This window comes from Grampus griseus (genome assembly GCF_964374135.1).
Source record: "Grampus griseus genome assembly, chromosome: 2".
Taxonomy (NCBI): domain Eukaryota; kingdom Metazoa; phylum Chordata; class Mammalia; order Artiodactyla; family Delphinidae; genus Grampus; species Grampus griseus.
Genome location: NC_139018.1, coordinates 39,618,114 through 39,683,598, shown reverse-complemented (window position 1 = coordinate 39,683,598; position 65,485 = coordinate 39,618,114). Strand labels below are relative to the sequence as shown.

The window sequence follows — 65,485 nt, the reverse complement described above, 5'->3', positions numbered from 1 at the left end:
ATCTTTGATTTTTCCTAAAACCTTGCACTCTGCTTGCACAAGGACAACTCACATGATTGAAGGTAGGAGAGGATCTTGTGTGACAGAGACCAGAGAAGAAATGATCAGAGGAATGGAATGGGGAAAACAGGACCATTTTCTAGCTTTTCCAATGAAATCCATTTTATTCAAAGAACAATTACCGAGGGTTGACTGAGTCTAAGATGTTTGTGATGTTTTGAATGTTTGTGGTCCCTCAGAATTCATATGTAGAAACCTTACCTCCAAGATGGTAACAGTATTCAGAGGTGGGGACTTTGGGAGGTGATTAGGTCATGAGGGTGGAGCCTTCATGAATGGGATTTGTGCCCTTGTTGATGAGGCTCCAGAGAGCTCCATCACCCCTTTGGCCAAGTGAGTATACAATGAGAAGTTAGGAATCTGCAACCAGGAATAGGGCTCTCACCAGCTAGCACTAACCGTGATAGTATTCTGGTCTTGGACTTCCAGACTCTAGAACCATGAAGAGTAAACTACCCAGTTTATGGTGTTTTGTTTTAGCAGCTTGAACAGACTAAGACAGGGTTATTCTGAGACCTGTAGGTGATAGAAATATTCTAGAATGTGGTGCCTGCTATCAATGGGTTAATTCCCATTCTACGAGGTTCTAACACGTTCAGCTATAATTGGGTAAACACAAGTGAAGTTTGTATTGGTCATTAAAGATGTTCTAAGTCATCATTACCTTACCTAGAGTTATTACCAAGGTAATATAACTCATTATCATCATCATTACCTAGAGTTACCTCTAGCTTGATAGTCCATGTCCAGGCCAGACTGCTCCCCACAGGCACGTCAAGTTTGGCCTCTCAAAAACTAACTCCCCATATTACTCAGCCATAAAAAGAAATGAAATTGAGTTATTTGTAGTGAGGTGGATGGACCTAGAGTCTGTCATACAGAGTGCAGTAAGTCAGAAAGAGAAAAACAAATACCATATGCTAACACATATATATGGAATCTTAAAAAAAAATGGTTATGAAGAACCTAGGGACAGGACAAGAATAAAGACGCAGATGTAGAGAATGGACTTGAGGACACAGGGTGGGGAAAAGGGTAAGCTGGGACGAAGTGAGAGAGTAGCATGGACATATATACACTACCAATTGTAAAATAGATAGCTAGTGGGAAGCAGCCGCATAGCACAGGGAGATCAGCTCGGTGCTTTGTGACCACCTAGAGGGGTGGGATAGGGGAGGTGGGAGGGAGATGCAAGAGGGAGGAGATGTGCAGATATATGTATATGTATAGCTGATTCACTTTGTTATACAGCAGAAACTAACACACCACTGTAAAGCAATTATACTCCAATAAAGATGTTAAAAAATAAATTAAAATGATGAAAAAAAGTAAAATCCTAAAAAAAGCAAGAACTAACTCCTCATATGCCCTCCAAATGGCTCTTCCTCCTGCATCACCTGCTCAGTGAATGGCGCCACCCAGTCTCCAAAATCGGAGCCCTAGACAAAACTTTTCACTTTTACTCTTATCCACCACAACCAGTCTGATGCTGTCCTTTTCTTAAATGTTCGTTATGGAAACTTTTGACCATGCACAAAAGTAAAGAGAATAGTATAATGATGTCAAAGTGTCTCTGCAGTTTGGGTTCTTGGGGAAGTAGACTCCAAGATGGAGATTGCAGGACATTTATCAGGGAGTGTTTTAAGGAAAAAGACGGACAGGAAAAAGCAGAAGTGGGCAGAGGGAGAAACTGAGCTGAGATGCAGTCCCAGCAGAGGCTTTCAGCAGCCACATGGGAGGTGTGGACCTGGGATAGCCCTTGAGAAGGGTACCAAGTTACAGAGAGGGCTGAGGCCCCTACAGTGATCAGTCATTGAATGTGGGCTGCCCTGAGAAGAAATGACCTTTAATGAGGGCGCTTTTCTTCCGCTGAGACAACCCCCAAGCAGGACTGACAGCTGAGGACCACCTGCTGCTGCACTCCCAGCAGCCAGAAGAGTAAGTCATTCCTGAGACATCTGGGTGCCTTATCCAGCATCAGCCGCAGTACCAGCTTCAAAAATCTCAACTCGTGGCTTTTTTCATCAGTACCTTTACGCATCCCTCCCTTCCCCACCCATTATTTTGAAGCAAATTCTAGACATCATATAATTTCATTTGTAAATAATTCAGTATGTATCTCTAAAAATTATATTCTTTTTTTTGACATACCGCAATACTATTATTACACCTAAAACTTTAACAGTAATGCTTTAGTGTTATCAAATCGTCAAAGTAAGTGACAGAGTCTTTTTTTTTTTCTAGGTATTTAATTTACACCATTCTCTACATGTCCACTAATACAGCCTCATCCTTTCTTGCCTGGGTTTCCTCTACCTCCTCTGTTATCTGCCCCATCCCTGCTGCACTGCACTGTTGCTAAACCAATCTTCCTAAAACAAAACTATGGTTATGTTATTTCCATACTTAAAAATTCTGAATGTAAAATAGTAATTGTCCTTGAGGGGTGGAGTATCAGAAGACTGTTACTACTAATAAATTCTGTATCATTATAATATTGTGTAGGAAATATGATTACTTCTGTTAACAGAAAACAGATATTTAAAAATATTCATAGCTATTGATTGTCTTTAGCTGATAGTTCAAATGCTTTTATATTTGGTATTAAGTCCAAAAGTGAGGGTCTGATACACACACACAGGAACACCAGACCTCTAGACCAGAGAACAGACCATTTATTATTCATAGAGCTTGTTAATTCTGGTTCCCTGGTGCCCCAATTCCCCACAGGCTACACAGTGAGGGCCAGATATTCACCTGTATGTGCAGCAGGCTTTGTACTACAAGAGAGGAACCCTCAAATTATGAGACTTGGCGCTTACATGCAGCAGCTGGCACATCTGCCCATCTAAGGAATGTAAACAAATTTCTCTGTAGGGAGGGGAGAAAGGAGGGTCTCTGTCTTTCCTTTACAGCCTTGAAATGCAAGCAAATGGCTCCAGGGGAGATAAGTCTCTAAACCTCTTCAGAGTTTTCTGTCTTTAGGACTTATATTCAAGCATCTTCACTCAGAAGGCTCAGAATGTACAAGAACACTAAGAATTTCGGGGCGGGGGGGCGGGAATCTCCCAGCACAAAGCATTCCAGACCTTGGGATCTCCTGCCTATTTTTCCAAATACTACAACTTCTTTCTTTTGCATCCAGTGCCGCAGTGATAAAACTTCCTAACATTCTCTCTTCCTCTTTGCGCATTTGCACTTGCTTTTTTTCTGCATCAGCAGCACTCTTCCTATTTTCATCTTCATCTTCTTAATTCTTTCCCTGATTTTTCACAATTCAGTTCTACTTTAGAAAGCTTATCCTCTCAGGGACTGGTTAGGAGTTTCTCCTAGGTGTTCCCATGTTGTGCTGTGCTCACCTCATTCATGCTTATCACACTAAAATGTTAATTATCTTCTTCAGGTGAGTTGTTCTACATTAGATGGTTGAAAACCTGAGTAGCCTTTAAATGCATCCCCAGGAAAATGGCAGTATGAGGAGCCCTATGGACTTACTACCCCGTGAAACAACGATAACTTGTGAAAATTTTAGACAACAACAATTTAAAGTTTCTTGAAATCGTTTGAAGGGAATACAGCAGATGAAGAAACATTTATTCAAGAAAACCTACTAAATCTTGGTAGGAACAGCAAGAGTCAGTGGCACCTGAGCCATGACCTGCTGCCTCCCCCACCCTGCTCAGTATGACAAAAGCTCCACCCTGGGCGGGCATGGCCAAGAAGGTGGAGCTCACTCTTCCCCCAGATCTTAGTAAAAATGCTATGGATCTCCCTGGGAGAGCCAAGCTGCCAGCATTTCTCATCCTCCTTAGCTTCACGTTGCAAACGTTAAATTAGAGATAAGTACGTCCTGCAGGTTGGAGAGATTAGGAACTCCTTTCTTCCTTTCAGACACTGTTCACAGGACAGAGGCCGTATCCCAGATCCAGGAGGCTATGAGTGCTGAGACCCCAGCCACCCTCGCCCCAGCTCACACAGCTCACATGGGGGTTCCATGCCAGGAGAGGCAGTTTGAGAGGCAGAAGCTAATGCCCCCTTCCAGAACCCTGCTTATAAAGCAGGGGTATCACTCTGAAAGACATGGCACACAGTCCCCGTTCCCAGCTTGAGCATTGGCTCAGAGATTTTGCCCAGGGGGAGAGAAAAGTCCACTAAAACAGAGAACTCTGAAGTTCTCCCCAGAGGAACTGATTTTATTTGGAAGAGTGTGAGAAAATTCAAACTTCAAGGTGCTCTTGAAAACAATGCATATTTTGGTGGCAAGTAATTAAGAGGAGGCTGGTAGCTCCATGCAGCAAGAAGCTAAACCGCAGACCAGCTAGTTTACCAGAGAGAGCCCGAGAAAGAGACAACTAAGAAGAGCCCTCTGGGATCAGAACAAACCTCAAGACTGCATTCAATGGCCATCTCTGCAAAGGAACCTAAACATAATTGAACTCTGAAGCAGTTCATGCCCCAGGACATTGTCAAAAGCAGTAGAACATTGTCAAAAGCAGTAGAACAATCAGCTGGCATTTAGTGGAGTCTACTAGCTGGGTGTGATACCAAAAGAGGCAGACAGCTTAACAGAAAGACCAGGGCAAGAGACAGTCAAAGAGAGCCCTGCTAAAACCACTATCATCACACTGTGGCTGTGTGCATAGGCTCAGGGAATTGATCCACATGCAGGAAACATTATAAAACTTTATTGATGATGCTAAAGATTACTTAAATACTTATAGGATAGGGAGACTCAGTATGATAAAAATGTTATCCTTCTCAAAGTGACATGGATTTAATGCAATTCAATCAAAATCCCAATGGTACTATTAGAGAAATTCGACAAGTTCAATTTAAAATTTATATGAAAAAGCAAAGGTCCAAGAACAGTCAACATACTCTGGAAGAAATATAGCAGAGGGAGGAACACTCCCAAACTCATTCTACAAGGCTACCATCACCCTGATACCAAAACCAGACAAAGATGTCACAAAGAAAGGAAACTACATGCCAATACCACTGCTGAACATATATGCAAAAATCCTCAACAAAATACTAGCAAACAGAATCCAACAGCACATTAAAAGGATCATACACTATGATCAGGTGGGGTTTATCCCAGGAATGCAAGGATTCTTCAATATACACAAATCAATCAGTGTGATAAACCATATTAACAAATTGAAGGAGAAAAACCATATGATCATCTCAATAGATGCAGAGAAAGCTTTTGACAAAATTCAACACCCATTTATGATAAAAACCCTCCAGAAAGTAGGCATAGAGGGAACTTACCTCAACATAATAAAGGCCATATATGACAAACCCACAGCCAACATCATTCTCAATGGTGAAAAACTGAAACCATTTCCTCTAAGATCAGGAACAAGACAAGGCTTTCCATTCTCACCACTCTTATTCAACATAGTTTTGGAAGTTTTAGCCACAGCAATCAGAGAAGAAAAAGAAATAAAAGGAATCCAAATTGGAAAAGAAGAAGTAAAGCTGTCACTGTTTGCAGATGACATGATACTATACATAGAGAATCCTAAAGGTGCTACCAGAAAAATTCTAGAGCTAATCAATGAATTTGGTAAAGTAGCAGGTTACAAAATAATGCACAGAAATCTCTTGCATTCCTATACACTAATGATGAAAAATCTGAAAGAAAAATTAAGGAAACACTCCCATTTACCACTGCAACAAAAAGAATAAAATACATAGGAATAAACCTACCTATGGAGACAAAAGACCTGTATGCAGAAAACTATAAGACACTGAGGAAAGAAATTAAAGATGATACCAACAGATGGAGAGATATACCATGTTCTTGGATTGGAAGAATCAACATCGTGAAAATGAATATACTACCCAAAGCAATCTACAGATTCAATGCAATCCCTATCAAACTACCAATGGCATTTTTCACAGAACTAGAACAAAAAATTTCACCAATTGTATGGAGACACAAAAGACCCCAAATAAGCAAAGCAACCTTGAGAAAGAAAAACGGAGCTGGAGGAATCAGGCTCCGGGACTTCAGACTATACTACAAAGCTGCAGTAATCAAGATGGTATGGTACTGGCACAAAAACAGAAACATAGATCAATGGAACAGGATAGAAAGCCCATCAATAAACCCACACACATATGGTCACCTTATTTTTGATAAAGGAGGCAAGAATATACAATGGAGAAAAAACAACCTCTTGAATAAGTGGTGCTGGGAAAACTGGACAGCTACATGTAAAAGAATGAAATTAGAACACTCCCTAACACCATACACAAAAATAAACTCAAAATGGATTAAAGACCTAAATGTAAGGCCAGACACAATAAAACTCTTAGACGAAAACATAGGCAGAACACTCTAGGACATAGATCACAGCAAGATCCTTTTTGACCCACCTCCTGGAGAAATGGAAATAAAAATAAACAAATGGGACCTAATGAAACTTCAAAGCTTTTGCACAGCAAAGGAAACCATAAACAAGACGAAAAGACAACCCTCAGAATGGGAGAAAATATTTGCAAATGAAGCAACGGACAAAGGATTAATCTCCAAAATTTACAAGCAGTTCATGCAGCTCAATATCAAAAAAACAAACAACCCAATCCAAAAATGGGCCGGAGACCTAAACAGGCATTTCTCCAAAGAAGATATACAGATTGCCAACAAACACATGAAAGGATGCTCGACATCACTAATCATTAGAGAAATGCAAATCAAAACTACAATGAGGGGGCTTCCCTGGTGGCGCAGTGGTTGGGAGTCCGCCTGCCAATGCAGGGGACACGGGTTTGTGCCCCAGTCCAGGAAGATCCCACATGCCGCGGAGCGGCTAGGCCCGTGAGCCATGGGCGTTCGGAGCCTGTGCTCCGCAACGGGAGAGGCCACAACAGTGAGAGGCCCTCGTACTGCAAAAAAAAAAAAAAAAAAAAAAAAGAGGAAAAGAAATTTCAATACCATTTTAATAAAGTTCAAAATCAACCACAACTAAACAATATATTGTTTAGAGATCCGTACACGTGTGATAAAATACTTACAAGAGAATGAGAAACAAAATAAGGTGGTCATTACCAAACTAATGGCAGAGGCAGGAGAATAGGTTAGAGGAGGAATTTAGAGATTGATGTGATCGGTGTTGGTCATGTTCTGGTTCCTATACAGGTAGAAGGTACATTCGTGTTTGTATTCCTGCTATGCTTTTTACTCAGACATGTTACGTAAGTTTTCCTGTAATGCATATTACATAAAATTTTTTTTTTACAAAAGATCAATATCAGGAAAGTTGAGTGAGTTGAACCGCATCTACAGACAGAAAGCCCTTGTGTTTTTTGGATATCTCTCCTTAAAGAATAAGAATAGCATGACATGCAATCAGAGAAATAGTGAAAGGTACAAAATACTACTTGATAGCTAGCTCCTGAGAGAAGCTAGGAGATGGTGTGTACACACAAGACCAATTCAACCAAATAATCAAGTATATATAAAGCCGATACAGTACTTTCTGCTAAGTACTGTGCTAGATTGTGGTGGTGCTGGGGAGATGTTTAGAAGAGCTTCTCAAGAGTGGCTGCAGAAGACTGTCAGCGATACAACGAGAGCCACACATTAAGCACCGTATTATGTGGGTACAGACTGTAAGAGAATTAGTCCAGTCTGCTTCTCAGTAAACCCTCTTTAGATCCTCTTTCCCCGTGAGGGTGGTTTGAGGTTAGGAATTTTTCCTCCTTAGCTGTAAAACTTGACTTCTGTCACTCTAGGATTTCTTTAAAGGAGAGGGACAGTAAGGGTAATATCGATTTGTATAAGCTAGCCTCACGTTGACCTAAAATCCTTCTTGGGCTCACAGGCCACTTGAGATGTAAACTTCTCTACTGAAATTAAACACGTCCACCTTACTCCTCTAAGACAGCTGAGCTGCTAAAAGCAAATGCGGCAACGCAGGGGCAGTTAACATCGCGCGGTATTGGGCGGACCCGGCTGGAGGTGGAGCTGCCGGGGCCGGATATAACGTCACGGGGCCGGATATCACGGAGGGTGTGTGCGTCCTGTCGTAGGGGGCGGGGCTCAGAGCCAGGTTTCCTCGGCTACCATCGGCTGGTGGACCGCGCGTGGCGTCCTAGCTTTGCAGCTATGGGGGCTACTGCAGGTTTGAAGGCAGACTGCGAGGCGCTGCTCAGCCGCTTTCAGCAGATGGACAGCGTGCGCTTCGAGGACTTCACAGACCTCTGGAGGAGTATGAAGTTCGGGACCATCTTCTGGTGGGTGTTTCTTGTCCACTACCCGCCTGCCTCCCCGCTCAGAGGCGGCGTGACAGGTTTCTTCCTTCCCCTTCGCTTCGCCGCACCTGGGAAGGGCTGAGAAAAGCGGCAGTCTCTGAACACTGCCTCCATCTCCCCTGAGCTCTCACTTGTACTTGGCCGCGCGCTTCCCCTGGGCGATTTCGTTGGCTTCGGTTCCTTCCATTTGCGGCCTCCTCCCGAATACGTATACCTCTACTTGGCCGCCCTTCTAAACTCTTCCACTGCTTCTAAGCACCTCCACTGCTTCACCCGGACCTAGGTCACCATCTTTTGCCCTCCTCTAGTCTCGTTTTCTTAGAACTCCATGTTTAAAAACAAAAACAAACACACAAGCAAAGACAAAACCCTGCATGATAGATTTCATTTTTCACACAACCGCCGAAGTTCTAAAGTGCAAATTTGCTCACGTCACATCCTTGCTTTCCACTCTTCAGTGGTTTCCATTGCCCTTGGGGTGCAGCTCAAATTCCCTAACATGGCTGGCAAGACCTTTCGTGACTGGCCTCTGCCCATCGCTGCAGCTTCATCTACAGTCCACTCCATGCACTCGCTTTCTTGCTGCAGCGTCTGCACGCGGCCCTCTACAGGCGTTTCCTCAGCCTAGAGCTTTACCTCCAGCTCCCTTTGCCTGGGTACCTTATTCTTCACTCAGGTTTAAGCCCACATGACAGTTCCTCAGGGAAGGCTTCCTTTGCCCTTCTAGACTAAATAAGATGTTCATGCTCTCTTTCTCTTTTAGCACTTTGTGCTTATTTTATCGCTTGACATTTTTTTTTTTTTTTGCGGTACGCGGGCCTCTTACTGTTGTGGCCTCTCCCGTTGTGGAGCACAGGCTCCGGACGCGCCGGCTCAGCGGCCATGGCTCACGGGCCTAGCTGCTCCGCGGCATGTGGGATCTTTCCAGACCGGGGCATGAACCCGTGTCCCCTGCATCGGCAAGCGGACTCTCAACCCCTGCGCCACCAGGGAAGACCTGTCTCTTGACTTAACCACATTTTATTATAAGTGTGTAGTTCAGAAGGCAGTATAGTGTAGTGGTTAAGGGCATAGATAATGGAGTCCAACTGCCTGAATTTGATCAGAGTCCACTAACTGTGATTATATGGTAAGTGCACTCTAAGTGCTCAATAAATATTCACTGTTATTATTATTTTTAAATTTACTTTCCACTAGATTGAGCTCTGTGAGGACAGTGACTGGATGAATCTGGTATTTCATTAGCATAATACTTACAATATTGAAAAGACTAAATAATTGACTGAATGAATGAGTCCTTGTGATTAAAACTCTGTGTTTTGCTGAATAAAATGTAAACGTTCTCTCTTTTCTCTTAGTTGATGTAAAATAACTACCTGTGTAGTTTGTACATTGTAGGGGATGGAGAATGGAGAACTGTTTGTTGTACAGTTAATGAAAGGGGAGGAACTAATTTTTTTTAATGGTAGTAAATGTAATGCATTTATAGCTGTATTTAATCCATAGAACAACTCTGAGATCAGTAATTATCCTTGTTTTATAGATGAGGAAATTGAGGTTTAAGAAGGTTAAGTAATTTCTCCATGATCACGCAACTAGGTGGTAGAGTAGATATTGAAACCAGTGTGTCTTACTGTTTCTGAAACCCATGATCTTTCACTGTATCCCTCTTGGGAAAAGTGGTAGTTTAGAATCAATTTTCAGGGGTTACCCCAATTCTTTCTTCTTTTTAAAAAATGTATTTATTTATTTATTTTTGGCTGCTTTGGGTCTTCATTACTATGTGCAGGCTTTAGTTGCGGTGAGCGGGGGCTAATCTTCATTGCGGTGCGCGGGCTTCTCATTGTGTTGGCATCTCTTGTTGTGGAGCATGGGCTCTAGGCACGCGGGCTTCAGTAGTTGTGGCACGTGGGCTCAGTAGTTGTGGCACGTGGGCTCTAGAGCGCAGGCTCAGTAGTTGTGGTGCATGGGCTTAGTTGCTCCACGGCATGTGGGATCTTCCCGGACCAGGGATCGAACCCGTGTCCCCTGCATTGGCAGACGCATTCTTAACCAGTACGCCACCAGAGAAGCCCCCTACCATGGTTATTTTATATATTAAATATTTTAAATTATTAACCAGTGATAATTTATAACCCCACTCCTTTTGCTCCCAGTTCAGCAATAAATTTGATGCTTTAGGAAGATGCATCATGTTTACCTAGTGTCTCAGTGTAAGAAGCACAGCAGAAAATTAGGTCTTCGTGCTTAAATCATGAAAGGATCAGCTGTGGAATGCCCATCCACTTTCTAGCAGCTGCTATTTAAACAAGTATATACCTCTTCTGTTATTTTTTTTCACAGCCATAATATATTTTCTCTTTGTTTTCTAGTGGTAGAATGAGAAATTTAGAAAAGAACGCGTTTACAAAGGAAGCTTTGGCTTTGGCTTGGAGATATTTTTTACCTCCATACACCTTCCAAATCAGAGTTTGTGCTTTGTATCTGCTGTATGGATTATATAACACCCAACTGTGTCAACCAAAACAAAAGGTAATATTCGGTGAGTTGTTTTCTTCCAGCAGAAATATGAAACAGGTACAATATTTTCACAACCAACTGATTTAAATAGAAATGCCAGTGCTTCAAAATTATAATACATTTGTGAAAAAAGATTTACTAACAACTTTTTTATTCCTCTTGTTTGCAGATTAGAGTTGCCGTGAAGGATTGGGATGAAATTTTAAAATTTCAGCAAGATTTGATAAATGCACAACATTTTGATGCAGCTTATATTTTTAGGAAGCTACGACTAGACAGAGCATTTCACTTTACAGCAATGCCTACATTGGTATGTTATCTAAAATAGATTGTTTCTCAAAATGAGAAATTATGCTTTATTGTCCATAAAGTACCTAAGTCTCCAGAAAGTGGAAAGACTATTATATAGTTTCCAATACTCGAAGAAAGCCTTCTTAAAATAGGAAACAGTGTTGGGGATTCCTGGCAGTCCATTGGTTAGGACCCCGCACTCTCACTGCCGAGGGCTTGGGTTCAATCCCTGGTCGGTGAACTAAAATCCCACAAGTTGCGTTATTTCAAAAGTCTAACAGTCTTTGAAACATGGATTATTTAATAAATATATACTTAGAGCTGCTTTTTTTTCCATCCATGTTTACTGATAGACAGTTTTTGCTGCTGGCTTACTTATTTCAGTACTTAAAATATATCTTATAAAAGACATCTATTTTAAAGACATTCATTATTATTTAGCTGTCATACAGAATGAAGAAAAAAATTCAACGACCTGAAGTTACTGAAGACTTTAAGGACCCAAGTGATCATGTAATGAAACTTATCACTTCAGATGTACTAGAGGTAAATTTGTTCTTATGTTCCTGAATTTTTTTAAAAAATTGTTTTATTAACTACATATTGAGGTTATACCTTCATCTACTGGATACTGAAAACTTTTCTAATGCTTTTAACCAATCATAGAATGCTATTACTTTCTCTAAAGTGTCAGGAATGTTACATCCTAAATATATCAAAATTTCTGGAATAAATCTTGAAACAGTGAGAAACAGAAAGATGTAGACTTGTCTTGGACTAAGGATATTTAGATTCAAATACTGAAACCACCATTTGTATTTGACTTTAGATAGGTCATAAAACAAGAATTTAGTGACATTATTTTTTTTAATAATATGTGTTCATTTCCTAAGTTCCTTTTTACAATGCTTGTGTAAAAACCCACCACTGAAAACAGTGAAGCTATTTTGGTGAAACGAAAATTTGAAGTCAAGAATAATGGATAACATGCCGCGGAGCAACTAAGCCTGTGTGCCACAACTAGTGAGCCTGCGCTCTAGAGCCCACAAGCCACAACTACGGAGCCCAAATGCCACAAATACTGAAGCCTGCGCGCCTATAGCCTGTGCTCCGCAACAAGAGAAGCAACGACAATGAGAAGCTTGCGCACAGCGATGAAAAGTAGCCCCCGCTCATCACAACTAGAGAAAGCCTGCACACAGCAACGAAGACCTAACAGAGCCATAAATAAATAAATACATTTAAAAAAAAAAAGAATAATGGATAAGGGGTACGGTCTTAAAACAGCTTTTCCATCTAATATATTTTGGTATTTTATTTGAGTTGTGCGGTGTTGAGAAAAATCTTCTTTTGCATTGATAAGTAGTGATACAGAGTTTTACCTGAGAGGGAATGTTGCCCTGAGGTTAAAACAAAACCTCACTAAAGGGCTGCAGCCTTCTGATCAGTGATCCATTCTCTTTTCAAAAGAATGGATTCATACGTACACAGAGAGTGCGCAGAGCGAGCACGAGCAGGTGGGGGCCTTAGTCATGTGTTTTTCATTTCTTTGAGCTTTAGTTTCCCCCTCTTTAATATTAGGATTGCAACCCTTATTTCATCCAGTTGTAAGAATCGAGACCAACTTGTACCTGAAGAGTGCTGAGTGTGGCCTATAGCACATAGTAGATTCTTCTTAGTAAATGTTACTGCTTTTCCCCTGAGCCCTGTTCAGTCTTTTCCTATATCAGGAATGAAAGAGGGATCAGATCTTTGATTTGCTCAAATGTTTCTCTGTGTTCTGGGTGCTGCCGTGTTTTAATAACTTCAGCCGTTAGGTTGCATCTATGATTTTCTAATTCAGATAGCAAATTGATTTTTGAAAGTGCTCTGGGTCTGCTCTGTATACTGACTTTATTTTTGAGCAAGAATTGCTAATCTGGGGTCCATGGATGGCCTTGAAAGGTTCATGGATCCCTTTCCCCCCTAAATTGTATTGAAAATTATTATACGTATGGACGCTTGGTTAGGGTGAGGTACTCTATCCTCAGATTCACAAAGGTATTCATGTCCCCCAAAATGGTAAGAATTACTCAGTTAGAGGGAAATTGTTTGCTAAATATCTAAAGACATGGTATAGTGCAGGAGCTCTACAAGATGTTTTGTGTATATTATTTTACTCCTTAACATCTCTGCAAATTAGGTGTTTTAAACAATTTAAAATTTTTTGTTAATTTTTTTTTAAAGTAGGTGTTTTTATCCCTGATTTAAAGTTGAGGAAACTGAGGCACAGAGACATTAAGTTAGGAAGTGATGGAGCTAAGGTTCTGTATGGCTGCAGTGCCTATTTGTTGGATAGCAAAGGCCTTGTCTGAGCTGGGACTGGGGTTGGAAATATATCATTTGCAGACATCTCGTGAAGTATAACAAGAATTAGGATCTTTGCCCTCTAGCAGCTGAGCAAGAAAGAGGTGGGAGAAGATTATGTAGAAAAATAAATGTGAGAAAAGAACTTTGTGTAATAGAGGGAATTTGTATTTTGTCTTTTTGGCAGAGGGGAATCATTTAGAAGTTTTAGAGATTGGAGAGACTTAGAGTGTATATTTAGGTTTGGGGTAAGGAGCCAGTTAGAAGGAGGGTTTGTGTAGAAGAGAAGCAGCACAGTCCCTGCTGTGAGGTGGTGGGTCTGTGACCAAGAGCCTAGTGGAGAGATTAGCCTTGAGCAGGAGAAGGCACTTCTTCCTTTGAAACCTTAGGGAAGGAGGTGAAAATGGATTCCTATAATTGGTTGTGAAGAAGAGAAGTAGAAGGCAAACAGACCCGATAGCCTGAACTTTAAGAGGCCTCCTGCCAGAACCAAGAACTGAGAAAGTTTGGAATAGCCGTCGTGGAGAGTGAAAGATGCTGGGATACCAGAAAGGATTTGCCAAGAAGTACTGATATAAATTATAAAGAGAGAGGCAGAGAGTGTTCTATAACAGTAAGATGTTGTTCTTATCAGTATTCTTCCAATGAAAAGAAGATGATTTGAACCCAGTTGGTTGTAATTTTTGATTGTTGACTAATTTAGTGGTAGAATGTTAATTTTTTTCAACATACATTGCTAAACTTTTTTTTTTCTTCATTTTAAGCTCTTTTACTACAATGTGTTGAGGTAAAGATTTCTCTGTTAAATAAATTGTATATGTCGGCAAGCAGGTATGGGAGATTTTAGAGAACAGAGCTGGGGTGATGTGCAAAGCCATATCTTTTAGGGTGATTTGAGAGGAGAGTCAGAAGGGCAAGGCTATGAAATGCCTATTCCTAGAAGCTTCTGAGAATGGAGTAGTCTGTGTGAAGTCATCCTGACTTTATCTGGCATCTTTATCTTTGGTAGCCTTTTCCTTCAATACCTGTGTTGGCTTTATTTGTCCTGTCCTAGCATAGCCCATGACCCATTTTCACTGATAATCCCTAAATTTAATACTTTTCTATTTTCCTTCTACTGCCTACAAATGCTATTAAGTCTTCATGTCAGCATACTTGAATTCTGGTCATGATTCTGCCGCTCATTAGTTCTCTTTTGTGGTTAAGGAGGTATAATAAAACAAGAGAATAGGATATTGAATCAAATTATCTGATTTTTTAAAAAATTGAGGTATAATAGATATAACATTATATTAGTTTCAGGTGTATAACATAAGGATTTGATATTTGTATATATTGCCAAATGATGACCACAGTAAATCTAGTCAACATCCATCACCATACATAATTACAATTTTTTTAAGGCATCTGCCTTCTAATTCCAACTCTGCTACTTAAATATGACGTTTAGCAAATCATTTCACTTTTGAATCTGTTTCTTCATTTATATTTACAATTATATTAATGGCATTACATGTTCAGTATTCACCATGTGCCAGGAACTATGCTGAATGTTTTTTGTATGTTATCTCACCAATCATCATAATAACCCTGCAGAAGAGATAGTATTTTCCCAGTTTTAAAAACAAGGAAACTGAGGGACTTCGTTGTCAGTCCAGTGGTTAAGACTCCGCACTTCCACTGCAGGGGGCGCGAGTTCGATCCCTGGTCGGGGAACTAGGATCCCACATGCTGTGTGGCATGGCCATAAGAATAAATAAATAAATAAAAATTAAAACAAGGAAACTGAGTATCAAGAAGTTGAGTAATTTGCATAAAGTAAGACACAGACACTGGATTTGAATGTCCAGGTGTGTAAAGCTCCAAAGCCCATACACTGTCTTTTATTTCTTAATCCTTTGATTTTGTATAGTGGTTTACATCATACAGAATACTTCCACTTGTATAAGCTCACTTAATACTTCTATAGTGCATTAGGCGTCGTTACTTCATTTTGTACAAATGTGGAACGTGATTCTTAGACTGAGGGATTTGCTCAAGGCCACAATCTAGCAGGTGCCGGAATTCAGGCTCAAAACCAGGTCCAGCTAGTGGTCTTTGCCCTGTATTGTAGTGCATGTAAAATAATGGGAATATAGCACATTGTACTGTGTAAAAAGTTAGGGGCTTCCCATGTCTGGACACTCTTCCCCCTTGAAGATCTTGCATATGTGAGCACTCGCCACTCCTGAACAGTTTTGAATTGCTTGAACAGATATCGATGGAGTCCGTCAAAATCTCCTAGAAAGGCATTGAGTAGCCTATCTTGGGGATGACTCAGAGGTTGTTGACCATCTGTGATGGATAGTTCTCTGCTGGTCTGTGAGCCAAGTCCCAGTGTTGGTTTTATGTGATTCTTAAGTCCGCCTGCCGTATTTATGCTACCTTTCTCTTTACCCTGTATACCTGCCCATTTGTCTGGAGTTTCCTGGGGGAGGAAGGTCTAATAAATGATGCCTCAAATGGTGTCATAAATCACTATTTCATTTAATCTTGAATCTTATCACTGAGGTAATGAGGAAGCTTATGGGGACAGGCACAGAGCTTTGAGATTCGTGAACATCAGCCCATCTCTGTGGAGGATTGGGAGAGAGTCATTAGGTAGGAATTTCCAGCTGAGCATAAAGAACTGTGTAAATGTCCTTCATGTGACAATATGAAATAAAAATGTGATCTTAGTTATCAGGAGTAATACTTGAAGGTATGCTATACTATAAATCATTTTTGTTACATCTAGGAATGCAATCTTATATTTACTAGTCTCTCCCCATCGTTTCTGCATACAGTGTGTATTGCCTAATGTTTGTTGAGTTGAACTCAATGATTCCATACTTCTGGAAAGCAGACTCTTCATTAATAATGTTGTACTAGTTTGCATAATTATATCATTTTCAATATACTGTAGTATGTTATTCCTTCTCAACTCTGTCACTTTGGAAGGTGATTTTATTTTGTTATGGTTTTGCCTTTAAGATTCTCCTTGAAAATTGAATTAAAGGACTCATCGTTTCACTTTTAGGAAATGCTGAATGTTCATGACCATTATCAGAGAATGAAACATATAATTTCAGCTGATAGATCCAATCCAGACAAAGCCCTCAGCTTGATAAAGGATGATTTTTTTGACAATATCAAGAACATAGTTTTGGAGCATCAGCAATGGCACAAAGACAGAAAGGTTTGTAACTGTTTGATATGTCACCTTTGCATTTGCATCATACGTGACTGGCTATACGTGACTGAGAGGCAGCCTTGCTTAGTGGCTACCTCCTGTGAAGCTAAGATCTCGAGTGCTTTACTTTTTTAGTATCAGCTTTGCCAGTTATTAGCCATGTGATCTTATTTAATCTTACAAATGGATTTTATATGTAATTATGTAGCATATTATTAAATAATTATAATTAATAATTGTAATTATATAATATATAGCTAAATAATATCCATTATACACTCACACGTACACTATGTAGTATACATAATTATAGAGGAATAAATAGTCTTGGTGTACCATGGATTTATTACAGTCTTTATAATTTAGCATTCTCCAGAGGTTACACATTGGCAGTCTTTGGGCCAAAGCCTGCACATACTTTTTTTTTTCTTTGCATAACATTGTTCCTAATATTTAAAAAATTTGAATTAATTACCAACATTTAAATATTTGTGGACTTAACGTAAAATTCCAGACATCCAACTTCTGTTAAAAGTGAGAGGTTTGGTAACACTGGTCCTACTTTGCTGCATGGCAGTGGACAGCTAGACTTGAGTGATGGCTTCTCCCATTGTGACAGAGCATGTGCTTTCTGTTTCTCACGTGCTCTACCTGCCTTCCTTTATCCATTTACAAATCGCATCAACACAAGTCTTCCATTTAGTTTTCTGATCCAAATACTCATGCTAGAACTGCCCATATTCCATATTAGCCTTTTCAGCTAGAGAAACTTTTTTACTCCAGAAACCTGAAGACCGGCCTTGCTAAATTTACTTTTGAAACCACTACTCCATCTAATTTTACTAAATACTTCTAGGAAAAAATAAGTAATTTCTGATTACTTACTATGTGTTTGATAATGTGTTAGTGTTTTCACAAATGCTAGATAGGCATTATTATCTTATATAGCATTATTGAGAGAGATTCGTTGCTACTTTTTGGATTATATAAAGGGAGATGGCTCAAAACTCAATTTTAGAAAAGATAAATAAGGAAAGTGGTGAGATAACGGCCTTGGGAAGAAGGAAATAATTTGCTTCCTCTCCGGACATTTATTTTAATGAGAGCACATTTTAGGATGTTTGAATATTTTAAGTGCTACAAATGGGTTGCACAAATGACCTAGGCACTTAACGTAAACATCTATTGTAGTGCTGTCTTTTAACAACTCTCTTTAATGAGCATTACTAAGACCTTTGAAAACCTGAAGGAAAGGAGAATAAACCAGCTTTCTCACTACCAAATAAAGTGCATGTCATCTTTCATTAGTTAGGAGGATTTAGGTATTTTCTTGATGAATTTTGTAACTCTTCTTTAACCTAACCACGATCTTAATGTCAGGTGGTGAACCATGTTTTGATACTGTGAAATATTCTTTTAGTTTTTTAGTAATTAAAGTAAATGATTTTCATTGGTCTGAAATTGATTTTCAGTTAATTTTTAGCTGGTTTGAATTGTAAATGTGTAAATATAACTTTTTTGATCTTTCAGAATCTATCCTCAAAATTGAAAGCTAAAGATGGAGAAGAAAAGAGTGAAGGAAATTCACAACAGTCAGAGGTCAGAAAAATTCACTATATGATTGCTTATGGGGCAATAGTTTGGTTAGCTTCTTTTCATTTTATGTGTGGCTGTGATTCTGTATATTAACCATAATGTCCCATGGTCAGTATTCTAATACATATCTCAGAAAATTCTGTAACATGGGTTCTATGAAGGGCTAGCCTGTTCTCTGCTGGAAACCTTGTGAAAGACCACATCAGTTATAGATTGGGAGTGGGATGTTCACAGTTTTCAGCAGGGAGAGGGAAGGATGGTGGTGGAAGGTGTCCTCAGTCCTGACAGGGGCAGAGTAAGGCTTTTGTAATACTATGTCTTTTCGGCCTTTCAGCCAGTGTGGAGCACAAGCTACTATTTACTGCCTTCTGTCTCCAGAGTTTTCATCCATCTTAGTGCATGAGGCAGGGAGCCATCTTTGGGCATAGGAAGATGAGGAGGGAATGGCCTGGTCACCAGGAATTTCATTCATATCCTCCTTAAATCCTGAATGAAAGCAATCCACAGCCATGGGGATGTTATCATGGCACCTGTTAGAAAGTAGTGCATGTTTATATGCCTTTACTTAATATATGTCCAATAAATGTTAGTTCCTTTTACCCTACCTTCTGTCTCAAATCTTATTTCTGATAAAAAAAATACTTGGGAATTCATAATTTCACTCAGTGTTTGTGTGTTTTAACTTTTTCCCTTTCCTGTTTATTTTTACTTCCAGAGAAGTGAAAGGGCAGAATCATTAGCGAAAATAAAATCAAGGGCCTTTTCAGTTTTTGTTGAGGTAAGTTATTTCTTTAATAAGGTAATTTAGAAATTTATGTGATGCTTTTTTAGTCACGTTTTAATTTTTTCATCAAAGTAACACTTGTGCATAGTTTTAACTAATAATACTGTAAAGTTTATATAATCCAGCAGTCTCCTGCTCTACCACTTCCTGCCCCTGTACTTCTGATCTCAAGAGGCAACCATCTTCACCTTTTTCTCTTTTTTTTTTTTTTTTTTTTTGGTGGTACGCGGGCCTCTCACTGTTGTGGCCTCTCCCGTTGCGGAGCACAGGCTCCGGACACACGGGCTCAGCGGCCATGGCTCACGGGCCCAGCCGCTCCACGGCATGTGGGATCTTCCCGGGCCGGGGCACGAACCCGTGTCCCCTGCATCGGCAGGCGGACTCTCAACCACTGCGCCACCAGGGAAGCCTCAGAGAGATTTCTTAAACTTTATCTTCTGAGTCATTATATTGAATTTTTATTATTTCTGCTGATATTTTTTGATTACTAAGATTTTTTTTCTTGTTCTCTGAATCTTTTCTTACTTAAAAAATGTGTTCTTTATCTTTTTGTTTTTCTGGATTAAATATGCTTATCTGCTTGAGGATGTTATTTAGTTTTTTGAAGTTTGCTCCCTAGAGTTTTTATTTTTGTTTATTCCATTCTCTGTCATTCATTTTGTTGGCTTTTTTCAAACGTTTGAAGATCCTCAGATCATTAAGAGTGGTCATGTGGAGATATAGCTTTTTAGCCTCCATGCTTTTCTTGGATCTAGTCATTTTTACCAGAGAGCAGGCTTCCATTCCCTTGCCTGGGGGAGGAAAGTGGTAAATAAGCCCAGCTGCCAATGTTTTGGGTGCCTACAGCGAATCTGCCAGCAGGCTCACAGTTCCTTCTGGAGGCTTCACTCAACCCACCTATTTCTAGTAAGAGGCTTTACCCCCTTCTTAGCTATACTGGTCTCCTCGAGCCTCAGCTTCTCTGGTTTAGCCTCTCCAGAGAGCAAGCCTCCTGTTTTCTACAGGAAGAGGTCAGTTGTTCAGCTTTGAGGCTGCTAAATGGGCTACTATTCCCTATGTAGATTTTTCATATATCTACCCATTTTTTTAGTCCCACTTCTGATGACCCCAATTCCTGATCCACTTGGACCAGCTTTCCTTGTAGACTTCCTCAATACAGGCAATTAGATTTCAGCTTTCTGCATTCTAAGTCAGCCATCACTTTTACACTTCCAAAATTTTGTTGATTTGTTTACAGCTGCATTGTTTCCTATTATCTCCGTTTTGTGAGTTTATTCATTTTTATTCCTTTCCTCTCATTTTAGTGGGGTTTCAGGAAGGAGCACCAATAAGCTCGTATTTTTTTCTGTTTTTTTTTTTATGAATCTAAAAATGACTTTATTCTGTGGGAAACTACTATCATTCTCTGGTTGTAGAAATAAAAAGGAATAAATGAAAAAATTAAAAGTGACTATAGATTAGTTAAGTGTTACATATTTGCTGTACTACAGTAAATTGAGTACAAAATATTGTTGAATGAAAGCATCAAGGACAATAAATTAATTATTCCAAATTCATTTAAACCAGAACTATTTCCATATTATATAAGCTAATTGTTGTTTAATGTATTTCTTAAGACATTATGAAATACTTTAAAAAATTATTAAACAATTAAATTATAATCCCCATAAATTGTTATGAGTGTGTTATTGCATAGTTGTAGTTTTTTAAATTATTGAGGTATAATTAACATACAGTGCATGGTAGCTTTTAAACTGTTGTTAATACCTGCACCACATATATGACATTCATTGAAAACTCCTGTAGTCAGGGCTCTGCTTAAGCAAATAAGGGAATTTATTGACTGATGTAACTAAAAAGTCCTTGTTGGACTGTCCCTCCGTTTCTCACCTCTTATGTTGCTTTCATTGCCTTCAAGTGTGATTCGTGACAACTCCAGCCTTGCATGTTCCCAGCTTTCGGTTCAGTGGAAAGGGAGAATTTTCCTTTCTAATAGTTAAACAAAATTCTAAAATTGAGTTATATCAGCTATGACACACATCACACACCCCCCCCTGAACAAATTATGGTGGCCCTGGGAATGTGAAACTCATTTTGGCTAGATCGGGGCCACATGGCCATACGTAGAGCCAGGCATAAAGTAGTTCCATTTGAAGTACATGGTGCTAAGTAAGGAAAATAAAATGTTGTTAGAAGAAAAGAATAGGTTATCAGGTGGTAAAAATGGCGGTACTTGTCCTTTACACCTCCATTTCCCAGCCATGCAACTGCAGCAGTTTAACCCAGCAAGGATATTTTAACTCCGTTTGGGCAGATGAGGATGACAGCTGCAGGGAACTCTTCCTGTTGTAAAGCTAAAAGAGTATATACATGTAACAGGTATTAACCAAGCTAGTATCATGGTAAAGTACTTTATGACAAGTATTTCTGTGAATCTTTTGTCATCTTTGATTGTCTGTTTTGTTGTTCCCTAAATCACCTGTCAGTTGGGTTCATTTTGCGATTCATTGTAATTAATTGGATTTGCAACTATTTAGGCATCCAAGTCAAGAAGGCATCGTCAGGTCAAACTTGATTCTTCTGACTCTGATTCTGCATCTAGTCAAGGAAAAACCAAAGCAACTAGGAAAAGAATAAACAAAGAGACATTGAAACCAGCAGGAGGGAAGATGTCTTCCAGAAACAGAGGTAACTTTTTTGAGACTTAAAAAAGGGAAAACAGGTCTTATTTACAACCTCCTCTCACCATGTTTTCTTTATTAAAAAGGATTACTTGTTTAAAAACCTTGTGAGATTTAATATTAAAAATAAATTATCTTAGATTCTTGGAATCTTACTACTGAAAGTGACTCTAGGAGTCATCAAATTCATTTCATAGATGATGAAATTTAGGCCCATACAGGTTAAATAACTTGTCCAAAGTGATATAGTTAGATAGTTATAGAATCAATCCAGAATTATACGGAGCATACTTTATTAGTAATTTTTGTGTGTGAATCCAACTTATGTGTAGAATAAGGTATGATAAGTAATACATTCTATAAACTGTATTTTCCATTCGCTTCACTAGCTAAGCTGTACCTGCTTTTCTCTTGAAATAGTTTATCTATAAAATTACTTTTGGTATTTGGTTTTTTAAAAAAATGACTATATACTCAAAAAGTTTAATCTTTAAGCATTGCACAAATAGTATATGTTCACCATACATAAAGTTGGAATCTGATTAACAGGCTCAGGGGGAAAAAAAAGAGCATTAGAAACATAGTAAATATTTAGTGCCCAATATAAGAAACACAGAGCCACTGTAGCAGTATATGAAGATATGTTATAGCCTTGTAACATATTTTTTTCCTATATTGAGGCAGCGGAGGGAGAACTGAAGTTAAATACCTTTAATACAGTCCAGATATGATCAGTTCCGTAACTTAATGCTTGAAGTGCATTGAGAATTCAGAGGAGGAGATACCACATTTGTTAAGGATAATCAAGAAATACTTCAGAAGGAGAATGTTTTTAGTTTTCTTTACACAGCTAGCAGATATTGTGAAGAGAACTGTTAGACTAATCTCACTTATAAGTATTAGTGAAAAAATTCTAAGTTTTATGTATCAAAAGAATCTCAGATACAAAACAACTTGACTGTGTACATTCATTCTGAGATGCAGGGATGGTGCAGTTAGGAATCTATCAATATAATTTGCCATATAAATAGGTTAAAGGGGAAAATGTGAATTCATTTTAATAGTTACCCAAGAACACATTTGATAAAATCCAGCATCCATTCTTGATTTAAAAAAATATCCTCCAGATGTAGGGAATCAGCACACTTTCTGTAAAGGGCCAGATAGTAAATGTTTTAGGTCCAAGTGGAACCTTCATATATTTCTGGTGGGAATACAGAAAGGTATAGTCACTCTGGAAAACTGGCAGTTTCTAATAAAGTTAAACATATACTTACTAAATAACACAGCAGTCCTACTCCTTGGTATTTACCCAAGAGAGATGAAAACTTATATTCACACAAAAATTTCTATGCAAAAGTTTATAGCAGTTTTATTCATAATTGCGAAAAATTGCAGTCAGCCTAAATATCTTCAACTGGTCATTGTATAACCGTGGTATAACCATACAGTGCAGTACTACTTGGGAATAAAGGCACTACTGATACATGTAATAACATGGATGAATCTCAGTGCACTGTGCTAAGTGACAGAAATGAGACGGAAAAGGCTATATACGATATGATTCCATTTATAAGACATTCTGGAAAAGGTGAATCTACAGAGACATAAAAAAGATCATTGGTTGCTAGGAACTGGGGGTGGAGGGAGGTGTTGACTGCAAAAGGGCACAAGGGAAATTTTTGGTGTGATGGAATTGTTCTATATTCAATATTTTGCACAACTATGCATTTATCCAAACTCCTAGCTCTGTACCGCATTAAAAATGGTAGTTATATATTAATTCAACCAAAACCAAACCAAAACAGAGGACATGAGGAAAGTATTGATTAGTTTGATCATATTTAAAAAAGTAACTTCTGGTAGATTTTTTTCTAAGGTATCAAAGATACTTAGGTTTAGAAACCTGCACAAGCATTTTTTATTAATTATCCACCTTATTTCTTACAAGTGCAGCCGAGAGGTAAGTTGGTCAAGCTGCTTTCTTAAACGTCTGGAAAAGAGTTTTTTTATGCAGTTGAAACAGAGGAGCCGAGTGCAAGCTAGGAAAGAACTTAAATGAAAGTTCCTTTTCATCTGAAATGGTGGCCACACGTAACTTATGAAATATCACTTCTTTCACTAGCCATAATTTTTTACTTAATGTAGTTAGCGAAAACATTTTCATAAACTCTGAAATTAACTTTTAAGGATGGCTGAGGTTTGTTATTGAATTTACCTCAGGTGTATTAGGGAGGGTTTAACCCATGAGAAAGAAAGTACACTAAAATGTGATCTGAATTAGATCCTTAATTGTAACTCAACTATTCCAGGTAACCAGCTTTGTCGCTCCTCTGAAGCAGAGGTAATTTGTTATTCTGCATCTTAATAAAGATTCAAGTGCTGGGCTTCCCAGGTAGCGCAGTGGTTAAGAGTACGCCTGCCCCTGCCGATGCAGGGGACACGGGTTCATGCCCTGGTCTGGGAAGATCCCACATGCCGCGGAGCGGCTGAGCCCGTGAGCCATGGCCGCTGAGCCTGCGCGTCCGGAGCCTGTGCTCCACAACGGGAGAGGCCACAGCAGTGAGAGGCCCGCGTACCGCAAAAAAAAAAAAAAAAAAAAAAAAGATTCAAGTGCTTACTAAAAAGTTTCTCTTTAATTAAAAGTTCATTTCCTCAAAGTAGAAAAGTATTTTTGATTTCATAGTTTTTTCAAAAAGAGGTGTCTTATATTCCATAAAATGCAAAAGGTCTTGTAAAACCATTTGCAGCACATAAGACTAATGCTAAACTTTTTAATTTTAGGAGAGCTGTTATAAATTAGCAAGAAAAGGACCACCACCCTTTAGAAAAATGGGCTGAGGTCATGAACAGGCAATTCATGAACAAAATGTGGTTACCATGCATATGAAGAGATATTTAATTTCATTAATAATGAAAGAAATGTAATTTAAAACATGATTTTCATGTAATTTGTTATATTGGCAAAGATTAAAGGTAACTGAATACCCATTGATAGTGAAAGTGTGAGGAGGTGAAATCTGAATTTGAGTGGGAGAATGAATTAGCACATCCTTTTTAGAGAGCAATTGGAAATCATCTGTCAGCTGATTTTAATCAATTTTAAATGGACATGCCTTCTAACTTAGCAATTCAGTTTCTAGGAATTGATCCTTTACAAGTGACAAAAACACACAGGACATTCATTGCAGGATTATTGACAAAGACTGTTAACAACTCAAATGTTTAACATTGAAAAAATGTTTAACGTTGAAAAATCCATATAAAGGAATATTTTACAGTTATTAAAAAGCTGGAGAAAGTTCTATATATACTGACATGAAAATATGTCCAAAATATATTGATACATTGCTTAGTGAAAATGTTTTTTTAAAGAAGAGTATGATTCATTTGTTAATAAATATATATGTAGATGCAAAACTATAATATAAAATAGATAAACCACAAGGTCCTGCTGTATAGCACAGGGAACTATATTCAGTATATTGTAGTAAACTGTAACGGAAAAGAATCTGAAAAAGAACAATATGTGTGTATATATATGTATATGTACGTATGTGTGAGTGTGTGTTTGTGTGTATATATATATATATATAAATAAATTGAATCACTTTGCTGTACACCATAACATTGTAAATCAACTGTACTTCAATTAAAAAATGTAGACAGAAGTACAATATATATCATTGAAGAAATCTAGAAGCATATAACAATGATTAATTCTCAGGGATGGGAAATTTCTAAGTCCATAAATTTCTGTGTTTGACTTTTATGTGATAACCATATGTTTTGTAATCAGGAAAAATCCAAAGATTAAAAAACAAACAAATGTAACAATAATTCCTTAGATTAAGGCAAGTAGAGGGATTGGCATGAAAAGAGGCAAGGTAGTTGGAAGTATAGCGTGTGAAGGGCCTATTTTTTTGTTTTGTTTTGCGGTACGCGGGCCTCTCCCTGTTGTGGCCTCTCCCGTTGCGGAGCACAGGCTCCGGACGCGCAGGCTCAGCGGCCATGGCTCACGGGTTCAGCCGCTCCGCGGCATGTGGGATCTTCCCGGACCGGGGCACAAACCCGTGTCCCCTGCATCGGCAGGCGAACTCTCAACCACTGCGCCACCAGGGAAGCCCTGAGGGGCCCATTTTGCCTGGAGCATAAAGGATGTGTTGAAGAGTTACTGTTAACGTGGAAAGATATGTTGAGGATTATATTGTGACCAGGCCTTAAATGTGGAACCAAGAAGTTTGGACTTCATTCAGTAGGCAGAGGGGAGTCATGTGAGACTTCTGAGCAAGCAAGTGGTATGACCAGTTTTCTTTGAAGAAAATCAATCTGGGAGTAGTATGGAAGGTAGGTGGGAACAATCTGAGAATAGGAACACTAAATAAAAGGCTATTAAGGAGTAATGAGGATCTGGCCGGGTGGCTGTAGGAATTAGACAAGCAGATTAACAGGAAAGCCAATGGATATCTACAGGTAACCAAATATTTAGGCTGGTGGAGAGGGATGAGACAAAGATGCTTAATGCCTCAGCAACTGGGGGATGTTGTGACTTTAACAGAATAAGGATCACAGAATGAAGATTTCATTTGGGGGAAGAATTTGCCCCAATCTGCCTTTTTAGGCTCAATTTCTGTAACAGCTGTCTAGCTCGTAAATAGGTGCTCAAGTATATTGATAGGATTTACCCAAGTTTGTATTATTTAAGCTTCAGCTATACCTGTTCACCATTCCTAGAACATAACACGCGTGCTTCTGGAAGAACATCAGTAATAGTAATGGTGATACATGATGGTGAAGATGATAACAACTATTATTTATGTAACGCTTATTATCTGCCGAACTTTTTTCACACATCCAAGGTCACCTAACTAATAAATAGAGCTGAGACTTGAATGGCAGTCTGTTTGAATCCAAGTCTGAATCTTTAACTGCCATATTTGCTGTCTCTCAGGTAATTGGAAATGTGGATCTGGAGCTCCAGTTAGACACGCACTTAAGTAATTGTTGTATTCTAGCTGCATGTCCTATAGTTGTATGTATTGAGATTGAGCAATTGTCTGTTACTTATCATTGTATTCCACATGATTAGCTTCGAGCAGAGTAAAACTATCGACCTGACAGCCTCTGAGGAATTAGTTGTGTGGATAACTGAGGTTAATTATTTAAATGTCAAAATTTACTTTTTAAACGGTTAATTACTCTGGTTGATATCTTTCTAAAACATACTACATTCTTCTCTGTATGATTCTTGTTTTCTACAATGTGCATTTATTATGTTTTACATGTATTTTATGCTCTCCTATTTTCTAGAACAATGTATCCTGAACATAATTTAGTTTTCTCTTTATGATTCAAGGTTATCATCATTAGCATGTTATTTTACTGGGTTTTGTAATATAATGATCCTATCAAATAGCTTAAGTGTGTGGGGTAGTTGACCTTTATACTTACGGCTTTGTGCTGCAGGACTTCGTCAGTTCTTATGTTTTTCTGTCACATTTGTTGTGGTAGGTGTCTTCATTCTGTTCTCAGTGTGCAGGCTTGTAGCAATCTTTTTCCCTTTTTGCTGCTTCTTAACTGTACTGGTTTTAAGAAATGGGTTTGCCATTATTCATACCTAAATAAATGTAATTAGGTTCTGGATAAAGGCCTGAGGAACATATCTGTGACTGAAGTTCATGAGCTTTTATTTAATATGTGGACTTTGAGATAAACATCCTGAAGTTCTGTGTTCACTTCTTGGTTCCTGGCTATGTGATAAGTGGGTGAAGCATTGTATTTTGTTTTTCAGAGCTTTTAGAGAACAATTGATTTTCTTTTTCTTTTTTTTTAAAGAAGATGTTGGGGGTAGGAGTTTATTAATTCATTAATTTATTTTTACTGTGTTGGGTCTTCGTTTCTGTGCGAGGGCTTTCTCTAGTTGTGGCAAGCGGGGGCCACTCTTCATCATGGTGCGCGGGCCTCTCACTATCGCAGCCTCTCCTGTTGTGGAGCACAGGCTCCAGACGCGCAGGCTCAGTAGTTGTGGCTCGTGGGTCTAGTTGCTCTGCGGCATGTGGGATCCTCCCAGACCAGGGCTCGAACCCGTGTCCCCTGCATTGGCAGGCAGACTCTCAACCACTGTGCCACCAGGGAAGCCCTGATTTTCTTTTTTAAACTTACTCATTTAATGTAGAAATAGATCTCAAAATGTAGTTAATCATCATGTGACTAGATGAAGGTTTTTTTTTTCTCAGTGACAGTTTTTAACTCAGAAATCCTTCCCTTGACATTGTTGGATAGATTCTGTTAGGTTGTAAATGTGGATTTAAAAAAATCATTAATAGTTGATATGGATGCCCATGGTACAAGATTATAAAGAACAATATTAGTAATTTGAGGTAGATTGTACTGATTATAATCTTGTGAACAAGTGAAAAATTTTATAGGTTCAAAATCCACCCCCCTCCACTGCCAAAAATGTGATTAGATATGGAAATAGATTTCCTAAAATATTATCTGTCATCTTAAAAATCATGTAAAAAAATTATTGTATCTAATACTTAGGACTTCCAAGTAAAGGTAAAATTCTATTTTAATAACTTAATGGGAAATTGGTATTATTTTATTAAGTTTGAATTGCGTTTAAAATGGAAGTTTATTGCTACAGTTTACTCAACTGCATCTGGAGCAATCTATTCATTCCATAAAATCTGCATCCCATTAAGATCCCAGAATACATGTGTTCAGAGCAGAAAGCTTAAACTCATCTTCATTTAATTTCTTGTCTCCTGTGCTGGCAGGTACTTATTAACATATATACTCTGTGAAATACTGTGTTATAAGATAGTTGAATCCATATTTATAGTTTATTGAGGCTCTAGTATATGGCAGGCACTTTTCTAAGTACTGGGGATACATCAACCTAAACAAACCAGAGTCTATCCTTGTGAAGCTTACATTTACTATGTATTATATATTAAGATATGAGGTGGTGTAAGTGTTGTGGAGAAGCATAAGGATCGAAGAGTGACTGTGGGGGGCGGTTGCTACTGGGACAAGGAAGTTATGTGCTCAGTGAGACCTGATAGGACAACGGTGTTTGATAATTTGATTAGGATATTTCTTCAAGCAACAGAAAGTAGATGTAGAAAACCTCCAATGTTTTGGAAAATGGAAAGTTACTGGCAAATTTTGACTAAGAGAAATATATCTTGTAGAACATATGTGGTGATACAGGAAAGTGTGTCTGCATTCAAAAACAAGGCTATCACGTGGCCTCTTCAAGATCAGGAGGCTGTACGTATGTGAAAAAGTACAAATTAAGAACCTGTGTTCATAGACAATCTGAACTGTGTTTCTGAAGTTTGTGCACATTTTCCTTCACTGTAATGTGATTTCACAGCTGTTTGTTAAAATAGTGAATAATTTAATGATCCTAAAAGTAACAGGTTTTGTGTGTGTGTGTGTGTGTGTGTGTGTGTGTGTGCGCGCGCACGCGTACTTGTGTATGTGAGAATTGCCTTATTTTCAGGTTGTTTTATTTAATGATGGTTCCTTGGACAGCATTCTGGTGTTCAGCAACCAATACGGAATATTTGTCATTAAATCCACATCAGTCTTTAAAAAAAAAAAACAAGGCTATTAACTTTAGAATTACATTGGTGATTAATTAATAAAATTGAAGTAATACACATGATTATTCCCTGATGTCTGCAGATATAACCTATGCTGTGTGTGATAAAGATTGAATAATATATCTATGTTTGGCTAATTTTGTTTCTTCCCTTTTCCTCTATTTACTTTAATGGAAGGATTAGAGACTGTTTTCAAAACATAGGTATAAATATATTATAAATTTATTAACACTTTTAAAAAAGATAGGTAGTTTTATATGCATATTTCTGTTTACCATTACAATTTTAGCTTTTAGTTTAAATATCTAATTTTTGTTATAATAATGTCATTATTTATATAAAATTTTTTTTCAAAGATTAGCATTCTTTGTTTTCATATAAAATCAGTTTTTCAACTATTTCCAGGTGACATGCAAAATGTACATACGGAAGATAAATCTTTAAGTCTGAGTATGCCTGTAATTACAGAAGAGGAAGAGGAGAATGAAAGTTTTAGTGAAACAGGTACAGATGAAATTTTATCAAACTGCTTGCAGAGCATCGTTTAGAACCCTTGAAGAGCATGACAGTTGGCTGTGTGTTCCTGTGATGCTTTAACTTTGGTACATTGGAGAATTTTAGCATTAATCAGACTGTTAATCATGACACTTAAAAGTAAGTGATAATACAGTAAATGAATGGATATGGAGAGGCAGGGGTCAGTCCAGGTGAGAGGTGAAGGATAGGGAAAATATCATTATTAGTAAATGAATATCCATAATTGTGATGGTGTCTGAAGTGTATTTCTAACAAAGGGCAAAGGTCACAAAATGTGAATTACTGTATATAACTTTTTAAAAGATTTTATTGTTAAAAAATACTTAATTTCAAATTCTAGTAAATGTAAAATTTTCACCTATGAGATGATTGTAACTAAGTGGTAAATTGCACAACATGAATTAAAATAGCTACATCTTTTTGCATTGCTGTGATCTTAATTTGTTTGTAGTACTTGTTAAACAATAGGTTAAATAATTATTATCTCTAGTAATAATTACAGTAATGTACAGAATAAGTTATACATAGCAGGCTAGGCTTGATAATTGGTAATCCATCAATGATAATGAACATAATGTATATTAAGAATCTGCCTAATGACCTTTTTTCATTTTGGCGCTGTATTCATTCAGCAAGCATTTATTGAGTGCCTATTTTGTTTCAAGTGCTTAGGTAGGTATGGGAATATAAAGATATATAGTAGAAGAGTTTAAGAACCATTTTATTTTGATCACAGTGAGTGTAGATCTGAGCACAGGGAGTGGCTCATAGTGGACCTAAGTAACTACTGTTTAATGAATCAGATCAGTCTGTGCCCCAGAGGACCTTACAGTTTAGTGTGCAGAAAAACAACACAGTACCTTGTAGTAAAGAAACAGGGTGCTATGGAAACATATAGAAGACAAAGACAATTAAAAGAGAGTATTTGTTCCTTCAGAAATCTGAGTTGCTTCTGTGATTTGCTTATGTCAGCATAAAACGGTCCTGTAGGTGCTTTCTAGTTTTGTCTGGTAGCTTTTATTGTGAGTAAACAATCAAACAGATGTATACCTTTATGGCTGCCTGGCCAGTCCCATTCTAAAATCTATCAGCTGTGAGTTTTAAAAATTCGGTTTTTATTAAATCATAATTACATAAGCACAGAATTTAACAATGAACAGTTTTATAATACTCATTACCACAGACTTCTGACTCTGACTCCCATTTTTTATTCCCTAGAGACAACTCTTTTATAATTATTTTGGTGTTGATCTCCATGTTTCTAAATAACATGTTTATATTGTCACTTATTCATGTTTCAGTTCTATGAATTATCTATTGAGGGAGGCAAGGATTTAGTTCTCCTTAATATATTCTTTTTTTTCTTATTTGAAATATAGTTCACCTACATCACTATGTTAGTTCCAGGTGCACAACTTAGTGATATGATATTTCTATACATTACAAAAAGATCACCATGACAGGTCTAGTTGTATCTGTCACCATACAAAGATGTTACAATATAATAATTTTATGTATTCTTTACCTCCCAATCCAAACACATGATACTTCCTATCACCCACCCTCTCAATATGGTTATTATTTTAGTTATATCAGTATTCAGCATTTTACAAAACATTATTAGCAGCAGGGCCATGTGATATATACTATGATTCTCCCTTAATCGGAACACTTATTGTTTGCCTTAAAGAGTTAATAATTTTTTTGCCTTATTAATTTGTTTCTTTATGTATTTATCACTAATTTACCCCCCAAACTCTTCCTCAGTGTATAAATCTCCCCTTGAAACACTAGAGCACATTAGGCATTTTATCGGTGTCATCTTCTTAAAAGAAGTCTCCTCCAGGCCTCTGACTTGCTTTACTCTGGACATCATTCTCTTGGCCTGCTGCCGCTTCTTTCCAGGAATCTATTTTCTTTTTCTTCTTAATTTTTTCTTTGTCTTTTCTCATTCCTTTTCCTGTCACTCTCCTTTCAGTTTTCATTGGAGGGGAATATTCCTTTCTTTTACGTCTTCCATAATTTTCATGTTTTTGTGTCTTCTGTTATTTGCTTTGTTTTTAATGATCAGTAACTTCTAGGTTCACAGCTGTTTCTAGATGGACACTTACTTGAGTGTTGGTCATGGCATCTGCCATGGTAGCCAAAAAGATGTATGGTACTTCTGTTTTGGGTTACATTTTCAGGTTTAATCGGAAAGCAATTGAAATCTTAGTCACTTTCTTTTAGCACTGGCCCAGATACCTTTCAGCTCTGGCATACTGGGCCCATGCTAACTGTAGGGAGGGCATACCCCTATGAGACAACCTCAGAGTAGCTTATTATCAAGTAACATTTAGGGTGGTTAGGATTTCCAGTAGTAAGTTCACAACTGCAGTATCATTTTGAAGGATAAAAGTCATGTATATGTCAGGTTTAAGATTTCTCGTATCTTTGCTGTGAAGGTGTTCTTACTATTATGCCAACCTATATAGTTTAATTGTGTATTATCAATTAAGTATTATATTTTTTAGACCTGACAGGCTTCTTAATTTTTTGTCTTTAGAGTTCACTGCACCCAAGAGGAGAAGAAAACACAGAACAAAGAGCCTGGTGTAGAGTACTTAATTTTGAGCTTTCTGACAGAAGAAAAGATGTATGTTTTGTGTATTGAACAGGAAGACTGCGAGTATTAAAAATAGTTCTTCTGGGAAGCTGTAGGTATTTCTTTGAAATGTCAATACTTTAATATAGTTCTAGAATAAAAGTACAAAAAATTAGAGTATTACTCTAAAATTTAATTTTAACATCTTTTGTGAAATATGCATAAATGATAAAATTTGGATTTAGAATGTAATAGAAATAATTCTGTTATTTGCAGATTATTGCTATTTCCTACAACTTTTTTGTGCTATTATACTATCTTAGTACAGTTCTGGAAGTGTTAGCTATTCTATTTAAAATCTTTTTTCTTGAAATATTAATGTTTATTATACGTAAATGGCTAATTATTTTATATCTAGTTTGGTAATGTTTGTTTATGATATATATTAACTATTTTATATATTACGTTGTTAAGTGCAATAAAGTTTTTGCCTTGTTTGCTTTATTTTTTTAATGTTTGAAACTTATATGGTCAATAACTTATGTGATTGATAACTTAGGAAGCTCAGTTTCTACTTCTGTAATCAATTAAGTATTCTTTTGTGCTTGTTTTAAAGCTCTCTTTGGCCTAACATGTCTATATGTATACATGTATGTTTGTGTAGGTATAGATATATGTATGTATTTGTCCAATTATACATATAATATGATTACTCAATACATTGTTTAGGTACAACATTTAAATACTGATTATTTCTAATGAAACCTTTAAGAGTGGTAATGTACATTTCAGAATGTGTCTGGTACAGAAAGTTGGTACTTACAGAAAAAAATTCAATAGCTTCATGACTGTGCCTTTCTGTTAATTTATCATTTGAGAGATTTAAACGGAGATTGCTTTAGCCATGGTGTTTGAATTGCTGCTGATAGCAGACCATCTCACATCATGTGGCTGGCTCAGCCTGTCTTAAAATTGATTAAACTCCATGTTGTTTTCCAGTGTGGTATATTCAGGAATTCTACAAATGCCCCGTGAGTGAAAATGTGTGTAATCTTTTAAAATCAAAATACTAACACTAGCCCAGACAAAACTTCGCTTATTAGAATCTGTGCTGTCGCATTAGCCGTGAAACAAAATTGTTTCCCTTGACTGTTTCCCTTGTTTTCCTTGACTTCAGATGTTTCTGGTAACAGATAGGACAGTTTTCATGATGTGGATATTGGGCAGAGCTTCTGGGGTTTAAATATTCTAATGTTGGGATCCATTATTGGCCACTTGTATACCGGGTTATTTGCTAGGATTTGTATAAACATTAAAGTTTACAGACATTGTACAGCTAACACAGTGAGTTGCCCTCTTATTTTTTTCACAACAGTACTTTTAAAAGGTATCATTTCACTTGTACAGTGAAGAAACTGTACCTCCGGATGGTAAGTGCCTTGTCCACATCCACAGAGTTAGTTACCCCATCTGGGGTACAGATACAGGGCTCTGGCCTATAATTTCAGAGTCGTTTTTTGTAAGCCAACAGAGATGGAAATCCAGACTGACTGCAAGAAGTAAAACCCCACTTCAGAATGGCTTAAACAGTAAGGAAAGTTTATCTGAAACCAGTTGAGCCTCAGGTGCGGGGCAGTCTGGGTTATGTAGTACATCAGTTCCATGATGCCTTCATTTCCCAGGTGTGGGTGTTTAGGGAAAGCTTTATATCAGTGTGGAGAACTGTTTACCTGCCAAGTTAGCAGACTCTTGCCTAGGACCAACCTTGCAAAGAAAGCCTTTTTAGGACAGCAGTCTCAGGCCTGCTCTGTTAACTTCTGCACAGTTTCGTTTCATTTTTCACTATTTCAAACAATGCTGCATTGATCTTTGTGTGTATATCTTGTCTCACTCAGGTTGGTATTGTTGGATACCAACAATACTGTTGGATAAACCTAATCTACACATAAATTTGTTTGTTAAACGCTGTGCATATATAAAATGTTGTTAATTACTGCCAAATTGAACTCCAAAAAGCCTGCCAATTTACATTCCTACTAACAGTATTTGCAAGGGACCCTCCATTACACTGGTTATCAATCTTTGTAATTGTTGACAGTTGAATACAGTCAGGATCTTAAGAGCAGAAAATGTAGAAAGATTGACAAAGAGTAACAAAATTGGATTAAGCTGATGTGACTTGCTATATGGTTACATATGACAATGTAGTGCTTTAGCTGATAGCAAATTTTTCATGAATATATTTTGAAGATAGGGTGTGAAGCACTTGATAGATTTGCTTTAGATGTGAAATTGAAGCTTACTGGGCAGAGTTCCAATAGAACATATTTGTGTTTAACAGTGGGTTTTCAGAATTAAAATATGGTGTCCAAATACTGGTTACCTATTAAAGTAAGCTATTTGTATTGTCAACTGATTATAATAAAATGGCACCAAGTTGTACATACATGATTTTAATATGAAATATTTATGAAATTAATGTTTTGTGGGAGAAGAGGGGTTGTGGCAGTGTTCATAAACACAAGCTACATTTTAAAACCATACCACTTTACTTTCAGAAATCTTAATATATGAAAGTATTGTTCAGAGTAGAAAACTCATTATAGTTTTAGTGTTAGATACCAGGTTTACTTGGGGTATCTATAAAAAAAAAACAAACAATGAATAAAAGAAGTGTAGCCATAAAGACAATGGAGCTTGTATGGATGCTTATTCGGGGAATATTTTTCACTTGGAAAATAAAATAATTTATTATAGTTTATTTCTTCGGAAGAAAACTACCCTGGAAATGTGCACTTCTCTATAAGAAATCATAGCGTGTTGTCTTTGTTTTCTGGTACTGTTATGAGTTTACATGGTTGTAAGCTCATCTAAGATCCCATCTGGGTTTATAACCCCTTTCTCTTAATGCCTCAAAGGTTTCCTAACTGTGAGTGGATGTATTTAATGTGAGGAAACATTCCCAGTCTCCTTAACAGCCTGTTAAAACCTGAAACAGATACAGTTGTACCGTCTGCAAATTATTTTGTACTGCCAGAGGAGGTACTGAACCAACTTTTAGGCAAAGATTTTTGTCTTCTACAGGGATTTCCAGAACAGTGATATGACAGGGAAATGCATTAAAAAACTTTATCCAAATGGTTTGAATACTTGTAGCTTTCTGACCTAGAAGCTAGAAAGTAAAAAATTTCTATCATAGTTCTGTCAGTGATTCATTGTGTGTCCTTGAGAAATTCACCTCTTTTTGTCTAAATCCTTTTGTCAGCTGTAAATTCAACATAATACAGAACCATTTACTGACTTTTCAAAAATATTAAGAACTGCATATTGCTTTAAAAATGCAAAGATATGAATGCTAAACTTCAAAATAATTACAGCTGGAAAGTGTAAGCTTTTAAAAAGTACTTGGATGGCAAGGAAACGAAAGTGATTATTAGTGGTTAATGTGATTTTTGAGGTGATTTTCTTAAGGAGTAATGATTGAAAGCTTGTGTTTACACAGATCCTCAGATTGATGGGAGACAAAGCTCTCATGGTTCAATTGACAAGGAGGGTCTGTTTTTATCAAGTTGAATTAGGTACACTATATAGCCTCTTCTAATAACCTATTTCAGTTATGACAAGATTCACACATGTATATATAGAGAAAATATATTTAATTGAGGTATCTTTAAAAATGAACTCTATGGGCTGAAAATTACTCTTGCTTTGAGATAAAGAACCTAGGAAAATAAGCAGAGTTATTAATGCCTTCCCAACCTACACTTGATTCTTGAATTAAATTACAGTTTGAAGAATGCTTGCTTTTTAAAATGGCATTGAGACTCTGTGGGTGCTTAACTTCTCACATTTTCATTTATCTTTTTTTTTTTTTTTTTTAAAAGGGCTTCAAATGCTTGGCTTATTTATTTATTTATTTATGGCTGTGTTGGGTCTTCGTTTCTGAGCGAGGGCTTTCTCTAGTTGCGGCAACCGGGGGCCATTCTTCATCGCGGTGCGTGGGCCTCTCACCATCGCGGCCTCTCGTTGCAGAGCAAGGCTCCAGACGCACAGGCTCGGCAGTTGTGGCTCACAGGCCTAGTTGCTCCGCAGCATGTGGGATCTTCCCAGACCAGGGCTCGAACCCCCGTCCCCTGCATTAGTAGGCAGATTCTCAACCGCTGCGCCACCAGGGAAGCCCTTCATTTATCTTTTGAACAACTATGTAGTAATTTTCATTGCACATTGTATAACCCCCTTTTATGTGGTTTTTTTTTTTAATCAATTTATTTATTTATTTATTGGCTATGTTGGGTCTTCCTTGCTGCGTGTGGGCTTTTCTGTAGTTGCAGCGAGCAGGGGCTACTCTTTGTTGCGGTGTGTGGGCTTCTCACCACGGTGGCTTCTCTTGTTGCAGAGCACGGACTCTAGGCGCACAGGCTTCAGTAGTTGCAGCACGTGGGCTCAGTAGTTGTGGCTCACGGGCTTTGTTGCTCCGCGGCATGTGGGATGTTCCCGGACCAGGGCTCGAACCCGTGTCCCCTGCGTTGGCAAGTGGACTCCCAACCACTGCGCCACCAAGGAAGCCCCTATGTGGTGTTTCTTTTGCTTGAATTATTTGGTTTAATATGCTGTATACGGCGGGTCTGGATTTTTTTTTTTTTTTTTTTGGGGGGGTCTGGATTTTTTAAAAACAGTCTGGACAGGATCCTATTTAGCTGCAAGGAACAAAGGCACATTCACGTTATCTTAACTGCCGGAGGCTTATTTTAAGATTACAGAGGACAGGAAGGCGACCGCCTCATCAGAGCCATGGCTGGTAAAATGGTGCTTTGTCTTGTAGTGGGCGCAGCAGCTCTGATAGCTGTGGATGTCCCCTGCTCTGTAGTCGTCATGTGCTTACTTTTAATGTTTCCCAGCTTCTCCCTTCACATAAAAAAGTGCTTTTCTTACAAGCACTTCAATATGAGGCTTTAAAAAGTCTTATTTAAGATAAATGACAAAAAAGCTTTCATATAATTATCTACAGGTTGATTTCAGATACCTTATCACCATAATACTTAATGAATTGGGCTATGTTAGCTTCAGTTAACTATTTTCAGTTAACCCACATAATTTGTTGAACTTCATATAGTGTAAATGATTTAACTGAAATGAATTTTGCTATAGCCTCAAATTTGTTAACTCTTCTGCCTTTGTTAAATGTTTTAAATAGTTGATTATCTCATAGTTTCCTAGTCTCTTGCAGCATAATTGATACATTGTCTATACTATTATACTTGGTTAACTGAAGGTATTATCTCTGTAAACTTCAACTAGTTGCCTATAAAATTTTCTCAGCAGAAACTAATGGTATTACATTTAAAAATGAAATACCTTGTCCTTTATTTAGAGGCCATATGTCTAGAAAGTCATTCTGTGTATAAAGATTAATCAACCAATCGAAAGAGATAGCTTATTTTCTTTAGTGTTACCATTGACACCCGACAAAATACTGAAGTACCGAGTTTTAGGCTCCGGGAGGTAGTGCCCCAGAAGGCGGGGAACGCGGAAGAGGCCGAGGGCGGCGCGGAGGAGTCCGGCCCTGGAGAGTCCCACCCGGAGGAGCCCCGCTCCCGGCAGGAGATGGAGGCAGGGCGGCCGCGGCCGATGCTGCGCTCAGTGAACACGCGCGAGCCGTCCCAGGTCATCTTCTACAACCGCAGCCCGCGCGTGGTGCTGCCCGTGTGGCTCAACTTCGACGGCGAGGTGCAGCCCTACCCGACGCTGCCCCCCAGCACGGGCCGCCGAATCCATAGCTACCGGGGTAATCTTTGGGTCTTCCTAGATGCTGGGACAACTGATGGGCTTCTAGTTAACCAAACTGAGCTGTTTGTGCCGTCTCACAATGTTGATGGACAGCCTATTTTTGCAAACATCACACTACCAGTGTACACCCTGTAACAGTGGTGCCTCCAGGTTGTGCGAAGCCTAGTCAAGCCTGAGGATTACAGGAGACTGGACATCGCGAGATCCCTCTAAGAAGATCTGGAGGACCACCCAAATGTGTGGAAGGAGCTGGAGCGGTTGCCCCAGGAGCATATTGAAAATCAGTGGACGGCAGAGGAGACTGAAGATTTTAATTGAAATTTACACTCCTGGATCTCGGCTTTTGACAGTCCTGACAAGTCTTGATCTAGATGTAGGGCTGGTCACTTTTTCTCGGCTTCAAAGTGTCTCATTCGTGGAGTAAAAATGCTCCATTGCTTAAAAGAAAGTTAACTGACCTCACTACTGGGCGCTGTGATGTTTAAGGGCAAATATCACAAAATGTAATTTAATGCCTGTCCCTTCTAGAAGTATTTATCAAGGGAAAGTAGTTGCATTTTTGCCTCCTAGTGAGTCAGGAAAGTTTGTGTAAGGACTTTTGTGTAAATAATTGAGTGAGAATTGTAGCTTATTCTTGAGTTGTAGGAAAGCAGTGGCATCTGCTTTTCATTCCTGTATCGTGGTTGGTGATGTGCCCGCGTCCCGCTCTGAGAGACCAAGATGTCCTTGGGGCAGGGGCATATCCGTCTGCCCTTTGACGCTCCAGTACCTTGCACGTTATGAGCCTTCCCTCAGTGTTTGCTGAATGAACATACCAGTGGCTACTTTGGTAGAAAGTGTTAGAGGTTTTCACCCTGTTTTTTGAGGGCGGGTGGTAGTGGGGACCTTAAAGTATATACAGTAAATGAATGTTTTCAAGGGCATCAATTTTATAGAAAGCAATTTTTATAATTTCCTAAATCGTGGCTTTTCTCTGTCCACTGTTGTTGCAGGGCTGTTTTATTTCTGTTTCTAAGCCAGGATTGGCTTTCCACAGTTCTTATTGATGATAGCTTTTTTGAAACTTGCTATCTGCACAGAAGATAGGAGAAAGTAGCCGTCCCCTTGTTTAATCATAGTATTAAAGAGCTACTCCTGTACTATAAATAGGTTTTTGCCAAATGTGGGTACTTCTGTTCCTTTTTGTAAATCCATGACATTTTTGTTCGATTCAGCAGGTTTTCATCAGGCAGGATCTGGTCACACTTTGCACCTGGCTGGAGGAGAGGACAAAGCCCTCCAGCCTCTCGGAAGTTACTGCTAACACACTGTGGATTCAGAGGGTAGCCTGGAATGTTTTCTAATTTTATACATGTACAGATCCTTTCCTATAGGCTGGACTTAAATTCATTAACTCAAATTCAGTACTTCTATCAGGCATCCTTTTTTGGTAGCTAATCATTAAAAAAAACAAACAAAAAACAAAACTCCCCAGTAGAGAAAGTGTTGGAAGAGACAAAAATAAAGAAGAGAAAAGATCCAATTAGGTACACTACTTAAATACAACCACTAACTTAACATTTTGAACTTTTAGCCTTTTTTTTGCTTGGTTTTACGTAGTTGAGATCATACTGAGTATAAGTTTTGTATTCCACTTTCTCATTTAACTTTATAACTTAAATATTTTTCCATGGTATTATAAGCTCTTCATAGACATGAGTGCAGCCTTCCTTTTATAAATAATGTTGGGATATTTCTTTGAGCACCTTTGAGCACAGTTCCTGTGCTCTGATATCAGAGTGAAGTGAATGGATCAAACGCCTTACAGTTTTCCCACCTAATCTTATTCTCTTCTTTCAACATTCAACAAATAAGTGGGCTTTTTTTTTTTTCTTTAGCCTGTTGTGGTACTCATTCAGTGACACATCTATAATTTTTTTTATCTAATTTTTTTGTCGAATTGTTGGGTAGGGAAGAAGAAATGCTGGTATAGAAGGCAGCCATATGATTTCAAAAGTGGGATAGGATAGAAGATTTAAGGAAGCCTGCTGGTGCTCGATTAGTTCAGTGTTGGTTTTATTATTTTTTAAACCTGTCTTTGTGTCAAAATGAGATTTCATGTTCCTGTCAAAACTTGCAACATGAGTACTGTGTTTTTTGTGTTGTCCAAGGAAGATTGAAAACCTACAGCATGTATGCACTCATTTGAAATCTTATGAATGTATTAAATGTATTGCTTTTAAGAGACTGTGATCTTATCTATTTTGAGTTTAAAAAAAAAGCTTTTTTGGATACATTAAATGGTCCTAAGTAAAGGAAAAAAAAATTGAATTACCAACAAAATTACCCATATACCTACTGTACCAGTAAATAACTCTATTAGCTTTCTTTCTGAAAATCCCTTATATTTACAAGTATAATTCATTCACAAAACTGCACTCCACATAATTGGGACTTAATGCTTCAGCGAAGAAAATGAAAAATGTAGCCTGTCTCCTCAGGGCTGTATAGTCAGATATCTGTTTGTCCTTTGGTGGATTTACACACTTTCTGACATCAAGTTTTGATCGAACGAAGAGAGTATCTCCAGCGATTTGTACAGTCTGGGTGACTACATGAAATAAAACTGGTGAGGCGTGGCCTTCCAGGCAGGCCTCTTTAGGCTGGAATTCTTGGTGCCAAGGGGAGCTAAGTCCTAGCCAGGCCATGGCTCCATCCACTGAGTTTTAAATTTTCACTTTGTTTTTTCATTTCTGAGAGTTTTATTTATATCTGCCTAGATATTTTTGATATTTTCTCATTCTTTGATCAGTTTTTTAAGTTCATCATTTATTTCATGAGATATTTCAAACATAATTATTTTACATTCTGTACTTGATAATTTCAATATCTGAAATTGAACAAATCAGTCTATTATTTGTTGTTTCTGCTAACTCTCTCTCTCATGGTTGGTTCTATCCTTGCTGTATTTGGTAATTTTCATTTGGAGCTCATATATTTCTTGAATTTAACACGTGTGAGCTGGTGGGCCTAATTTGGGATGCTTCCCTTTAAAGGGGACTTACGTTTGCTGTTTTTTGCTGGCTTTTAGGTTTGTGCTTTGGGAGAAACAACAGCTACAATGAAGGAGCATAAATAGTACCAGAGATGCAGTTTCAAAGAATGACAGTAAAGGTTAGCTGGGAGTAGGTATTTGACAGTTCTTATTTAATATCGTTTATCAGAGTTGCAAACTAGAATGTACCAGCCATTAGCATCAAAAGCTTTAAAGTTGTGACCCTCTTATACATGATTCTTGTAGCTTCAGTTTCCTTTCTCCTGCAAGAGGTGACAAAACATGGGACTCTAGAATGTGTGAGGAAGTGCAGACATTAGGTATAAGGAAAAACATTTGCATGCTGTCTGTCCAGGCTTCTTCCTATTCTGCAAGGGCTGGTGAGTCTTGGGTATGTTTACCTTTATTCTCACGTTTGTGTTTTTTAGAAAAGTGAATGATCAATAAATGATTTAAGTTTTATAGTTTTAAAAAACATCAGGAGCACTACCGTGAGCCAGGAATAGTAATATTCTTGTACCTCTAAAATCCCTGGAGTCTCAAGTTTGGGCTCAAAGTTTGGGTTCTTGATTGCAAGAGTTAGCAGTTCAACTCTGCTTCACTGGTCTCCATCCCACTTGCTTATGACTTACTGCCATTGCTCTAATTTTAGCCCATTGTTTTCATCTTCCCCTTGGAAATTTTCCTTACTTTTTAGTGAGCACAGGAATGCATGAATAATTATTTTTATAGTAATTTATTCGGGAAGAGTTAGAATAGCCTTTGAAAGTAGCTGATCTGTCATACTGCCAGAAGTGGGAGTCCCAGGAGTTATTAATTTATCATCACTTTAGAGAAGAGGAAACAAAGGTACAAAGATGTTAAGTAACTTGCCCAAGATCACAGAGCTGCTGAGTGATAAAGCCATTGTTGGAACCCACGTGGTCTGGCTCCAGAACCTACGCTTTAACCCCCACATATGAGTCTGAATCTCAGGGGAGATTGCACACATATTACAAAGAATTGGTTGTTGAGACCATGAGAGATGATAGGATACCAAGGGAGTGTGGAGGATAGAGCAATGAACTGAGGGTGGAGCACCAATATAAGGAAAATTTGAGGGGAAGAGGATCTTGGAGAAGAACTATTGATAACGATATGAAATGCAGGAGGAAGTGTAAGAAAACAAAGTGTCACACAAGTTGAGGGAATAGAATTTCAAGGAGAGAGTGGTAAGTTAGTCATCATATGCAGCAGTATGATACAATAAAGACCAAAAATTATCCTTTTGAGTTCGCCAATTAGAAAGTCACTGCCTTTATTGAGGGTGCTATAGACTGAATGTTGAATGTTTCTGTCCCCACAAAATTCATGTTAAAACTTAATCCCCAACGTGATGGTATTTGGAGGTGGGTGGGGCCTTCAGGAGGTGATTAGGTGAGAGTGGAGCTCTCATGAATGAGATTAGTGCCCTTATAAAAGAGGCCCCAGTGAGTTCTTATTCCCTCTCCTCTCTGTGAGGACACATGTGAGAAGATGGCCCTCTGTGAACCAGGAAGCAAGTTCTCATCAGACACTGAATGTGCCATTGCCTTGATCTTGGAACCACCAGCCTCCAGAACTGTGAGAAATAAATGCTTGTATTTTCAGGCACCAAGTTTATGGCCGTCTGAATGCGTTAAGACAGAGGGTGAATTTTTTTTTTCCAGAGGGTGAATTTTAGTAGCGTGTTGAGGATTAAATTGGAAGTGATGCACTGTGGATGGATCATTCTTTTCAGAAGTTTGCTTGAGGAGAGAAACTGGATGGTCTGGTGAGAGGGAAGCACAAGATCAAGAGGTCAAGACGTTTAAAGGGTTAGAAAATAGAACTAAGGAGAATGACATAAAAATGAGTTACTAAAACCATAAATTTTATTCTACCTTGAAATATATTATTATTGCAGATCAATGTTTTAAAACTTAGTTACATTTCCCTTTACACTTATCCAGCTCTGTTTTCTTATATCAAATGGAAAAAATATTAAATACTCAGAGGTAAAGTGAAGTGGGTATTTTATTTCCTGACAGCCATACTTCCCTCCTTGTCCAAGAGTTATTCCTTAAATAAAACACAGATCTGAAAAATTATATCTTGTTATTTTAGCTAAAACAAACAAGTATTTTGACAGAGAATCGGAGTTACTTAGCTTGGAGGCAAGAAAGCAACTATGTGGCCCCATAACTTTTGGAGCTTTTTCTTATGATATGAAGAATTAATTATTGAGAATTGTGACCAGTTCTTATCTTTATGAAGGATAAAAAGAAGGAATGGACTTCATTTTTAAACAGAGGTCTTTAGATCTAAATAAGAGCCATTTATTAAACAAGTTTTTTTGTTTTTGTTTTTGTTTTTTTGCGGTACGCGGGCCTCCCACTGTTGTGGCCTCTCCTGTTGAGGAGCAACAGGCTCCGGACGCGCAGGCTCAGCGGCCACGGCTCACAGGCCCAGCCGCTCCGTGGCATGTGGGATTTTCCCGGACGGGGCCACGAACCCGTGTCGCCACCAGGGAAGCCCTATTGAACAAGTTTGTTAGCACTGCCTTTGTTTCTTAGTGGCTGATCTCTCAGCATTTAGTAGCTTATCAAGGCCTCCACTCTCCATTGTCAGAGAAGACCAAAGCGGAAACTCCCGGGTCTGAAGTTCCAGGTCTCCAGGCAGTTTTATTACCCTGTGAGGAAACGCTTACTTGGGTCAAATGTTCTCCAGTTTTAGGTTGTGTTGGAAACACCTGGGGAGCTCATTTAATATGCATGTTCCAGGGTCCCACTGCTACAGCTTCTGATCCAGTAAGTGCTGGTTGGAGTCTGAGAATATGCATTTTTAGCAAGTTCTTGGGGGGTGATTCTAGACCCGTTGCGCTGAGGCCCATACTTGGTGAACGTTGGCCGACTCCCGCCTTTGGCAAAAATCGAGAACTCTTAGGATGCATTCTCTGGCCCCTGCACGCCCCTCCTCCAGGCACACATGATCCCAGGGTTCGTATACGATGCTTGAGCTTTTTAGTATTATTTCTATAACTATGTATTTTTTACTTTAAAAAAAAAGTGCTAAAATGTACTTTAAACAAATAAGCTGCCCTTCATCACTATTAAGAAAAAGAGGGCTTCCCTGGTGGCGCAGTGGTTGAGAGTCCGCCTGCCAATGCAGGAGACACGGGTTCGTGCCCCGGTCCGGGAAGATCCCACATGCGGCAGAGCGGCTGGGCCTGTGAGCCATGGCCGCTGAGCCTGTGAGTCCGGCGCCTGTGCTCCGCAACGGGAGAGGCCACAACAGTGAGAGGCCCGCATACCGCAAAAAAAAAAAAGAAAAAGAAAAAGAAATTAATGTTGCATTCATAAAGAGTTTTGAACAGCAAAGCCATCATTTTGACCTATTTTTCTGCCTGGTTCCCCGACTCTCTCTTACTTTTTCCTGAGACTGGCTGTTCTCCCTTACCTCTTCTAAATTCCACCTTAGATTTCTTAAACATTTACCTGGCATCATGTATGGACCAGCTAAGAGGCAACTGCAGTGGGAGACAGGCAACCATAAGCGCTGTGATTTTTTAATTTTAAGCCCTTGATTCTCTCCAGCAACTGCTGGGAACTTAATCACCAAACTGCAGGGCCAGGACCCAGGCCTTCCCTCCACTTTCTGGACTGGACTTGTACCTGATTAGCCCATCCCCTGTGTGACTTGCAAGGGTTAAATCAGAGCATGATCTACTTATTATCTAATGCCTATTTTGAAAAAGCTGTCTCTGTCTATTACCATCATCCATATCATATCTGAATGTTCTGAGAGTTCAGATGCTTAGGACAGATAGAGAGTCCAAATGAAAATCAAAGGCAAGTTTTACATAAAACAAACAAAAACTCCTCGCTTCTCTTGTCAGATATATTGCTCAGAAGCTCGCAGGCTACATGCACAAATCATAGTTAAAGTAATTTTTCTATTTTCACCTACTCTAACAAAGAGACAAAGCAATAGCTTTTTCAACCAAAACTAGTCTCTGCCGTGATGCAGACCCACAGAAAGTGGCTGCAGCCCCTCCCCGCTCCCTGCTCTCAGGCTTGTTTATAGCCAGAGTGCTGATAAAGTCAACAGGATGTGGTCACAGGTCAAGGTTCAGAGGGCCTATACGGTGATTTCCATGCCACGTGTACGCCATGTGTATAAGAGGTATTTGTCCTCTCTTATTCTGGAAGTGAACTCAAGCAACATGGATGGTGACATTTGAGTCACAATTATGGCAAAGTCAGAAAAGCCCTGCAGCAGTAATACTTCAGTAATCACCTTAGCTAAAGCATTTTATGAACACATGGTTGGTCCAGTCTTTTCCCTGTCCCGACTCCCCTTATGGATACACAGCCCCAAGAGCAAACGTTCTCCCAGGCCATTCGAGCCTGTCCTCCTACTTAGGTCTTCAGGGGCTCCAGGCCCTGGGCCTCTGCATTCTCCCAGTCCCTCTTCACTCTTGCTGTGGCTTCATTTATCCTTCCAACCCACTGAGCCCTGTGGCTAGTAGCTATGGGGACACGGTGACCTCGAATTCCTCTGTCTTTTAGCCTTCCTTCAAGTCCCATCTCCTTCCATCCCCTGCTTTCCCCAGTGATGCTGGAGAAAGCTTCCACATGGCTGCCTTGCTTCCTGGGCTCCCGAGGCCTAATTCCAGGTGGGTCCTTGCTGTGGACCGGAAGTCCTTTTCTTCTATTCATCCCTTGGATTCCCTTTCACCTTCCTAACAGAGGCAGTTTAAACCCTTCCCACTGTCCTAAGCCCTCAACCTTCTCTCTGCTCCCTTCCTTGCTGGCAACTCAGCATGCGTCCTACATTACAGGGAACTCTGGGGCCACAGAGCATGACTGCACTCCCTCAACCTCCCTCTTCCAACCACAAAGAGGACCTTCATCAGCCTGTTTTCCTCAACTTAAGTTTCTGAGATGAAAAATGCATCTTTCTCTCCAAGGTGGAACTCTGTACACTGGTGATGCGAGCCACTCTCATCCAAAACCTATTCCCGCCTTTCTCTGTATTTCAGATCCTTTCTCTGCGGTGGCTCCTTCTTCTCCCCTTGGAAGTGTGTTGGAATCCTAGCTTGATATGGACTTAGGTAGTTTTCACTCCTAATATGTAATTTATTTACCATGTCTCTTTTTAAAAAAATTTATTTATTTTATTTATTATTTATTTTTGGCTGTGTTGGGTCTTTGTGGCTGCACACAGGCTTTCTCTAGTTGCAGCGAGCAGGGGACACTCTTTGTCGTAATGCGCGGGCTTCTCATTGCAGTGGCTTCTCTTGTTGTGGAGCACGGGCTCTAAGTGCGCAGGCTTCAGTAGTTGTGGCACGTGGGCTCAGTAGTTGTGGCTCGTAGACCTTGGCATCTGTGGCCTTAGTTTGTGTAGAGAACTCAAATGGGCCCAAACCTTGGCTTTTGAGTTTCAAAACCTAAGGTCCACATACAAGACACAGATTTGCAAGAAAACAGGATGTTTTAACAGTCATTTTTCCAGTCTCTTATTGGGAGACAGATTTCCTGGGCCATGGAGAGAGGAAGGGTCATCAAGGAGAGAACTGAGGAGATTCTTAACAGCCCTTCCCTACTCCCTTCTTCCTGTTGACAGAACCTACCTCATGGCAGAGAAGCTCAAAATAACAGACATTTGCTTTCCCAGCCTCCACTGCAGCTACAGTTGATGGAGGGAGCTTTTTACAAAGATTGTCTTCCCTGACTGCAGAGAGAGATGAGAAGGAATGCCCTCCCCCTCCTTTTGGAAAGTTGTCCTGTGAGGACATGAGGTTTCATTTTACTGTGATCATGAGCGGGGACTGCTGCCAACAGACTCAGAATGGCTGAGGAGGAAGAGGGAAGGAGTCTGACTTTCCACTGACACTGTTGAGATGCCAAACTAACCAAGGGACCACCCACCTTTGGATTCCTCACAATAGGAGACAATACAACGTTCTTACTGTTTAAGCCACCCTTATGCATTGTATGTAGTTGAAAACATCCCGTACTCATTCCTTTTACTTTCTTAGAGAAAAGTCCTATTGCTAATGACCGGTGGGGGACGATAGAACTTACAGATAGATTGGGGCAATTGAGACTTAGGGGGATCTTTGTCTAACACCATATTAAACACGTCTTGTTTGTTGACAAACCATGCAGAGTTCCTCTTCATCACTACAGTAAAAGAATAACAAAAAAGTGATTGTGTGTGTGGCTTGTTAGAAAAGGCCTGAGACTCCTTCCCAGGTTTCCCTGTTTCCCCAGAATGGCATGGGCACGTCATGCTTTTTCCCCTCAAAAGCAATGGGAAGGTCAAGGAGAAAGAGTCAGACCCGGAGAGGCTTTGGGTGTGGGCAAGAGGACAATGGATGCCGCACTCGTGGACAGACAACTGGCGGTCATTCCTGACTGAGGAGGTCTGATGAGCTCTGAAATTCAGAAAAGTGGCCCCTCACAGGGAGGACACGGTGCCCGAGGGCCAAATACCTCTTCACATTCCTGATGCTTTATAACCCTTTCCTCCAAATGTTTCCACAACTGCAAGAAAAAGTGGGGAGGGAAGTCTCTGAATTGCCTCTGAATTGATGGAGTTTATCGCGAACTGACTCAAATCAAGGTTCCTAACAATAGGTGGAATTTGGACTTGGGCCAGAAAATTAACTTAGCTGTAGAAAAGCGAATTTCTTTCTTTTACATATTTGAATATAAGGGCAGAAGTATCTTTCCTTCTGAACAATCGTCTATCTTAAAAAACAAAAAACCAATCTCACCTGAAGCCTGTTTTCCTCTGAAGCTCTCCATTCCTCATTCCCTGTACTGCCAAACTTTTGGAGAGAATTATCTATACCAGGGCCTCTACCTCTTTGAGGTCTACTTATTCCTTAACCCTCCTCATCTGACATCTGGCTCCAGGCTAATAAACTTGCTTTCGAACTGGTCATTCAGAAAACCATTATTGAACTTATACGTTGAGTTACGATTTTTCCTCTTTCTGACTTACACAGGTAGGCTCAATTAATGAATAAAGAACCTCACCAATGTTCTACTGACCCTTCAAATGACTTCAACCCAAATCACCATCTTCCCCCTCAAATCAGCTTAACCTCCTGTTTTGTGAGCCTCAAAACTCCAGGGTCATATTTAATCCTTTCCCCCCCACCCCCCCGTTCTCCATCTTACACATTTCAAGTCTTTCTGCATTGGGGCCTACCACAGAGGGTTGGTGTGAAAGCCAAATGAGTCAGATCTCTGAGGTTAATTATAAGTGTGCTTCAGAATCACCTGTGTTAAACAAAAAACGATCAAAAACAAACAACAAAAAATTGATGCCCTCAGTCCCACTTCAGATGTACTGGCTCTGGATATGGGGCCCAATCAGAATATCCATGTCTCCCTCATCTGTGCTCTGTGGATGGATCAGAAAGGAGTCCTGGCTTGTTCCCTGGTTGCTTTCTGTGTCTGCCCAGCCAAATGGGAGCTGCTTCTGCCCCTGCCTTACTTCAGGGTCTTCTCAGTGTCTAGCCCAGGGCTGGGGTGATCCCTACGGGGATCCCTACTGATTGGGTGGAAGGTGCTTCCCCAAATGCAGCAAACAGATGTGTCTGTAAGAAGTAAACAGCCACCATATACTTCAGGACACATGTTGGAGTCATTTGATTGTTTACATCAGGGACATGGCGGGGGGTCTCAGGTACCACTCCCCCTGATATACCAAGAGCCCATCGGAAATTGGTTTCTGGACTTCAGGAACATTTATACATCTCTCACAGATGGCTTCAGCTTGGAGCCCTCCTGAATCACGAAGGGCCTGGAGGGCACAAAACTCATTCATTGGCTCCCTCATTCAGTCTGATTCAGGGTACTCGAGGATCCACTCACAGTCAGCTGGTAGGGCTGGGTTGGGCGGGTGGTCCTCTGTTAATCAGCTGCTCATCCAGGTGGCATCCAGTTAGTTGGCCATTTATTCAATCCTTCATTTATTCACGCAGGCCTCCGTCATATAGCCATTCACCCACCCACCCAACAGATATTTACTGAGAGCCTACTATGGGCCAGACACTGATTTCACACTGGAGACAAAACAGGTGGTTAACACGAGAAGCACGGGACCCTTGGAACCTACCAGGGTAGTGTTGGGCGGGTTTCCCAGGAGCTCTCGGGCCAGGAGATTAGTGTCCTGCACCTGGCTGAGCGGCGCCTCCCACTCTCAACTCTCTTTTCCTGCTTTGCTCCTTCCAGTGTTTGGAGGTGCCAAGCCGCAGGCAGGAAGGTCGAGGCAAGGATGAGGTGGACATTGGAAAAGGTGAGACGGAAACGAGAACGTAGCGGGGAACGTGGTGGGAAAGGAGCGCGGCCGGGAGCGTTCTTCCAAGGGGCTGCGTTCATTGTGTTAGGGGGAGGGTCGCGGAGGGAGGACAAGCGCTTCGAGGCGGGGAGGGGTGAGTCAGCCGCCCGGCTCCGGGGCTCGGCCGGCTCTGCCCGCGGGCCTGGGCTCTCGGGGCGCGGGGCGGCGCGGCGGGGGCGCGCGACGGGAGGGGCTGTGCGCGGCGCGGCCCCCGAGCGCGCGGGGCCTGGCGAGGAGCGCGCCGGCCCGGCTCGGCGCCGGTACCCCAGGCGCTGGCGGCCGCCCCGCAGCCCCGGGCCGGACCATGGCGACCGACAGTAAGTGCGCTCGGGAGGCGGAGGCCGCGGGTGGGAGGCCGCGGGGCCCGGGGGTGGGAAGTCCTCCTGTTTCCGACGCCCGCCTTTGTGCAGGGCTCGCGGGAGCCTCGGCCGGGTGCCCTCTCGCCCCTCCGCCCGTCACCCTCTGCGGCCGGGCAGGACTGGAGAGGCACAGGCGGCCCTGGCAGCCCGTCCCGGAGGGATGTGGCAGAAGGACGTGCGGTGGACGCCCAGGTGGAGGGGACGCTCGATGCCGCGGGGCAGCGGGCCTTGCCAACGCAGCCCTTTGGGGGGTGTCCCCGGGCTAGAGCCGACCTTTGGGGAGCCCTGCCACCCAGGCGCCGCGAGCTCTTGGCGCTGAATTCAAGGTTCGCCCCGAGTTCTGGGCTGGGTTTGCGTGTTCGCCTTCTGGGCATAAGGGTGGCCTGAGCGATCGGCCGCCCAGTGGCCCCACGCGGGCCATGCTCCCAGCGGCCGGAGACCGTATCTGGTCACCATGGACAGTGAACGAGGTGAGCGCGCGGACGTGTCAGGTTAAAACTACTGAACGGAAGTGTTGGAAGGCTCTGGGTTGGCCTGCTTTCGGCATCTTGGCACCACTGCTTTATTGCTCAGTGCTTTTGGAAATGGAATCACATCTATGAAAGCTGGTTAAGTTAGCTGTGTTGGAAGCTGGGTGCGTGTTGGTGGAACCTCAAAGGGAGGTCCGAGTAAAACCACTGGTCACACCTGCCGCGTACCTAGCACGCAGGAGGTGTTGTGTCTGAGCCCCTAGTACAGACCTGGCACATGTTAGGGGCTTAAATGAATGAATGAATGAATGGTGTACTGGCTGGAGAGGCCCTTTGGTAGGCATCTTTGAAACGTGAGAAGGGACAAAGATGGGAAGATGGGGGTCAGCATTTCTGCAATAATTTATTATTTTTCTTTTAAACAAACTATTATCCCAGACAAGAACACAGCTTTGCTATAGTGCAGAGAACATGGGTTTCTGTAGCCAAACAGACCTGTATTTGAAACCTCTGAAATTCACTTCCATGGAACCATGGAAGGTTCCAAATGACCTCAGTTTCTTTATCTTTAAAGTCAGGACAAATCTGTCACATCTCCTGCACGGTGATGAGCACATCGTAGGCTCTTAGTACAGGGTAGTTGCCCTCTTTCTTTGCCATCAGTTTATATGTGTGGAGATACCAGCATGCTCTCCCCTTTTTAAATGAAAAAATCTAGATCAGGTGTTTATAATAAAATTGGCTAATTTGAGCCAAGCCTCTCTTTTTCTCTGCTCATTTATAAAAAGTGTAGTTTAGTTCACTTTTTTTTTGTCTAGGAAAAGAAATTATGGCTTTAGCCTTTTATTAACAAAGTAATACTCAAAAAAGAGGAAGATAATTAGATTTGGCCTTATTCTTGTATTTCTTAAAAACAAAGGCAAAGGGGCCTGAAGTATCTATAGGCAATTTTTTGCATCCCACAAATGCTGTGGGACAGTGTACCATTATTCATTTTCTTATATTTAGGGTAAAGATGATACATTTGGTATCCTAGAAAAAAAATTAGCCGTGCTCTCTCTGCCCAATTTATTTAGAGAAATATTTCTTTGACTTCCTTACACGCTATATTCAGCTCTACTGAAGAATCAAACTTTAACCCATTTGTTTTGTTTATGGAAAAAATGGTAATATTCAACCAGCTTAGCTCTTGAGCTGATTTTTAGGTGCAATCTTAATTATGTTCGTTCTCAGCTGGCATGGAGCTGAAACTATGAAAGGTTTCCAGAGGTAGAGGATAATTAGTTTGTTTTTGTTCTCATTCAGAAGTAGAGTGAGAGACTTGCTATGTGTCTCTACTAGGGAAATGAAAAGAAGGGAAGTATTCTCAGCCAGTGTCTTGAAAAATTCTCTTCAAATCTTGACCATATCTACAGCTTACAGTCCCACAATTCCCTTACAGTTAGCATAAAGGTGATCTCAGCTTGGTTACTTATTAGAATTACTCCAAGAGCTTTCAGAAATACTTTGACATCATTATTTTTTTAAGTAATACATCTCAGATTTTAATCTGTATCAGAATCACCTGGAGGGCTTGTTAAACCAGATTGCTGGCCCTCCCAGAGTCTGTGATTCAGTAAGTCTGGGTTGTAGTCCGGGAATTTTACATTTCTATCAAGTTCCAGGCGAAGCAACCATGCTCCCTGCCCTTCTCTCATCTGTAAGTGCGGGAATGACAGGTGAGAGGCAGGTAGGAGCACAGAGTGACAGTTCCTTCTTCAGTCCTGTCACTGTGTGTCGGGTACATGGCCTCATGAACATAAATCAAACCTGGGCACTGTTGCCTTAGGGCTATAGCTGACTGCTTTCTCTATTTTTGTCCCCCAGGAAATTTCCCCTTGAGAGAAAAATTAGTTTTAAAGCTGAGCAAAACCTGAATCCTCTCCAGTCATTTCTGGAAGGAATCCAGAAGGACCTCCTTTACGAATGTGGCATGTAAATGTGTATAAAATAGAGATATTTAAAAAATATTTGCCTGGCAACTTATAATGTTCACCAAAAAGAATGTAACAAATAGAACGAAAATGTCCTTACGTTCGGACAGCATGGTGACCGAGGGCAGATTCCCGGGGAAGAATGGAGAATCTGAGAGCCTCACCTTGGTTTTCAGAGAGTTATGGTGAAATGATAAGGATCTTTGAGACCTTCAAACTAAATTCCCCTTGGGCTATGTGTGTTTTTATTTGTATAACTCAGGCTTATAAGATCTTTAAAAGGTTGAAACAGTTGGGAGGAATTGTAATAGAAAGAAGGTGAGACTAGTAGGAATACCCCCCCCCCAAAACCCTGTTAATGTGAGCAGCCTGGTTATTATATAAAGTGGTGGCGTATTTGACCTGTGTTTCTTGAGTTTCTCAGTAATAAGTATTGAAATGGAGCAGGGCCCTATGGCCCTTGCCCCCCATGTCCTCCGCCTGCCTTTTGTCTGTGGGAAAACTTTAGTCGTAGAATAAGTTTAATCAGAGAAGTGAGAAAATGCAGAAACAAAGGAAAACAGTCCAGCGAGAGTAAATAATAACAGTTTAGTCATTAAGCATAATTAAGGACCTTTAGTTCCTCCTCAAGGACTATAGATTATATTCTGAGCCCTATCCTGTGAGCTGTCTTGTGGATACTAAAACCTCCACCAGGTGGAAGAAGTTAACTACATGATGACCAGGCTGTAGCCATGACATAAGCTGCCACAATTCCAAGAACTGGCCTCAAGGAAGTGGGAACAAACTGACCCTGGAACTAAAAATTAATCGTATTTAAAACAATCATGATGATACTGGTCAGACCACCACACGACCAATTTCAAGATGACTGGCACAGCTGACTGTACTGTTTCTGCATGTTGCCCCCTCCCTTCACCTATAAAAGCTCTTGCCCACTGATTGTCGGGTGGGGGGCGGGCTTTGGACAGAAATCTGCCTCCCCCCGCCCCTCCCTCCACCCCCCTCCCCAGTTTGTCGGCATCCAAAAATAAAGCAAACTTTCCTTTCCACCAACCTTGCCTCTTTATTGGCTTTTGAGTGGCAAGCTGCCGGATCCCACTTTCGGTTACAGCGTTGCCGATAGTTTTGTGTTTCCAGATCATAGTGAAGTATTTTTCTCTTTTCTTCCATTTATGTTGTTCGTTCCATTACTAATACTTCCCCTTATGAGTCTTTATTGTTAAAGTTGCTGTAGTCTGTTTATAAGCCTAATTTCTCAGGAACTGCCAGGCATGTTTGGGCAATGTTGGAAATATGTAATTGTATTATGCCCTGGAACTCTCGGGGCATTCTTGGGTGGATGGGTCTTTGGGGCTGTTGTGGATGAATATTTGGCTTCATCGGGGAAATATCTAGTCCCCATCTGGTTGCTCCTGGTTTGCTGGTTGGTAGTGTGTCATTTTGGCCGGGTGCATCCACAAGTTGCTACCCCACAGGCCATTCCTCCCTCCACTTACTGGTCGACAGCCTGGAATTTCCTTCTTACCCATCCTACTTATCCCAGCAGCAATTTCCACTCTGCTTAGTCCTGGAGGACAGAAGGAAGAGAAAGCAGGGGAGGGAAAAATCAAATTTAGGCTCTAAGCAGGTAAAGGTTAGGGATCGCTGCTAAACAGTTACACTTGAGATGTTCAGGACTTAGGATGTTGAGGAGTTAAAAGAAAATTGCTTGACTTTGAGTGAAAAAGTACTCAAATTCTTGAGTAAACTTGTTTATAAGTTTTTAATATTTATTATGATTGGAAATGATGCCAACTAAAAAATATAGACAAAAAGAGTTAGAAAATGACTACTTTGCAACCATCATAGTAACACTTGATTCACACAGTAGTCATCCACGATGCTAAAGTATTGTGTGAAAACTTGAAGGCCAGAATATTTACATTTTTGGAGAATTTCCCCACAGATTTCTTATTAATTGCAAAGGGGAAAAGGGTAATGTTACAGTGCAGAAACGTGGGGTTCACTACCTTAACTAAAAGTTAGCATCACTAGTAATGGGGCAAACTGGTATCCTGTGCTTCCTGATCTGAAGCCCTGAGAAGGATACAGCGACACGTATGCCAAAAACACATAACCTGGTTCTAATCAGGAGGAACTATCAGACAAGCCCACATTTGGAGACATTCCACAAAAGTCAGTGTCATGAAAGATGCCTGAGGCACTGTTCCAGATTGAAGAAGACTACAGAGATAAGTAAATGCAATAGATGGTTTTGGATCTGACCCAAATCAGGAAAAAATGCTACAAAGGACAAATTGTAATAATTGGGGAAATTTGAATATGGATTGTATGTTGGATAATAGCCTTGTATCAATGTTAGATTCCCTGAATAGGATGTTTTTACTGCAGTTTGGAAGGGACTGTCTTCCTTAGGGGAAACCGGAGTCCTTAGGGGTAAGGGGACATGATGTCTGCAACTAAATCTCAAATGGTTTAGGAGAAAAATGTTTGTGTATGTGTGTGCAGATTTATGTATATGTGTGTTATACAAGAAAGAAGGAGATAAAATATGCCAAACCTTAACACTTGGTGAATCTAGGAGTTCTTTGTACTATTCTTGCAACTCTTCTGTAAATTTGAAAAACAAAACAAAGCGTATGGTTCCATGTAAATTTTAGGATTATTTATTCTAGTTCTGTGAAAAATGTCATGGGTAATTTGATAGGGACCACATTAAATCTGTAGAGTGCTTTGGGTGGTATGGCCATTTTAGCAATATTAATTCTTCCAATCCAAGAGCATGGGATATCTTTCCATTTCTTTGAATTATCTTCAGTTTCCTTTATTAGTGTTTTATAGTTCTCAGCATTTAAGTCTTTGCCTCCTTGGTCAGGTTTATTCCTAAGTATTTTTCTTTGTTTTTAGTGAGATTTTTAAAAGGTATTGTTTTTTTTTTACATTCCCTTTCTGATACATATGTATAACTGAATCACTTCTGTATAGCAGAAATTAACAAAACATTGTAAATCAACTATACTTCAATTAAAAAAACCCCATAAATGACAGCACTGGGATGCTGATCTGTAATTCTAGGCATTGTGCTCTAATACTATTTAGTTTACTTTTTGAAAGAAATAATATCGAAAGACACAATTCTGGACTCCTAATTCTGGTTTGAGATGACGATGTTCACAGAACTTTTTATTACGGAAAATTTCATGTGCATATGAAAGAAGAGAGAATAGTATAATGAACCCCATGTACTCAGGTAACCCAGCTTTAAAAATTATCAGCATTTTGCATTTACATACCCGCTCTCCCCCTCCCCTGTTTTTAGGTGCTATTTTGAAAGCAATTCCAAGACATCATGTTATTTTAACCACTGATGTTCAGTGTGCTTCTGTGTACATTTTTTTTCTCCCATAACCCTCATGCTGCTATTGCACTTAAGAAAAGTAACAATTCTGTAATACAAGATGATAGCATTTAGAACTTGTTAGTGTTGCAGGATAGTAACCAGAGTTCTGAGAAACGCACTGATTTGACAAATATGTGTTGTGCACTTGTTCTAAGTTTGAAAAGCTGACAAAGCCTGGGTAATTACAAATGGTGTAGAAGAAAGGGTCTGAGAAGCTGCTTGTTTTTGTTTTGTTTCCCAAACTCCTCCTTCTGTTTTTAAACCAAGAATTAAATTCCTGAAGAAAACATAAAGATGGGTAAGGAGACAGTATTCTGGACCAATTGATTCATTTGATGTTATCCTAATGAAACATTCTGAAAGTTAGAATGACTAATTTCATACTATTTGAGTAGAATTCCCTAAGTTTTAATTTCAGCGTGGCACCTTTGATTTAGTAAGTCCAGTGAAGCATTTTTTTTCGATTGAGCTGACTTTCTAATGTTTTGTAATAGAAACGGGCCAGATCTCTTGGGAGGAGTAAACCTCCTGAGTGTGGGTAGATGTGGATGACATTTATTCTTTTAGATCACTAGGATATCATTTAGTAATTAATTACTATTATTTAGCATTATGGATTGATTTAAAACATGCCCATTATGCCATTTGACAATGATTATCTGTATGTTAAAATGATGGTAAATTGATTGACAGCTCTTTCTAATAAATTAGGGAGGTATCTGAAGCACATATTGCAAACAAAATTCTTATGTGCAGTTATCAACCTTGCATTAAGGGACTATGCACAACTGATTTTAGGCAGTTTAAATTTATGCATAGCTACTATCCCTTTACATTAGATTTTCTTATTACCAGAGTATAACATTTTTGAGAGTTCTAATTTTAGGAATGCACTAAGTCACATTTTATAGTTTGACTTACAGTGGAGCAAAGGTTAAGACATATAATGATTTTATCCACCCTATGTGAAAAGTTCCCTGGCTTATATACTAGTATATTTATATACTACTTTAATCATAATCTGTTACCAATCAAAGTTAGATTTTCAATTGAGTTAGCGCAATATAAATTTCAAAAGATTGACGAACTCTCTGTGGGATGGTCGAAGAAAGCACAGGCCTAGTTTCAGAGATGCCCACGTTTTGAACTCTGGTCCTGCCACTTACTGGCTGGGTGACCTCAGGGAGGTTGTTTAACTTCCTGGAGGCTTTGTCTTTTTCCACTCTGAGGAGTTGCAAGAATTAACTGAGATCGTGCGCACAGTAGCCATCAGATAATTGTCTGTCTCCTCGTTCCCTACAACATCCTTCCCGTAGAATGTGCCTTATGTTACAAGAAAGGTCCGACCTTCAGAAATGGGGTCCCTAGTCATTGATTCCATTTTTCCTTGTGAAGAATATAAAATGAAGACCAAATGATCTGTTTAGAAATGTAAGACTGCAGGGAGGAGACTCCAGGAGAAATCACCGGAAGGTGCAGAGCTCAGATTTTACGTAGCAGTATTAATTGTGATGTGTTCTTTTCCAGTGCTCATTGTTTTGTGCAGGTGTGGTGCAGCATGTGAGTACGTGGGCTTGTGGTGCATATGTGTACGTACAGCCTTTAACAACTGGGAGGTTTCAGTGCTGGGCTCTTAGAGGGGCTCCAACAACTACCTCTTTTACTGAAGATCCAGGAGCATTCTGGGATCCTCTCTGCTGATTGGCTCTCGGGGATCTCTCTGGGCTTTGTGGCCTGCCTCTTGTGTGGCCATGACTGATGGGTAGCTGTAGCACTGGGTGGAGGTTGCTTTAGGGTGTGTCCTCAGAGCTGGCTCTGAAGTCTTATAAAAGCTTGTCCAGTGATGATGATAAGCCTGAGGCTACTGCTGGTGGTCCCATTACTGAGCTCTAAAAAGGCTTAATCTTCTAGTAATGTCCATATATAATGACCTCATCTGCCTGCTATCTCTGCTGGTCCTGACCTTGGCCATCCAGGTTCTGAGGGTAGCCTTTCTCTGTTTCACTCCTGCCCTGGGAGGCCCTCTCACTGCCCATCTTGTTAGTCCCCGTTTCTCTTGCTTCCCAGCTCATTCTGTAATCTCTGTACCTGCCGATCGTTTCTTTTTTGTTTGTTTGTTTTCCTTTGGTTTCACTATTCCTTTGAGTTTTGGCTGAGACACGCTGACTTTGTTGATCTCAGGTTTGTAGAGTCCCCAGAAGCTAGGCTGCCTTTAACCAGCCCACCCCTGCTTCTCTACAGGGAGGAGGTGGAAGACAACCCTTCACCCCTCAGCCCCTACCATCCTTTCCTTAGACTTTTTAGAGGTGCATTGCAGTGTTTTCCCTAATGGGTCTATTTGCATAAAATCAATTGTTAGATTTTCGGGGTGATCATCACTGTCATAATTATAGCTATACGTGTTATTTTTCTTTGTGCTCTCCCTGTATTTGTTATCTATTGCTGAATAACAAATTACAACAAGCTTAGTGGATTAAAACAACACACATTTGTCAGCTCTCTAGGTTAGGAGTCTGGGCAGGGCTTCTGGAGATCAGGAGTCTGCCAGGCTGCAATTAAGCTGTCAGCCAGGGCTAGGTTCTCATCCGAAGGCCTGAGGCGTGACTGGGGAAGGATCACCTTCCGAGCTCACATAGTGCTGGCAAGACTCAGGCCCTGAAAAGGCTTGGGCTTGTGGGCTGATGGACTGAGGGCCTCAATCTCTTGCTGGCTCTTGGCTGGAGGTCTTCCTTAGACGTGAGCCTCCGCAGGATGGCCACTTACTTCATCAAAGCTAGGAAGGGACAGAGTCTCCTACCAAGACAGGTATTAAAATCTTTGTCATATTCCATTGGTTAGAAGCAAGTTATAGATTCTGGCTAAACTCAGAATGAAGGGATTAAACAAGGGCATGACTGCTAGGAGATGGGGACATTTGGAGACCATCTTAGTTCTATCTGCCATACTCCCATGAGACTTTTGTATCTACATCTTCAATTGTATTTTTGTTTGGAGTATCACATTTCTCTTTTAAACTTTAGATGACATTGGGATGGTAAAATCTGAAATGATAATTGCCTTTCTCAGAAAAGAAATTGGCCTCCTCCGTCCTGCCGGAGAGCTGATGTGCTGTAGGAAGGATGGTAGTGGAAGGGGGGCAGGGAAGGTAATGTTTGGCCTTTAAACTGTCACTGGGAAAGCCACGTCTGAATGAGATGCTGCTGCAGGGAGCTTGAATAAGCAGAAGACTGCATGCCTTGTGGATTCATTTTACGAAAGCTGGTACACAATTATAAAGATGAAAACACTCACATTCTTTTTGGAGAAGTTAAAAAGTAAAGGACGTCAGGACGAAGCTGTGAAATTTGAGCTGAGAGTTGGTGAACAGCACAGTAAGAACAATGAGGGAGATGAGAATTGTGTCAAAGGGAAGCTCTTCTCTCTCAGGGGCAAATGGATGTTATGAAGGCTTGCTAGCATGTGAGGCATCACATGGGGATAGGAGACTATTTAAATTTCAAGGCTCTATATGCTTGTACTGTATACTCTTACAAGTGGTTTTATCCATTTCAAATCATTTTTTTTTGGACTTAGTAAGAGGGTGACAGATACCTGGAAACTAGACATTTCCTTACTGCCTGATAGTATTGTTCTGTGCAATGACAAACTACCGTTTGAATTCTTCCTTTAAAATTATTGACCCTTAGTTAGTTAGAGCTTAGAAAATGAAACTATTCGGAAAAGGTTTGCCTAATGGAAAGTATTGATTTTGATTTCATGTCCCTTTCTTGAAACTCGGAGCAATTTCATTTTTGATTACTACTTATCACCTGAAAGCTATTCTATAGTAAAAGAGCTGTAACCAGAGTCATTAGCTCCTTGTAATCGAGATAAGACTATCTTAGTCTTTAGAAACTGAGTTAGCTCCCTGAGACAAGCATTTCTGTTTTTATCTGATAAAATCACTGTTTATAAAATGAATAGAAAGGGAGAGTCTGAAATTAATTTCTTAAAAAGGTGCCTCTCCCCCATGGTGGTCCAAGTCACATGCTGTTTTGTCTTTGACGTCTTTATCAACTCTCCCAAACAGAATCCGTCATTCATTTTACCTATACCTCTTCGGTTATATTTTTCTGTTTTAACCTCTGTCTATTCTATATGCCCCTTGAGGAAAAGATCTACTTTTAGGTGTATTTCCTCAACTTTGTCATTCTATTGAATAAGCATGGTGACCTGCATAGAGTAACCATTCAAATGTTTGCTAAATTCAGTCTGTTTCTTTACTGCGAGCCTCCTCTTTCCTGGATCCCATCCTTTACACAGTTCTCACAGTGTGGACCTGAGAACCCAGGGTGGTCAAGGTCCCTAAGACTTTTAGAGGGTCATCAAGGTCAAAACTACTTTTATAACATGAACAATGTTTTCATGTTTCAGTGACCCTTGAACAGTGTTTTCTGTCTCTTACTCTGTGCATGCAAGCATGTAGGCCCAGCTTTTATCATCTTGTGAGTTTGGGAGGTGAAGATGTCCAGTGGTCTTTCCCTTCATTTTGGGGCTCTTCCCAAAGACCCTCTTTTCAGTACAGAACTTCATCCTTACCACCAGAGATGACTGGTTCATTGAACCCAGAGCCTTTCTGCTTGGCCATTAGATACTAGGAGTGTAGTGGTATCTCATTGTTTTAATCCACACTCCTGATGAGATGTGGAGCATCTTTTAATATGCTTATTTGACATCTGAATATATTTTTTGGTGAGGTGTTTGTTAAGGTCTTGATCCATTTTTTTAATTGAGTGGTTTGTTTCCTTATTGTTGAGTTATATAGTTCTTTGAACGTTTTGGATAACTGTCCTTTATCAGCTGTAACTTTTGCAAATATTTTCTCCTAGTCTGTGGCTTGTCTTCTAATTCTCTTGACATTGTCTTTCACAGAGCAGAAGTTATTAATTTTAATGAAGTCCAGTTTATCAATTCTTCATGGATCCTGCCTTTTGTGTTGTATCTAAAAAGGCATCACCATACCCAAGGTCATTTAGGTTTTCTCCTATGTTATCTTCTAGGAGCTTGATACTTTTGTGTTTTACATTTACGTCTTTAATCCATTTTGAATTAATTTTTGTGGAGAGTGTAAGGTCTGGGCCTAGATTAATTTTTTTGCAAATGATGTCCAGTTCCGTACCATTTGTTGAAGAGACTGTTTTTGCTCCATTGTATTGCCTTTGAGCCTTTGTCAAAGATCAGTTGACTATATTTATGGGATTCTATTTCTGGGCTATTTTGTTCCATTAATCTGTTTATTGTTTCTCCAATACTACACTGTCTTGATTACTGTAACTATTAGTTAATCTCGTATTCAGGTAACTTCAGTCTTCCAACTTTGTTCTTCTCCTTCAATATTGTGTTGGCTATTTTGGGTCTTTTGCCTCAATGTACAAACTTTAGAATCAGTTTGTTGATATCCATGATATAACTTGCTGGGATTTTTAGTGGGATTGCTTTGCATGTATAGATCAATTTGGGAAGACCTGACATCTTGAAAATACTGAGTCTTCCTATCCATGAACATAGTGTATCTCTCCATTTATTTAGTTCTTCTTTGATTTCCTTTATCAGAGTTTTATAGTTTTCCTCATACAGATCTTGTAATATTTTGTTAGATTTATACTGAAGTATTTTTTTTTTTTTTTTTTTTTTGCGATACGTGGGCCTCTCACTGTTGTGGCCTCTCCCATTGCGGAGAACAGGCTCCAGACGCTCAGGCTCAGCGGCCATGGCTCACGGGCCTAGCCGATCTGCGGCATGTGGGACCTTCCCGGACTGGGGCATGAACCCGTGTCCCCTTCATCGGCAGGCGGACTCTCAACCACTGTGCCACCAGGGAAGCCCTGAAGTATTTTTTTTTTTTGGTGATTCATTTTTATTTATCTTGTTCAAGACATTTTCAATATTAATTCTCAGCTCCCTAGTTCTGGAAAATTCTTAGTCATTATCTCTTTGAGCATTACCTCTCCCCCTATTTCCCCTGACACCAGTTCTTTCCTTCTTAAACATTATTAGACTGACATATGTTGCAGCTTCTCTTTCTGTGTTTCATATCTATTAACCACTCGTTCAGTGATACTCATTCTTTCTCTTTTCTTTCCTCCCTTCCCCCATCTCATAATTTCTTCAGATTTGTCTTCCACTTCAGCAGTTCTCTTTTAACTTAGATCTAGTCTGCTATTTAACCTACTGATCATTTTTTCATTCCAGTGATAAGATTTTATTTAAAAAATTGTTTGATTACTTAAAAAAATCTGCTCTTTTCCTATAGTATCTTATTTCTTCATTATGGTTTCTAAATTATTTAAAAACATGATTCTTTTCTAGTCTATTGTTTTTACTTCTTGGTGTGTCAGTTTTGGGGTCTGCTACTCACTCTTATGGTGATTTGTTTCCTTATGTGGTCTGTGATATTTAAGTTTGGTCGTTTATTGTTAGAGTTTTCTGTAAGCCCTGAGGGGTGGAAGAGTTGCTAAGGGTAAAGATTTTAATGTTGTGTTTGCTGGATCCCTAGGGATTTTAGTGGTCTTGGATCACTTTATATATTAACTATTCATTTGCATTCTTAAACTATGCATGGAGAAAAAACTTAGACCCCCCCCCTCATCTTGTGTGAGCTTAGAATTTCCATTTTTTACAGGTGATTTTTTTTTTTTTAACTCAAGGTCTGGGACACTCAGCAATGTCTTTGCTCTTTCTTGGGCTGGTGAGCAGGCTCTGAATAGTCTTAAGTTTTGCTTGCAAGAGTTCTTCATGGTGGTCTGGGCTTCGTGTTGGCGGGGACTTCTGGATGGAGCTTTAGTGCCTGTTATTCATCCTCGTGTAGGCCCATCACCCCTAAATCTGAGACTAAAACCCCAGTGGATTTCTGAGGCTTTGGTTTTGCTTTTCTTTGATTTTGAAATCTGGGGTATATTTGTCTTTTGGAGCTCATGCATGTAATTAGATTTAGTTCATTTGTTATATTTAATCTGGAGCTCCCATGTGTCTGTGGTGGGAAGGGCACGTCCGTATCAGCTCTGTATATACCACATGGCCTGAATTCACATTTGATGTAGACCATCACCATCCATATATCCAGTTATACTGGTATATAAATACTGCTTGGTGCTCTGCTTTGTTTTCTCTTTTGGAATTATTTATTAAGCACATTGCTGTGTTTCAGTTACCCATTACTTGAAAGAGGTGTGTGGTGTTTCCTGTATTAACACATAGCCTAGCATCCCTACAAAACTGGACATGTGTCTGGTAATATCTTTCTGTTTTCAAAGAACTTGTTCTAGTTTCATTAAGGCCTTGAAGAAGCAGACATTTTATAAATCCTGATTTTTATCTGCATGAAGCCTATGAAGATACTGAGAGGAAGAGAAATTATTGTATTATTTGCTATGACAAAAGATGTTCAATGAAGGAGGCAGTGTGTTGATTTATATTTATGGATCCTAAAAATCAGTGAATAGACTGGCACTTTGAGTAGCAGAAAACATAATATAGTAATGTGTACTGTACTAATGTGCCTTTTCACTAAGTATATTGTGAATGTCTCACGGATGGTGATTATTTTATGATTTATTCTGTCAATCAGCTTTTCATGGAGAAGTGAAAGATTAGAAAAATACTGCCATGAATATAGTTGGATTTTTTTATACTGTCTTATTATTTACTTCTAGATGTGGAACTGCTGACTCAAAGAGTATACTCATTTTTTTTTCATTCAGCAAACATTTATTCAGTGCCTACTATGTGCCAGACACTGTGCTAGTAGCTTGGGATATATCAGTGAACAAAACAGACAAAGGTCTCTGAGGTGAAGGAGCTTACAAGGGATGTATTCATTTGATATTTTGATGTTGCCAAATTTCCCTTTGGGGAGATTGCACCAATTTGCACTCTCACCAGCAGTGCATTGATAACAAAATCTAACAAAACTTCTACAAAAATAAATTGCAGATGGTAGATAACCTAACAAAAATATTCTCTACCTGGCTCACTTATCATACGCCCCAGCTTAGTGAGACATGTGTCCTACCTGTCTCAGCTTATCATATGCTCCAGCTTAGTGAGACCTACTTTTTGTTAAATAAGGGATTTAACTCTAGAGTGTAGGGCAGCTTACAGAATTATGTGAGGGTGCTGGGGAAACCAGCTTGTTAGCTGCTCAGTCACAGGTAACACACATCTCCATTTATTTATGTCTGTCCTTTCTTTCTTTAGGATCTTCTAAATTTCTTTGAATAAATTTTCTTGTTGCCTCAAATTAATATCCAGTTAGGTGTTTATATTCTCTCATGAGTTCAGAGCAATTTTCCAGTTGCCGTCTGGGGGTCCCATCACGAGGCAACTGAGCCTGCCTTTGCTGAAATGTTTTACATTGAGCTTATCTTTCCTTTCTTCCTCTTGGGAGGTTTGATCAGGGCCTTGAGATTAAGGGGGCTTCAAATGAGCCCTCTGCTCGGTGGTAACTTTGTGCTAGTGAGCGGGCTAGTGATCAATACCTTGGTCACAGGTATTGATCCTCCACTGGCGTGGGAGGCTGGTCCTTGTGCTGGGGGCTTAATATCTGAACGCGCTCAGGCCTCACAAAGGCTCGTGGAGGGCCTGCCTCTATAAAACGGGGATATTAATAATATGAGGATAAATACCTAAGCAGAAAATTCCCCTAGGAACAGGCTTTCCAACTGTCCTATGTTAATTGTCTCCTGGATCATCTAACAGACCCTAGGTTCCAGCACTGTGAAATGCTGACAATAGGCTTCTGGTGTACAGGGCTACTCTGCCATCTTGTGGCCATTTTCGAGAACTGCACTTCCCTAGATGTCAGCCTCCTTCCTAGATCCTAGTATCTTGCAAAACTGGAATTGGTCATCCCATCCTGGATTGTTTCTGCCCTTGGCTTTGCAAACCGATATGATTTGAAGAGATATGTCATAGCACATACCAAAAGAAGACTTTCTAATAGTTTTAAACAGATGTATATGTGCAAGCAATTTCATTTCTGTGTAATAGCATCTTGGCATATTAGATAATGTGTGTTCAAAGTAAGAATGGGCCAGTGTTCTGTCCCAAAGCTGTTGCAAGGATGCTCTGAGGGATCCTGTGATTTTCCTGGGTATTTTAATGTGTAGTAGGTATTAATTTTAGATCGCAATATTACTTTAGGTCACATTGCTTTATTTCTTTAAATTACATTGAATCAGTGGCCCATTGGAGGGAAAATTCAATCTCAATCATTACTGAAGTAACTTTGCCCACTCCAAAGGAGCATATAAGAATCCCAGACTAGCAGGGCCACAAATTTTGGGTGGGGCCCAGTCTGCTGTCCACAGTTGGCTCCATAAAGATAGTTGCACAGTTTGACATGCTGCAGCTGAAGACTGGAACAGCAGTTAGGCCGAGTCAGCTGACCCTCCCAGCTTTCGCACCACTGACCACTCTGGGAGACAGTGCATAGTGTCCATCCACTGTAGGCTTTCTGGGGTAGCTTCCCCACTCACCCACCTATCCAAGCACAGTAGAAATAGGGTCTCGGTTACTGACAGAGTACAATCCCTCAGACTCATTCCTTTCCTGGTCTTGAGGAATATCCATGTCC

General features: G+C 39.8%; 1 protein-coding gene and 1 pseudogene across 2 annotated transcripts; both read left to right on the top strand.

Moving 5' to 3' along the window:
• The first annotated feature begins 8,133 nt into the window (after positions 1-8,133).
• On the top strand, positions 8,134-32,648 carry SNAPC1 (small nuclear RNA activating complex polypeptide 1). The gene is made up of 10 exons (XM_082649060.1): positions 8,134-8,307; positions 10,698-10,857; positions 11,015-11,155; positions 11,578-11,682; positions 16,541-16,699; positions 18,224-18,292; positions 19,005-19,067; positions 21,611-21,761; positions 29,776-29,874; positions 32,453-32,648. The coding sequence occupies exons 1-10, from the start codon at positions 8,180-8,182 to the stop codon at positions 32,503-32,505; spliced, it is 1,128 nt and encodes a 375-aa protein (XP_082505186.1). The 5' UTR covers positions 8,134-8,179; the 3' UTR covers positions 32,506-32,648.
• A 4,634-nt stretch (positions 32,649-37,282) lies between these two features.
• Positions 37,283-38,596, top strand: LOC309819221 (von Hippel-Lindau disease tumor suppressor-like; annotated as a pseudogene). Its single transcript has 3 exons — positions 37,283-37,289; positions 37,971-38,276; positions 38,400-38,596. The product of its transcript is annotated as a von Hippel-Lindau disease tumor suppressor-like (transcript).
• Positions 38,597-65,485: the final 26,889 nt, after the last annotated feature.

Bases quoted from the DNA above. Each gene is read 5' to 3' on its own strand.
- SNAPC1 (XM_082649060.1), top strand. From the start codon at position 8,180: ATGGGGGCTACTGCAGGTTTGAAGGCAGACTGCGAGGCGCTGCTCAGC. The intron at 8,308-10,697 runs GTGGGTGTTTCT...TTTGTTTTCTAG, and splicing joins AAGTTCGGGACCATCTTCTG to TGGTAGAATGAGAAATTTAG. The intron at 11,156-11,577 runs GTATGTTATCTA...ATTATTATTTAG, and splicing joins TTACAGCAATGCCTACATTG to CTGTCATACAGAATGAAGAA.